The sequence below is a fragment of the Choristoneura fumiferana genome, chromosome 11, assembly GCF_025370935.1.
Source record: "Choristoneura fumiferana chromosome 11, NRCan_CFum_1, whole genome shotgun sequence".
Lineage (NCBI taxonomy): Eukaryota > Metazoa > Arthropoda > Insecta > Lepidoptera > Tortricidae > Choristoneura > Choristoneura fumiferana.
The window spans coordinates 7,628,584-7,698,997 of record NC_133482.1 but is presented as its reverse complement, the minus strand read 5'-3'; the positions used below and the strand labels follow the sequence as shown (position 1 = coordinate 7,698,997).

General features: G+C 37.9%; 7 protein-coding genes across 12 annotated transcripts in view; 4 read left to right on the top strand and 3 right to left on the bottom strand.

The window, feature by feature from the left end:
- The window catches only part of spn-E (tudor domain containing 9 protein spindle E), a 25,956-nt gene extending 14,904 nt beyond the window's left edge, over positions 1-11,052 (bottom strand). The window contains 16 exon segments of the mRNA XM_074094350.1: positions 1-42; positions 316-386; positions 389-524; positions 1,327-1,454; positions 1,595-1,757; positions 2,371-2,538; positions 3,072-3,235; positions 3,354-3,389; positions 3,392-3,531; positions 4,253-4,470; positions 5,057-5,346; positions 5,445-5,520; positions 6,957-7,178; positions 7,559-7,753; positions 10,559-10,791; positions 10,952-11,052. The exon segment at positions 1-42 is cut by the window's left edge and continues 69 nt beyond it. Coding sequence (XP_073950451.1) covers positions 1-42; positions 316-386; positions 389-524; positions 1,327-1,454; positions 1,595-1,757; positions 2,371-2,538; positions 3,072-3,235; positions 3,354-3,389; positions 3,392-3,531; positions 4,253-4,470; positions 5,057-5,346; positions 5,445-5,520; positions 6,957-7,178; positions 7,559-7,753; positions 10,559-10,771 — 2,262 coding nt within the window. The 5' untranslated portion in view covers positions 10,772-10,791; positions 10,952-11,052.
- A 451-nt stretch (positions 11,053-11,503) lies between these two features.
- LOC141432984 (uncharacterized) lies at positions 11,504-14,154 on the top strand. The gene is made up of 2 exons (XM_074094824.1): positions 11,504-11,754; positions 13,242-14,154. The coding sequence occupies exons 1-2, from the start codon at positions 11,504-11,506 to the stop codon at positions 14,152-14,154; spliced, it is 1,164 nt and encodes a 387-aa protein (XP_073950925.1).
- A 7,919-nt stretch (positions 14,155-22,073) lies between these two features.
- On the bottom strand, positions 22,074-32,216 carry Wdr37 (WD repeat domain 37). Its single transcript, XM_074094349.1, has 9 exons — positions 31,812-32,216; positions 30,556-30,672; positions 29,944-30,135; positions 28,688-28,860; positions 27,997-28,228; positions 27,216-27,354; positions 26,611-26,680; positions 26,168-26,344; positions 22,074-23,439 (listed from the first exon to the last, which is right to left on the bottom strand). Exons 1-9 carry the CDS (start codon positions 31,987-31,989, stop codon positions 23,314-23,316), a joined length of 1,404 nt encoding a protein of 467 aa, XP_073950450.1. The 5' UTR covers positions 31,990-32,216; the 3' UTR covers positions 22,074-23,313.
- Positions 32,217-32,386: 170 nt separating this feature from the next.
- On the top strand, positions 32,387-45,157 carry Ada2b (Transcriptional adapter 2B). Of its 5 annotated transcripts, XR_012451848.1 has the most exons (11): positions 32,387-32,578; positions 32,694-32,753; positions 32,840-32,981; positions 33,067-33,284; positions 33,835-33,907; positions 34,989-35,142; positions 35,657-35,921; positions 37,769-37,842; positions 39,100-39,235; positions 39,820-44,003; positions 44,154-45,157. XR_012451848.1 is itself a non-coding variant. In XM_074094345.1 (10 exons), exons 1-10 carry the CDS (start codon positions 32,468-32,470, stop codon positions 39,958-39,960), a joined length of 1,317 nt encoding a protein of 438 aa, XP_073950446.1. In that variant the 5' UTR covers positions 32,387-32,467; the 3' UTR covers positions 39,961-45,157. The 5 variants fall into 5 exon arrangements, 4 of the variants coding, with proteins under 4 accessions (XP_073950446.1, XP_073950445.1, XP_073950447.1 ...); XM_074094345.1 differs by having other exon boundaries at positions 35,657-35,864; positions 39,820-45,157; XM_074094344.1 differs by having other exon boundaries at positions 39,820-45,157.
- On the bottom strand, positions 43,573-48,711 carry LOC141432652 (cyclin-dependent kinase 20). The gene is made up of 6 exons (XM_074094348.1): positions 46,919-48,711; positions 46,332-46,520; positions 46,109-46,230; positions 45,927-46,041; positions 45,495-45,722; positions 43,573-45,257 (listed from the first exon to the last, which is right to left on the bottom strand). Exons 1-6 carry the CDS (start codon positions 47,114-47,116, stop codon positions 45,168-45,170), a joined length of 942 nt encoding a protein of 313 aa, XP_073950449.1. The 5' UTR covers positions 47,117-48,711; the 3' UTR covers positions 43,573-45,167.
- Positions 48,712-48,815: 104 nt separating this feature from the next.
- LOC141432650 (UDP-glycosyltransferase UGT5-like) lies at positions 48,816-51,482 on the top strand. Its single transcript, XM_074094342.1, has 4 exons — positions 48,816-49,725; positions 49,809-50,031; positions 50,577-50,796; positions 51,043-51,482. Exons 1-4 carry the CDS (start codon positions 48,898-48,900, stop codon positions 51,344-51,346), a joined length of 1,575 nt encoding a protein of 524 aa, XP_073950443.1. The 5' UTR covers positions 48,816-48,897; the 3' UTR covers positions 51,347-51,482.
- Positions 51,483-54,619: 3,137 nt separating this feature from the next.
- Positions 54,620-57,595, top strand: LOC141432350 (JNK1/MAPK8-associated membrane protein). Of its 2 annotated transcripts, XM_074093889.1 has the most exons (5): positions 54,677-54,721; positions 54,887-55,119; positions 55,386-55,595; positions 56,348-56,517; positions 56,855-57,595. In XM_074093889.1, exons 2-5 carry the CDS (start codon positions 54,887-54,889, stop codon positions 57,133-57,135), a joined length of 894 nt encoding a protein of 297 aa, XP_073949990.1. In that variant the 5' UTR covers positions 54,677-54,721; the 3' UTR covers positions 57,136-57,595. The 2 variants fall into 2 exon arrangements, with proteins under 2 accessions (XP_073949988.1, XP_073949990.1); XM_074093887.1 differs by having other exon boundaries at positions 54,620-55,119.
- Positions 57,596-70,414: the final 12,819 nt, after the last annotated feature.

Genomic DNA, 70,414 nt, shown 5'->3' with positions numbered 1-70,414 from the left:
CTGTACGAAGTACTGCGGGTAGAACGCGCCCGCTAGGATCACCTGCTCAACGATAAAATCCTCATATTTAAAACAGTCGAAGACAAAGGCAATCTTACTTCTTACTGGTATTAAAAGCGGAAAAAAGCGAAGCGAAAGTTTTCGAGAACGCATGTCGGTTTGTTTGTTACTCTTTTACGATAAAATGGTTGGACTAATCTAAAAGAAACTAGGCACAAAGATAGTTTATAAACTAGATTCACACAAGAAACTTGTTTCTAGTACTTATTTGCACATCAAACTTAACTTTCAGTTTCCTATACACTCTGACTGTACCTTATACACGAACGACAGGTCGTTTTTGGTCCACGGCGAATTGCCTTTGAGAGCTTCGATCCCTCCCGCGAGAGTCGGTGCTTGAGCTCGCGCACCATTTCGTCGAGCTCCCTTATGGCGCGCGCTTGAACGTAAAATCGTCGCGCCCACTGTATTTCGCTATTGCCTTGCTGTTTGAAGTACTGCTGCTGGCGGCAGTGGTTCCATACCTGGCGGGAAAAGGGCTTGGTGAAGTTGGGTACTCAGGCCGTACTAGATTTTTGGTCGATGGGTGGGCGCTTTAGAGCTTGTCAACGGTAGCCAAACAGGACAGAGAAAGTCGCTTTAAAATATATTATTATTAAGGGCCATCTATAAATTACGTCACACCAATTTTGTTAATGTTTAGACAATTTTACGCATTTATTTTATTCATGATTGAAATCACCAGACCTCCTACTAACTTTGAATTATTCCTGCAAAAGTTTAATTTAGAAATTAATCCTACTGTTAAGTTAAGGTTGCAGAGAGTGGACACATCCGCAGAAATTCAATGTGTCCACATTGAGGATTACTTGCATAAATTGTTTCTTATGCCCGGTTCACATTATTCCAGTAAAATCGTACCAGTAGCTATACATTGCGGTGTCATAATCCAAACGAGTTACACAAGATCGATCGAGCACCGCAGTGTCATGCTACTGGAACGGTTTCACTGGACTAATACGAGCCGGGCATTAGGCTCGAAATGACATCGTAAAGCGCACACACCAAAATCGACCGACACAACTCGGCGGCCTAAATGAAAAGAATAATGTTGCCAACGTGTGCCAGCGATACATGCGGCGTAGTGACGTATACATTCCTCATGTCGAGTCGCCGACAATGTTTTCCGACTTGCAATGACTGAAGTCGCCGACTAGCCCGTCGATCAAATGTTGCCGACATAAGTCGGCGGATAGGCGACTTCAGTGTGCGTTGCACTATAAAACGAGTACGCACGCATAAAATAAGATAAATGAGACAACATACCTTGTAAACGTTCAGGAAAGCAACACAATCGCTAGTGGCGCCATCAGCCCACGTTAGCTTAGACTTGTATGCGTTCAGTCGCTCACGGAACGGACTGTTGAAGACATTCTTCACGGACAGGGCAGCAGCTAGCAAAGATATACAAAATATATAAAATTTGATTATATATGATTATAAAATTTATAGTCGTTTGTTTCGACTTATCGGGATTGACCAGGCAACTCTACTAATTAAATATATATATTCACCACCACCTCATCACACTTACCCATAACGATGCAATCCTCGAGGCATCCGAAGATGTATCCAAGGATGATGATCTTGGATATTTTGACGTCGAGCGGCAGCCGCGCCATAATCCTGCCCATATAGGTGATGTCGCCGTCGCAAGCGCTCCACTCTTCAGCTAGTGTATTTTTCAGGGCACCCACCTGTTACAAATAGAAAATGACAAATCATTTTGTATATTTTTCTAGACAAGTATGGACATTAACAATTAAAGTCTAGGATTCCAGATATGATTTGAGCTGTTAAGCCAATTTCATAATAGTACATCTACTATAACTACATCTAAGCTATAGTGTGGTTGTAAGAACCATCTTTGACTGGCTTTGATACCTACTTGAAATTTGGCAAGACATGCGTATGGGTCAGAGTTGCACTAAGAAAGGATTTTTCCAAATTGCCACGGGATAGAAAGCTCATAATCGACATCAGTCTCTTCTGGTGAACATAGACTAGAGCAGGGGTCGGCAATCAGTTTTAACTAGGGTCCGAGAATGCTGTTTAAAATTTTATCAAGTCCAGATTTTTTGTTTGAGAGAAAGTATTATTTATTTAAATTCAAATTAGTAACCTATACACTATACAAAATAAGTAGCTAAGACCTATAGTAGGTAAATTAGTGTGAAAAGTGACATCGACAGTCTTGGGCTAGACACTTGGCGGTCCGAGGCTAGGCCTTCCGCGGTCCGCCTATTGCCGACCCTTAGGCTAGAGCAATTTGCTTTTCGGCGACATCGATTGCATCAGCTGTTGTAGTACCTCCTTGAGCACGAGTATGGTGCGGTGTATGTTAGACATGTTGGGCGGGTCCATGGCGAGCGCGAGCACGTCGCTAGGCGGGCCCATGTCCAACATCTTGGCCAGAAGCACTAGCCGCTCCAATGGGCACCGGATTATCTCCGGAATGCTGTCTTTCTTCAGGCTTTCCTGTCACAAGAAAAAGAAAACATGAGTAACTTGGTCTGTGGTAGAAGCATGTTTTGGTAAAGGTAAAAAAACGCGCGCGTAATGCAATAAAGTACCTACAGGGTAATCAAGCAAGTCGCTATAGTTATATTATAAATATAAGTTACAACGATAAACCTACGAACACACCATTTTTTGGAAGGTGCAAAACCATTTAAGCCAATAATAAGCAATATATTTGCGCGAGTAAAATCTTGAGCAGCCATTAGTCAAACGTTCGCGCGCCATTGCGGTGACCGCCATTTTGTTCGGCGCCGCGCCAGACGCTAACGCAATAATCGGTACTTTACCTGTCATTTTACCTATATTCTAACTTGCCCTGCAATTAGATCTTTATTGAATAGTCACACATCAGTTTCGTTCGATGTTCGCATCACTCGTCTGCGCTGAAATCGAAGTTCGTATCGTACCGTCCCTCTCACTCACGTGGTAAATATTAGCGTAAGTGGGACGGTAGGATACGAAGTTCGAATCTTGCACTTCTGCTGACTTACATAGAACTTGGCCGTGACGAGCCGGTAGACGCGTCCGGCACGCACGCGGCCCGCGCGGCCGGCACGTTGTTCGCAGTTGCTCTTAGATGCCCAGGACAGAGTCAGCGAAGTAAAGTTCGTGTTCGGATCGGCCACGAGCATCTTCATGAGGCAGAAGTCGATCACTGCAACAGGCTTTGAGTTAACGACACGTAGCTAAATTACAGAATAGTTGTCACGTAACAGATGTGATACTTGTGTTTTAAAATTTGCATCATCGTCCGGTCTGGATTGTATAGTTACCATATTTGATGTCAGGCACAGTGATGGAGCTCTCGCGATGTTGGTGGCGAGAATGATTTTGCGGTGTCCCGGGGGCGCGCGCGTGAACACCCGCGCCTGCTCGTCCGCTGTGATGGTGGAGTGCAGAGGCAGCACCCACCATTTGTACTTCGCGCATTCCAACCCAGCCACTCGCTTTCTAAGCACAGATAGCTAATACTGGCTACACAAGGTCTATAGTATACACAATACACGAGCTGCATGCAGGAGGTGGCCTGCGATGTTGATTTGCATAGGGGTGTATTAATTAATCCGCCTTCTATCTGCTAAACCCAATTTACCCAAAACCCAATTTATATCTAAGACCACATAATGTTGCTTTTATATCAGAGGTCCCAAACTTTTTTTCTAGTAGGGTCTACCTACTAGAAAAAACTTCCAAAGTTTTACTGTTTTAGGTAGATCCCGTGCTCCTACATTTCTACTATATTTCCAAAACTCCTAAAGCACCAATTTGTTTTTTTACGCCAATGTGGTCTGGTTTCCTGGACTTGGACCATATTGACACTCAGTCACAAACAGGCAGCTTTAAAATAAAATTGCATGCAAACAAGTCAATGCCTCGTGCCACCATCGCTGTCTGACAAAGTCTTACAATTGGGCAACATCTAAAAATTAGCTATCCTAAGACACATTTATCTATATATCTAATACCTTTAAACAAGCAATTCTGTAATATAATCAAAATCTCGACAACGGCTCAAACGATTTCGATAAAATTTGGAATGTGCGGATTTTCGGGGATGAAAAATCAATGTAACTTGGTCTTATCTCTTGGAAAACGCTAAATATAGAGTTTTAGCCCGAGCAAAGCTCGGTCGCCCAGGTACTTAATTTAATTTGAATAGGATATAAATTACCTCAACTCAAGGTCAGTGAGAGCAGCATACTGCTCTTCTATCTCGTTGATCCCTGGCAGGAATATCAACACAGAAGGCAGATCTGCTTCCGAGCGATCCGTGTAGCTGTACTCTGTCGTGTCGATCTGCTCGAAGGCGTTTATAAGCTTTACTACAAGTTGGTACATCTCCGGGATGATTACCGCATCTGTGTTTTTCGGTGTACAGATTTCATGGATCTGCAAGTGAAAATGCAATAAGTATTCAGCCTGAATACCTGAATAATTTATGGAGTTCCTAAAATAAAATTTGGTATAAAACCTAAAGTTCTTTAAAGCAGGGGCATACAGTATTACACAGCTAACAATTTCGATCAACGGTTTTCGTTTGTTCAGAAAGCCGCAGATGGTTTTGTCAGTAGCTGAAGATGTAAATGCCACCAAAAACATAACATGTAAAAAAAACAAGTCTCGCAACTCAGTTCTTCTACCGTACAACCGTTGTGAGATGAGGCATTCACGATTTTGAGCGAAAACGATTGACCAATAACAGTGCCAGATTTTAACGCGTCTAAAACTCGACTGATGGAATTTTCCCACATTACTAAAATTAGTCTACTGTACAGATAACAAATCTGTTATCTGTGGTCTACTGCGTAGGTACATCGGGAGGAGTTATTAGTTGTGTAAAACAAAGTGCTATGCTAATTTTGACTTTAGAACCTCACATCAAGTAAATATTCAGGACATATCGAGAGAGCTATGTGTTTCTGATAGTTTGACTGGTTCTTTGGTGGTTTCCTGGTCTGGTCCTGATTCAACTTACCGCTCCAAATTTGGTCAATGAATCCAAATAGTAAATATTCACAGGGAAGATCGAGGGTCTGTTCACTTGGACACACGACGCCATATGGCTCCCGCTGGGCGTCGGTATGTCAAAGTATTCCGCAAACTTCTCTCTGTCGAATGTGGCTGACATGAGTACCAGCTTGACTTTTGGTGACACTGTGTAGTGCAGTTTCTTGACAATGAGCAGAAGGAAGTCCATCTCCTGGCCACGTTCATGAACCTCGTCGAGGATTATATGTGTGTACTCATTCATAGTTTTGGCATTAACTAAAAAGAACAAGACAAAATATATAGAAGAATCAGTCAAAAAGATAAAGGGTTATTATTTGTCTGATCTGATAGATAATAGGATTGAGTGGCCTTACCCAGCTTTTGCAGCAGCACTCCAGTAGTTACGTAATGTATTCTGGTGTCACTGGAAGTCCTGTTTTCTAATCCAACCTATGAAAGTAATCAAGCATACTGAATGATGCCATGGTACAGTCAGCAGCAGAAGTGGATGATAGCTGCACAATCAAAATTAGGGATAAATAAAATATATAAATAAATATGACGGGGCCAATGCCCAGCAGTGGACATCTTTCGGCTGACATGATGATGATGATGAAATATCATAGGACAATTCACACCAATTGACCTAGTCCCAAAGTAAGCTCAGCAAAGCTTGTGTTATGGGTACTAAGCAATGGATAAACATAATTATAAAGATATAGATACATAGTAAAATATTATTAAACACCCAAGACTCGAGAACAAACATTCGTATTTTTCATACAAATATCTGCCCGACACGATGGGCCGAATATTCGTTTTATATTCGGTATTCGGCATATTCGACAGGTTTACCGAATATTCGTATTCGGCCGATTATTCGGCTAAATCACCGAATGTTCGGCAAAGTGGTATTCGAACTTTTTACTATATTGACTGTTTACTGTTTTTACTGTACTCATACATGGTATGAGTTGGTGTTAAATGTGTTATTTTTATGAGGTACAGTGAGGCTTTATGTTATGTTAAAAGAAACTCAGTAAAATAGATTTTTTAAATAAGTAATTCCCAAAATAAACGCATGTGTTGAAGTTTTACTCTTTACTTAACATTGGGTACAGCAGGGGTAGGGGGCAGGGGGGTTAGTCTTCCATCCGCGCGCTTTGCGTAAAGAAGTTCAGACTTGGATTGTTTACGTAAAGGAATCAATTATGCCGAATATTCGGTTCGCTAAAAGTTTTATCGAACATTCGGAAGAATATTCGTATTCGGTGAAAACCATGTTCGGCCGATCTCTCATCAAAATGGTATACATACGACTACAACCAAGGCAATAAGTATTTCGATTTTAGATAATCTTGAGCACCACCACTGCTTGTCCACTGATGCTGCTGACTGTATGAGGGCTGCACTGAAAGGTTCGCGAATCACAATCCAAATTCAATTGTTCTACAAAACTAACTTAATGCTTGAAAAAAATAATCAAAGGAAGTTACTTTAAACTTTAAAGACAGCTATATATTGATTATTTTCAAAGTTTTAATACATTCCTGTAAAGCTCGGCCATGATGTTCATAAAGGACTGTCCAAATCTATTGTTGCTCCATAAATACGTTTATCGCACGCCTGCGGGAACTATGCAATTTTCCTAGATAAAAACTACCCTATATTAATTTCAGGGTCAAAGCAAGAAAGTGTATCAAACAATTCACTTTCTCATTTATAATATCAATAAGAATTTGATCAAAATCAGTACTCTACAATTCTACATTCCCAGTAAGAATAAGCTTTGGAAGCAAAATATATTGTTATGTAAAAATAATATATGAACCTTTTTATGTCTAGACAAAACAAACCAGTTTTTGTGCTGTAAGTTTAATTCTGACCTGGTAACCGACAAGTCCGCCCACATCCCATCCTCTCTCTTGAGCAACTCTTTTAGCAATGGACATGGCAGCAATCCTCCGCGGCTGTGTCACTATGATCTTGCAAGGTTTGCGGTGTTTGTAACAGTCGTCAAGGATCCACTGGGGCACTTGTGTGGTCTTACCACAACCGGTTGGCCCTTCTACAATGACTATGGGGAAGCCTCTAATGCGATCAAGTATCTGCAATTTCCAGGTGTTTACTTCATCAAGGGTCTAATAACTTTAAAGTGTATTGCTGATAAAAAGTTATTTTAAAGCATGTTACTAAATAAAAACTAGCAATAAAAAATGGGCTTGTCTATACTTAAAATGCTTAGGTAATTAACTAAATGTAAACAAACTTCAGCTGCCAGATTTGGTACATTCACGGATTTTAAACAGTTTACTTATCTATCATTGTAATACAAACTAGACTAGTGTATTTCAATACTTACAGAAATGTAATGTTTAGATAGTTTAATAGGGGAATTTCAATATTTATGACGCCAATTGACGTAGTTTTGTTTACATTTAGTTAAATACCTATCCAAACCAAGTATAAAAGAATTTTCACAACTTACATCAGTCTTAGAACTGTTAATAGCCAGATTATTGGTATCTTCTTTCATTTGGAATGAATATTTCTTGTACACTTCGGTCATAGCTTCTTCTGAAAGTTCATTGATGTTCGGCAGGGAGGTTCCCACTGTGGACAATTGTTCTAGGGACTCCAACCCTTCAGACACACTTTCCCATCGTTCGCGCTCTGCTTCTTTCTAGGAATTTATAATGAAACCAAAGTTACTTTTCAAATACTGTAATCCAAATGAAGTAAAACTTTACATTCATGGTAATGAACTAAAACAATTACTTTGCTCAACTATGACCTTATTATTATTATTATTTTCTCTCCGGTGGTAAATGCACTAGTCCCAAAACGCACTATTAGTCAATACACTCTAATTTCGAAAGCCCCTCTTCTCATAAGAAACTAGGCCCAAAACACCATATTTCCAAAAAGGCTCATTCTCGATTTACACAAGAACCATTGAGAACTAGTCCCAAAATACACCTTTCCCAAAATACCCCAAATTGTGTTCACCTTGTAGGTGGCGTAATACTTCATTCTCATAATGCATAGTTCTCAAAACACTCTAGTTCCAAAATACACATTTTTTTTTTCTTTTATTTTCGAATGACTCTTTGAAATTGCTTTCAGCCGTAACCATTACCCATTTGACGCCAAAAGTATTTTTGTAAAAACAGTTTTTATTGAAATATTATTTTGAGCTATATACAGGGTGTAATCGTTAAGTGTAGCCAGGCGATAGTTCCGTAAATATATCTGATATCAGAAAATTTCAATAATTTTGCGTGAACTATTGAGTAAAATTACATTAATAACTTTTTTTTAAATAAAACTAGAAATATTAAAAGTATTAAGTTTTAACGCTTCCACACTTAAGTACGACGACGACTTCACTCCTTAAAAAACGTTGGTGTCGTAAGAGATAAAACCGCTTGAGATGCATTATTTGCACGAAAAAACTGTAAAAAAATACTAAAACTACCGTGTATGAAATAATTAAATGTAACATTTATTTAATGTCTCACTTTTGTATTCATTTAAAACCGTCAGATAATAATAGATCGTGTAACTACTTGAAATAATGCACATTTTGAAAGCAATTTCAAAGAGTCATTCGAAAATAAAAGAAAAAAAATTAGGGTATTTTGGAACTAGTGTTTTGAGAACTATGCATTATGAGAATGAAGTATTACGCCACCTACAGGTGAACACAATTTGGGGTATTTTGGGAAAGGTGTATTTTGGGACTCATTCTCAATGGTTCTCGTGTAAATCGAGAATGAGCCTTTTTGGAAATATGGTGTTTTGGGCCTAGTTTCTTATGAGAAGAGGGGCTTTCGAAATTAGAGTGTATTGACTAATAGTGCGTTTTGGGACTAGTGCATTCGCCACCGGAGAGATTATTTTGATATAAAGCAAAGTAACACCTGATTCAATAAATTATTTAATGATGGTACATAACTTATATTTAGGGTGGTGAAAATATCTGGTGAGGCATCAAGTGTAAGTGACTATAATGAATGGATTAGATCAGCTATACTTAACCTGCGGCCTGTGGGCCGCTTTTGGCCCAGCAAGCTTCTATGAGGGCCCACCTGGTATGAAAATTATATAAATTTTTAATTCTTAGTACCTGGGTGACGAAGCTTTGCTCGGGCTAAAACTCGGTAACAATCGTTTTCCCAGAGATAAGACCAAGTTAGATCGATTTTTCATCCAAAAACCCCTACATAAATTGTTGGAGCTGTTTTCAAGATCCCAGAAACATATTTTATATTATATATACATTATATTATTATTATTTATATAATGCACAGGCAGCTTATAGCTGATGCGTGCATATCATTGTTCACTTGTGTAATTGTCTTCAAAGTACTTATCAAGTCTGTTTTTAAAAGTATTCACTGAAGGTGCACTGATCACTGTCTCGGGCAAACTGTTCCACTGTTTCACGACGCGGTTGCCCAATTGCTTGTTTAAAGGTATTAGATGACCTTAAGTGATGTTGACATTGAATGCTGTGGTCTAGTATCATAAATACAGGTTGATTCACAAGAGCTGGCATGAATGGATTGGATTGGAATGGATGGAAAATGACAGAGGCATGGCATTTTTTTATTTTTTATTTATTAATCACATTTTACAAAAATAACAACTTAAAAATATTTTTGCCAAACTGCTAAGCAGTTTGTTGGACAGCACTCTTTTTTATTAAAAAGTTGTAGGTTATAAAATAGGCTATAAAGCTTTTTCAATATCTAATCTTATCTTCGCGTTAAATGACCCAGTGCCCCTCGCTGTCCCAACAGATGGCAGCAATTACAATCTTAATAAATAAATAACAATTGACCTAGTCCCAAACTAAGCAAAGCTTGTACTATGGCAATGGATAAACATCCTACTTATATCAATAAATACAAACTTAAATGCATATTCATATCCAGCGTTTCATATTTGTGTGAAGTGTGTATAAACATTATCATTCAATCCATTCCTGCCAGCTCTTCTCCTGAATCGACCTGTATCACATTGAGTTACTCAACTCATCAACTTGAGTATGGCTGGTTAAATCGGTTGGACTGTAGCAAAGGGGGCATGGACTTAGAATGACACACTACCCTAACCTAAACCGAGCTTTCCGTGTCTGGCTCCTTAGTAATCCTAAGGCCAAACTCGCAACTTCAGATTGCTCGTTCCTAAACGGTCCAGTTTTTAAGAAAACTTCTATCAATAAAAGATGCTTATTTTAATGTTTTCTTTAATTAAAGTTAAAAAAGAAAAACTAGCAAAATTGCAAAAAGAAAATTTTTGCTTAAAATTTTTTTAAGTCCTAAAGTCGGGCCCCTTTTGCTATACTCCAACTTTTTTTTTACTTTTTTTCCAAAATATGGCAATGTCTTTTTGGATTCCTATGCTTTGACGCTGATTAAATTGTATGGTGTCCCCTTTGGTATAGTCTGACCCTCAGAAATTGTTGTAAACAAATACCTACCTTCAAATAAGCTTGTGTTTCTCTTTCTTTAACCTCACGTGCATAATCCGTGCCGCTCAAAACAACAGCTCGCCGATGGTCTTCTCGTCTGTTCAACACGTTAATATCGTCTTCTTTAGTGATACGAAAGCCATTGGTCAGAGGTCCGCGAAGTCTAATAGGTTTATTAGCGGACGGACATGGGTCATTGAAAAACGACCGCAGCTCGTCCATTTTTCACGTGTTTATCCAAACTGAAATGTAAGAACAAAAGATTAATTAATTTCCTCAGTTTTATTTTCTAGTCAATAATGTCAGCGATGAAGAACCAAGTGAAACGATACCTAATTTGTTGCCGATAACACGCACTTTATTTTAAAAGACAATTATTCAGTTTTTTGTTACTTTACTTACTTTTTTCTTGGGAATCCGGTCAAGTAAAAAACGCTATGAAAACAAAATTACAAAACCAACCATACAAAACAAATCGTGGGTGGACTGATGTTAAACCTATTTGTGATAACAGATCATCCTGGCCTGTCATAATATTTAAATTGTGTATTCGAATATATTCTGTCTCTCTCTGTCTTTGTCACTTCGATTTAATTAAAACTGGAATATCAATCTCTGCTACCTATTTTATTTATCCAAATAATATCAGGTTATGGGCCAGTATAAGTGCTATGGAGACAAACGGCAAATCCTCGTCACCATCGGCGACCACAGCGGCGTCGGCACATAATAACTCTACGATTTTCCAAGTATCGAAAAACTTGAAGGAGCAAAAAATTTTACGTCATGGTGCTTCGCTATGAAGAATGTTCTAATCATGTGCGACCTTTGGGACTGTGTAAGTAACCCGCACAGTTTAAAGCACAAATAGGAGACGAAGCTTTTCAACGCCTTGACGCAAAAGCTATTGCAAAAATTTGCCTTTCTTTGACTCCGAGAGTTTATCCTATCGTGATGAGCGCCTTAACGGCAGAAGAAACATGGAAGAAGCTACAAGCTGCATACGCAGACAGCGGCTTATTGCGGCGACTCAACCTATTGCGAAAATTGTTTAACTCCAAGCTATCCTCGTTCAACAATATGGAAGCTTACGTGAGTGAGATACGCGCCACACAGCAGCAACTCATTGAAGTCAACGAGCCCGTTGATGACGAATTCGTAGGACTCATTATGCTAACAGGACTGACCGATCAGTACAACCCATGGTCATGGCAATTGAAAACTCTGGAACAAAACTGACTTCAGACTCCGTAGCTGCGATCCTATTAAAAGAAGACATACGCAATTCATCATCAAAAGAGCCGGTTGCTGCGCTGCTCGCGAATTCTTCGAAGAATTCAAGCCCTCGCCCACTTGTTTGTACATACTGCAAGAAGAAAGGACACGTCGTCTCTGAATGCCGCAAGAGGAAGTGCAAGAAGATTGCTGTGACTAACTTAGTTTCTAATATTAATGATGTTACACTTTTATTATCTTTTACTACATCCCCTTTTCAGCTTCCCACATCGACCTCATGCTGGTACTTAGATTCTGGTTCGACTGCTCACATGTGCAACGACATAAGCATGTTCAGTGACCTTACATACAACTCAAGCTATGTTACTGCAGCCAACAATGAAAAAATGGTATGCAAAGGTACGGGTACAGTTCATTTAAATGTAAATAGTCAAGTTCATTCTATTTCTAACGTTCTCTTTGTGCCTAAACTAGCTGCTAACTTATTATCAGTAAGTAGCCTAGTCCAAAAAGGTTTTGTTGTAGTATTCTCGCCTAAAGGTGCTACTATTCTTCTAAGACAAGAATGCAAAGTTTCTGGTATAACAGTTGCTACTGCCAGAAATGAGAACGGCATGTATAAACTTGACGTATCCGAAACTCAAGCTCAGCTGGTAACTGACAGAAAGCTAACAGCTGTGTTATGGCATAGACGTCTTGGCCATATCAATGCCAAAACGATGAATATTTTGAAAAAGGTTCCTACCTCAGGCATAAAGTACGATGACACGTTGAATGAAACCTGCATTCCTTGTGTACAAGGAAAATTAGCAAAAAGGCCGTTTAAAAAGTCCAAAAGTAAGTCAAAAAATAAACTCGAATTGATCCATACAGATCTATGCGGACCAATGAGTACGCATTCATGGGGTGGTGCCCTATATTTGCTTACGTTTACGGACGATTTTACTCGAAAAACTTTTGGCTTTCTATTAAAGTGTAAAAGTGAAGTATTTTCGAAGTTTGTTGAATTCAAGCATCACGTTGAAAATCAAACTGGTCTTAAAATCAAAAAATTACGATCAGACAATGGTGGAGAATTCATAAACGGACCTATGTCTACCTTTTTAAGGGAAAATGGAATTATTCACCAGAAAACTATTCCCTATAATGCACAGCAAAATGGAATCTCAGAACGAATAAATAGAACCGTAATTGAAAAAGCAAGAACCATGCTTCAGGACTCCAACCTACCAAAAGTTTATTGGGGTGAAGCTGTAAATACGGCCATCTATTTAAAAAACGTAACGCCAACTCAAGCGTTAAATAATAAAATTCCTGACGAATTATGGTATGGGAAACCGATTGATCTTTCGCATCTTCGTGTTTTTGGTTGCGAAGCGCATGCTTTAATCCCTAAAGAGAAGCGCAGCAAATTAGACTCTAAGACAAAGACTTGTATCTTTGTTGGTTACTCAAGTGAGAGTAAAGGCTACCGCCTTATAGATCCTCATAAACCTAGAGCGATAATCGTCGCACGCGATGTAGTCTTCATCGAAGACAAAGTGGGAAATCCCGTTCCAGCAGCGGAACTTACCACGCCTGCCGACACCACTCTCATTTATGACCAAGTAGAGATCGATACTTTGCAGCCACAACGCCCGCAACCAACCACCAACCATCAACCAGTAACTCCATCAGTGTCGCCACTACAACCAACATCAATCTCTACTCCCGATACTCAAATTGACAGCTTGCCTGAAATTTCAGAAGCAGAAACTTCACAAGAGTACTTGACAGCAGATACGGAATCCAGTGAATCTGCACCAACGTCTCCAGAATCAGACAGCGCGATCAATGAAACCAGATATCCGCAACGACAACGACGAGCGCCTGATAGATACAGTCCGTCGATGTTTATGGTGTCAGACTACGAGCCGGAAACGTACAAACAAGCCGTAGAAGATGCTCACAGTTCTGAATGGCAAAAAGCTATGCAAAACGAGTACGACTGTTTAATGAAACACGGGACATGGGAATTAGTGGAGAGGCCCACAGACAGAAAAGTCATCAAAAATAAATGGGTCTATAAAATCAAAAAGAATACTAACGGTGAAGTTGTTAAATTTAAAGCAAGACTGGTAGCAAAAGGCTTTACTCAGGTACATGGTATCGATTACGGAGAGACCTTCTCACCCGTAGCACGACTGTCGTCAGTCAGACTACTTCTTGCGTTTGCTGTACAACTAAACGTTCAGTTAGACCACCTCGATGTAGAAACCGCTTTCCTAAATGGTGATTTAGAAGAAGAAATCTTCATGGAACAGCCATCAGGCTTTGAAGTTAATAAAAAAGGAAAAGTTTGCCTACTTAAAAATCGCTTTATGGTCTAAAGCAATCCCCTCGACAATGGAACATAAAGGTCTGTGAAGCTATGACTAGCTTGTCGATGACACAAGCAGCAAATGAGCATTGTATTTATTATAGACGAGACGGCAACAACATACTCGTAGTTGCAGTGTTCGTGGACGATTTTTTCATCCTCTGTAATAATGAATGCATGAAAGAGACCTTTAAGAACTCACTTAAAAAACTTTTTATCGTGAAAGATCTTGGTACTCTAAAAGATTGCTTAGGTATGCGAGTTATTCAAAGTGTTGTTAAACCTATTTGTGATAACAGATCATCCTGGCCTGTCATAATATTTAAATTGTGTATTCGAATATATTCTGTCTCTCTCTGTCTTTGTCACTTCGATTTAATTAAAACTGGAATATCAATCTCTGCTACCTATTTTATTTATCCAAATAAATATCAACTGACACTATTTACCCGCACGGATAATACCGACATTGAAATACCGACCCGATCCGATATTTCGTGTACACGCTACAAACTGAAGGCCTGTCCTCAGAGTAAGTAAACACATGGAGGAGCCCTATTATACTATACGCACCTTTAAAATTAAACTGAAACAATTTGAAATATTCAGTTCCAAAATAAGCTTTATATAAAACACAATCTGGTTAAATTTTCAAATGAGAAAATTTTAAGTTATTTCAGTTTAATTTTAAAGGTGCGTATAGATCTACGAATAATAATTCTCAAGAAACGTAACAAACTAACAGCAATGACAACGTAACACTCACACTCCCTCATAGACAAAGCTTGCCCGCCATTGGTCCGGGTAAGAGTCGGCGCCGCCCCCATGCAACAAGCGAGGGGCGATTTTACAATGCGTGGATGGCATTATGCAAAATAACACTAAAATAAATAGGCTTGTTTACGAGTTTAATTATTTATTTATTGTTTTAAATACAACAATGAAAATAATTAATCACAACATAAAATAGTCAAACTGTATGCCGATATAAATAATTGCCTATTTGTTTGAACTTCAGCATAAAAGTTTAAACAAAACTAGAATAGTAGATTGTACAACCAGAGCAAAACCGAGCCATTTCACCTGGGTTAGAAGGGTGAGGGTGGATAGAAACTTCGAGGGAAAAATGGGTATAAAGCTAGTATTACATTCTGCTTTTCACTTCGCAGCTTCGCTTGAGAGGAAATTAAATTACAACAGTGGAAACAATTGTTCAATTACTACCTTTTATAATTTTTCATGCATTGCTTTTTAATTATAAAGTATAGTAAGAGCTTTGCTCGGGCTGACACTCGGTAACAAGCGTTTTCCCAGAGATAAGGCCAAGCTAGATCGATTTTTCACCCCCAAAAACCCCTACGTACCAAATTTCATCGAAATTGTTGGAGCGGTTTCCGAGATCCCCAAAATATATATACAAGAATTGCTCGTTAAAAGGCATTAGGTTAAATGTAGATTTAGATTTATTGATTTATTTTGATTGTTTTTTTAACTTTTTTTGTGGCTGTTGACACCTGATTACGAACGCCTTAGACGAAGGTTTTAATTTTACTAGTGCATACTGGAGAATTTTGTAGTTCTTAATGCATGATATCATCCTTCATACTAGAAAAAAGCATATTTTATTTGAGCACATCACGTGAGAGTTATTATACTCCATGGAAAAAATAATCTTAGTTACATGTTGCATATTTGCATAACACTTTCTAGGGTCGCCAAGCATGGTGTTTTAAATATTTATTTACTTTCATATGAAGGGTGAGTCCTGTGTTTTTCATATTTTAATGGCTTTTACACCACTTCACACAATACGGCATATTTTGTAAATTGATTAGCGTAAAAACCCAATCACAAACTTAATCGAAACTTGCCACGGAGCGACTGCACGACTCAATTTTTACGGCCAAACTGGCGCGCACGACGCGCGGTGGGTATTTTAAGCTCCGCCCACCACGGTAGGTATTCTGTGGAATTATTTTTCGGGCTTAGTTACGCTTCTAGAGAATTATTATTCGTAGGTATAGATACATTTTGTTATGCAAATATGTGTAAAATCGATAAAAAAATAAAAAAAAACAAACAAAGACGGCATGACATTTATTTATTCTATACTCGCCAATGGTTTGTCATTACGAGCATGTGATGTTTCTGGCTGCCATCCGTCATCTTAAGTATGCGACAGAGTAATTTAGGTAATATAAAAAATAGATTTAAATTTTGTTTCGTGTTGTGGACATCAAGTGATGCAAACGCCGTATGCCTTTGTGTTCCATAAAATAGTTTTCTTCTCGGAAAACGAGAAATCAACCGATTTTGACTCTTCATAGGATTAGGTTATTTGCCGTTATTCCATCAAATAGTGCCATTTCATGGTAATATTTACATAATGATCATTAATTTTCTTAAGGTTTTATTATTTCCATCAAACATATGCAGATTTTTCATCATTTTCATTTTTTTACAAATAAAGGGCATTTAAAACGTTGTTGTTGCTTAATTTAGTCAGCACAAGGTAATCACGCGCTACTTAATTCGTGCAAGTCTCTGAAACAAGTCTAACTTTCTTTTGCACATTCTGTTAAATGTTTTTCCACTTGTATCGTACTTGGTTACCAGTGGCCTTAATGTGGTTTTAATTATCGTACAGGATTTTTTAACACCATATATACATTTTTGGCAGGTGCTTTTCACTCGCAATCAATTTTTTTTTGTGGCCATACTATAAAACATTTTATTTGCTGTTATTTTTTCTAACCTCCTGTTAATAGACATTGCAAAATAATTAATAAACCTCAATTTTTTTTATTTTTTTTTCCAAAAGTTGCACGTATTTTTTTTCCTTATCCTCAATATTTCAGTAACTACTGAGATTTCGAGATACCTCTACCGCTTATGATTTCTAAACGAATGTTACATTGGACATCTCCTTGTACATATATGCACTTAAAGTAATTATGAACAAAGTGAATTTAAAACTGATGTTTCCAAAAAGAAACACAAAATATTGGTACCATTGCTGCTCAAAGTATTAGCCGCTAATAATTCGAATATCGATATCAAATATTTTGGTTTCGAAATCTATGTTACAACCCTTCAGCGCCATTTTGTGCAACATGTTTAGGTATGCACACGTATTTTGCAAGTATTTCTAGTCCATACTGTCCATAGGTCTATACTGGTGTCAAACTGACAAGAGTTTCTATGGGTGTATACGAAATATCAGGTCGGTATTGTACGGTCGGTAAATAGTGTAACCCCAAATCGTTATATTCTGCCATCTATGGTATGGTATTTTTTTTAAACCGTCTATTTCTGGGTTTGTTCGAGGAGTCGTTATCAGCACTACACAAGTGAGTGCGTTCAGGAAGTCCCTACCAGCACTATACTATAATCCAAACGCTATTTTATTTTATTGTCTATTTTATTTTTATTATTTGCGTATTAGACTGCAGGACTACTACGAAACTCGATGGTCGTGTCGTGCGGTCCCTCTTGACACTTATACTGTTTAATACGAGAGCGAGAGGGACGGTGCGATACGAATTACGAGTTTCGTAGTAGCCCTGCTGGCCTTTATTACATAAATTAACTATACGTAGGTAATCTTATGATATGGTACTATATCTAGGTAATTTTTAGCAAGAGGTTCAAACATATTAATTAACACATTAAGGGGATGTTTCACCATCCATTGATTAGTGTTAATTGACGGTTAAATGTGATGCCGTCTCTATTTGTTTTGTTCGAATAGACGGAGACGGCATCACATTTAACCGTCAGTTAACACTAATCAATGGTTGGTGAAACAGCCCCTAAGACTAGAATTTGTAATTTATTTAATACTAGCCTGTTGCCCGCGACTCCGTCTGCGTAGAATTCGTTTATCGCTATCCCGCGGGAACTATTTAATTTTCCGGGATAAAAACCATCCTATATCTTTCCCCGGGATTCAAACTATCTGTAGGTACCTATACCGAATTTCATCTAAATCGGTTCAGTGGTTTAGACGTGATGAGGAAACAAACAGACTTACAAACTTTCGCATTTATAATAATAGCGGGATTTTTCTCTAACAAGACATGAAATATTGACGTTGTCATACAAATAATATATAGGTCGAAAAGTATCACGCTGCAGGCGCTGCGGCTCGCCTGCCTGCCCGCAGTCACTCTAGCGGAATGCAGAGATTTCATACAACTTTGCAGGCCGCTGGCCGGAAATGCGACCGTCTTTTGACGTTCTTGTTTTTTTTTATTTTATTTCGTGTCATGTTTGAGGAAAGCACTATAACAAGCCTCGGCCGGAACGTGGGGTTGCCGGCTTCGCATCCCTATCCATATATCTGCTTGGCCGACAACCCCCTACTTCCCGGCCTCAACAGTAATGTACTATTACATCTTTGTACTTTGAAAAGTAAGAAAAATTCAAAGAAAAGGGCGGTAAGCACCTACCTAATTCACGATTATTGCTGTGATGATTCGTCTGCGGCTTCGCCTGAAGTGCCTAAGTATTCCTACATTGCGATAAAGCATACATAAAATCTAAAATTTCCAAAAGTGGCTCCGAAGCCGTACGTTTCGTGTGCTCTGCCTACCCCCTTTGGGAATACAGGCGTGATGTTTGTGTATAGGACATAGTCGTTTTTATCCCGGAAAATTGCAGTTCCTGCGGGATAGCGATACGATAACCGAATTCTACGCGTACGGAGTTGCGGGTAGTAATTATCTATATATATGTAGGTACTGACTGTTGCCTGCGACTCGATCCGTCCGCGTACATTTCGTTTATCGTATATATAAACTAACTATGAATTAAGGAACTATGCAAATTTTCCGGGAAAAAACTACCCTATGTCCTACACCGGGACTCAATCTATCCGTATACAGAATTTCATCTTAATCGATTCAGCGGTTTAAACGTGATGAGGTAACAAACAAACAGACTTACCTACAAACTTTCGCAAAGAGCCTTTGCACACCGCGTTTTTTAAAGGCACCGTCGCCGCACCTTTATTGCTAGTTACGTTTATTTGAACTCTCGTTTGTATCTAAATAAAAGTCGTGCGCGCGTTTAAAAAACGTGGTGTATACAGGCTGTAAAATTTCATTAATAAGTTTTAAAGACATTCACATGTCCACAAACGCCGGAGTATTTGGAGCTCAAGTTCAGAATATCGGCGTAAAGTAGGCAGCGAATGAATGAAGTACAAATAAAATACTTTTTTTACATATGATTTTATTTCATACTGTTTCACGTAACAAAAATATTCAGATCATTCTATAAACAAGATAATATTTATCGACTGATGACATTGGTTTGATAGGTACACAATTTCAATAGCCTTTCGAGACAAAATCCGGGCCAATATGATATTCAATTCATTAATGATTTTATACATAATATTTAGTGACAACTTTGCCCACTTGGACATTTTTGTCACAGCATAAATCCAATAAACAATTTACAAGCAATGCTCGCGCTGGTCGTATGCAGCCACAGAAATAAAATCGACGGCTCTAACACAATCTAGTAATTGTTTTTTTTTAAATTGGAATATCTAATTTAGGACGTGTATCTAAATTAGTTATACGAATTTCTTAAAATTTCATATACGAGGTTGAGTCAGTGACCCGTCGACATTCTCCCCCTTTTATGAGCCATAGCCATAGCTCCCCAGTCTAACATGCCCATCGCGCTGGCCAATGCTGCAAACATTATATTATAGAAATAACGGTTACCAAGAACTATTGAATCTGTTGCATACAGTTTTTAATTCATTATTATGCTTCGTTTAAAGCTACAAAAAAAAATTGTAATTATCACACCCTTGATAAACATATATGCAAATCAGTGGATATAAGCGGTGCACCAACAAATAAGTTTTTAACCTATAAATATTTGAACCTTTTGACCGCAGTGAGACCAAAGCATGGATGAATTTAATCAACAGATTAAAAATGCCATTTAATTGGATTTGGTAAAAATCTGCCAAACCATGCTGCTGCACTCTGACTGGTCAGTCCAAGGTCAAGTAAACACTACTATTGGTCATTGCATGGCAAAGTGAATAACACACTTGTTTTTTTAATGCAAATATCCTGGAACTATGTAGTTTTTTCACGACAGTTTTTTCTTTATCTCCTACATGGAACATTTTTTTCATTTGCATTAAAAAAACAAAGTGTGTTATTCACTTTGCCATGTGATGACCAATGTTATAATATAAGTGACGGTATGTGACAAATGAAATCACTAATGATTTAAATTATCCAGTTCACCAGGCAGTAACCACTCTATTGGTTAACAACTTTATGATTAACATTTACGCTCCGTTTCCACATTCCACAACGCAGTGTCATTGATAGTGTATACATTTATGACACTAAGGGACTGTTTCACCATCCATTGATTAGTGTTAACTGACGGTTAAATTTGATACCGTCTCCATCTATTCGAACAAAACAAATAGAGAAAGCATCATATTTAACTGTCAGTTAACACTAATCAATGTATGGTGAAACAGCCTCTAAATGAATGGACCGGATTCAGTAAAAACCGCGATGCAAGCGCTTGAGTAGTAACAAAGTTTTTAACCTTTTAACCAACAGATAAAAGGTTATTTTATACGTAATGTCGGAGTATCAGGATAGGTTCTATATCGAAATACTGTAACAGAACTAACAGTACTAAGATAACGTAAAGGCTTAGTCCACGTCTAGGCATGGCTTGAAATGAGCGCTGATATGTGCGTAAGTACTAGCCCTTATCTACGAATAAGTTTAATCAAATCGTGGTGCTTTATTAATGCGATGTTTCGTTACAATTCGTTTCTTAAGGGACGTATTCATGAATAGATCTTTGGTTTGGCCTCAAACCTCGGGCTAGGCTGGTCACCCAGATATGTCGGGTTTCAGCTACAATACTCTGGTACTTCTAAAGATATGTTCATCTAAATATAAGTTATAAGAATGGTACACAATACAATTCGTTCAAGTATATTCAAGTAAATTATGTGAAGTCTTTGGATAAGAAGAAAAGTGACACAATGGGAACTATACAAACACTCGGAAGTTCTAAACGAATCTTAGTTTTTTTTTAAACTACTCTAACGAAGAAACCCATATTCCGTTACCTACTAGGTACAATGACTAATTTCATCTTAAAAATACATGTTAAAAGTACCTTTAAATCTAGCAGACGAATATTATTAAATCACATCTATATGAATGTTAGAATTTCCCACAAATTCATTTGGCCTATCTAACAATATGTTAAGGGATACATGCGCCAACAATCAACGTTACTCGAAATATTAAATAGATATTCTAATTTAATGGACAAAAATGAAAACACTTAATAAACTAGGTACCAAAAGCCAACAACATATTAAAAGTATTACATAACAATAGCTTAGTGGTTTGTGCTGTTAATATTAGCTAAACATATTCGAACGAGGTTCGGAGTGGCCCGCGAACTAAAAATATGTATATTAGTAACAATTCTATACCATAAAATTTTATACAAAAACATGTAGAAGCTCGCAATTCACTGTTGTTTACAATTTCAAATGAACAGGTGCTTGGTCTCTTAGAGTGACACACCACACTTTAAAGTGGAGCAAAAACAATTCAGTGTTCAATCGCTATAAGGACGAAGGTACATCCAAATGCGAGTATGTAGTTGCAGCAAATAGGAGGCAAAGTAGAATATGTTTAAATTGTCAACACTCAAATTATATGGGCTGCTACTAATAAAAGTATAAAATTTACTTTTTCTTTCTTTTGTTCTTTTGTTTTTGTTTTATAACCACAACTTGTGATATGGAGGAGCGGGGCTTCCTGATACAAGTATGATGTTTACTTAATAGGAAGTCCCAACCCTTAATTTATGTAACAATGTTGTTTTAGTGAAATAAACATTTTTCATTTTTCATTTTTCATTTTTCAAGTTGTCGACTCGGATTGACTAATTTTTTACGCTCTTCAATTTGATGTGCATTTCGTTCGAGTCTACCGTAGACCGGTACGAAATTATTAATATAGATTCGCTGTTGTAAAGGCAGTAGAGGAAGGCCTCTGCTGCCTCTAGTTGACTGCGGCTTCAATAAACTCTGTTTGTTCACAAAATGTCTCCTGACAAACATAAACCAATTATATTCAACACTACTCACTATAATTTCGAAGCAAGTTTACCATCACAAGTATAATTCGAGGACACCAAAAAATCGCAGGTCGCCAGACATTGGAATGATCATTCCTTTTATTTTACATACATTTTACAACCAATCCCTCAATAATTTGTTCACTTATCTAGTTTATTCCAATTATTATCATTTTAAGACGAATTTGTCTCAACATACATACTCGTATAGTAGACAAGAAATTTGCATGGAAAAAACACGGTTTATTTATGTGGCGCGAGATATAAGAGTTGCGTTACATGGCCGAGGCTGATTGGTCATTGAGTAAATTAAAGTGTTACGTTATAGGTACAGTGCATAAGGTATTTTCGTCGAGAAAAGTCTGATCTCAATCGGAGTACGCCACCCGAAGTGTCAATCAATTATTGTATTAATTGAATGACACTATCACATTGATTAATACGGAACTTAATTATTTAGTTTCAAATGTCAAAACAATGGGTACTGAAGGTAATTGAGAGACCACGATAAATACGAACTTTTCAGATAAAATACGATGGAAAATCATAATGCACTTTTATACATCTGTACTGTGTGGCAGACAGCGCATGGTTTTAAGAACTGGAGCTAGAAACTAAAAAATTAAGGAACATAGAGGTGCATTACGCAGGTATTTTGTTAGGTTAGGGAAAAACAAGCCTATTTTAGCTTATAAATCTGTAGTGCGCAGTTCTTATAAAAACTAAAACTCCCTTAAATTTCATTATGCCAAGTTACTTAAGACTTTGGGTTTTCTTACCCGGCAACATTAATCAATTAATTAACTGTTATTTGCAGTCAAAGCAATCCATCTACTATAGCAGCGTGTGTAAGCTTAAAACAAAACCCGCGAGACTTACTTTAACTTCTTTTTATTCACTTTGACAGTCGGTTAAGTAGATGCTGGGACGTCGTACACCCTTGCTCGTTCCCTGCGCGTACTTACCCCTCAAAGTAAGTTATACATATGTGCAGCGTTATGGAAATAGTTTAGTTCTCTTTGGAGGGTTGGATGGACCAGCCTAGGATGCGGCGGTCGAAGCCGCAACTGAAGAAGTTGATATTTGGTGATATATCTTCCGCCCACGCCACTGACGTTACCATGCGTCGGTGACCCTGCAAAATAAGTATTAATTCTGTATCCATAGTTGAATGCGTGTAACTTTTTAAATATTAACAGCTCGGAAAACTGTGTCTTGCGGCATGCTTTCATGATTTTAAGACATCTAACATTTGTCATTCAAACCTAACTCATGGCCTCCGGCACAGCCTCCGGTAACTAGGGCGGGTGCTCGGCTTGACGCCCGCGCGGCGTGCTTGTCTCTATTAATTAAATATAATAGTGCAGCACTGTATGAGGCGGGTCTTTGCTCTATTGAAACAGCACGCCGCGCGGGCCTACGGGCCATACACCTGCGCGAGTTAGCGGAGGCCCTAATGTAACACAAACAGACTATGGCTACGTTCCACTAAACGTCCGCAACGCCCTCGACCACGACCGCTGAAACTGCTGTTCCAATAACGTAAAAAGGCCGCATAAATTGAAGTAAAATTTAATTCAACATGGATTCCCGTGAATTTGTGGTTACGTTTATAAATGAGAGATTGACTCGGAAAGTTCATCAAGTTCTGATCACATCTCGCTCATCTGTTATCTATCGTTTCTTTATTTAATTACTAGCTTTTGCCCGCGACTTCGTCCGCGTGGAATAGTAACTTTGGGAAGTATTTAATTTATTTAGGATACCTATTCTGCCAATAATAGCACATAGAAACTTCTACGGTTTACTGAAAATAAGTTATCTATTTTAATACATTGCTATAAATATAAACTATTTTTTTTTTGTTTTTCCATCCATCCATCCATGCTATGGTAAAACATAAATATTTTGCGGGAAGCCACATTTTAGCAATACGACGTGATTCTACCCTGCCAACACAAAAGGAGTACTTAATTCTTCATATTGAACTCTTGACACCTTTATTGTAAGTTAGGAGGGTAGTATTATAATTAAGACGGCATTTTTACTAAGCATAGCTACACATAAATATACTTATAAGTTATAGTAAATTTCTTTGGAATTCCTTAAGAACTTTCATCCCCATATTTTCAAGTATTAAATAGGTCGAAATTAGAAAAGCACCGGAACAAATGTTTTTTAGGGTTCTGTACCTCAATAGGAAAAATGGAACCATTATAGGATCACTTTGCTGTCCGTCCGTCCGTCTGTCTATCAAGACCCATTATCTCGTAAACGGGTGGAGTATCGGTATCGAGTTGAAATTGAAACCCCAAACTCAGGTCAATAGTCCCGAAAGCTGTGAAAAAAAAATTCTAAGTCAAGGCAATCAAAACCTATACCTAGTCATTAAAAAGGTGTTTCCATACAAATCGCCTTAACATTTATATTATTAATAGGGTACTTCTGACTATCCTGGAAACTTGGAATTTTGCATAAAGATCGCTCTTATAGCACAATAAATAAGAAAAATCTGAAAATTATAATTTTTCATGTCTGACTGTCTATGTCAATAAGCCATCTAAAATTACCCCCCATTGCGTACATTTTGCTTGAGCATAGAAGGCTCTGCTAACACTGCATCATCCCCTCTGCTAACATCACCTCGCAGTGAAAATTTTCAAAAACGCTTGAACAAATATCTATTTATTTCTTATAAGTGCCCAAATGCTAAGTTTCATACGTAAAGAACCATCATATTTCACTCCTAATAGGAAGAATTTAAAAAAACGCGTGCACAAATATCTATTTATCTCTTATCACGTTCCCAAATGCCAAGTTTCATAAAGAACCATCGATTTATCTTCGACAATGACGATCTTCCATATAAACTTTCATCCCCTATTTCACCCCCTCACAGGAAGAATTTTAAATAACGCGCGAATAAATATCCATTTACTTGTTATCACGTGCCGAAATGGCAACTTTAATAAGATTCATCGATTTTTCCCAAGGTCTATTCTATCTCTGTACCAAATTTCATCAAAATCGGTTCAGCGGTTTAGGCGTGAAAGCGTAACAGACAGACAGACAGAGTTACTTACGCATTTATAATATTAGTATGGATTAAGTGCTTAAATGCCAAGTTTCATGGTTTTATCTTCGGCGGCGACGAACTTCCACCTTATAAACTTTCATCCCCTATATCAACCCCTTAAAGCCTTTTTTTCGCGATAAAAGATAGCCTATGTTCTTTCCCAAGGTCTATTCGATCTCTGTACCAAATTTCATCAAAATCGGTTCAGCGGTTTAAGCGTGAAAGCGTAACAGACAGACAGACAGACAGACAGACAGAGTTACTTTCGCATTTATAATATTAGTATGGATAGTATGGATAACCCAATGAAAAATAACGGCATTACAGTTTATACCAGGGTTTCTTAACCTCGGGTCGCGACCCAAATTTGGGTCGCAGGTAATCTCTGATTAAAGCCTCCCAAAAAATATTTGTTGCTAAGTTTTTAATATTTTATTTTGTCTTAATTTTTAGCGGTATTTTAGGGTCGCGGGCTACAAATATATTAACATTTCGGGTCGCCAGCCGAAAAGGTTAAGAACTGCTGGTTTATACCAATGCGCTGTAAAGACATGAAAATAATTACAAATAGGTAATAATAAATCATCATAATTAATCAGCCATGGTGAACCCAATACTCTGCGGGAGAATTAGGCACGACGCGGTCGCTAACAGTCACATCCTCTGTCGAGAAATCGCTCGTGACTACTCGTAGGTAGAACGATATAGAGGGTGATACAATCGTTGCGGGCGTTTAGTGGAACGTAGCCACTATGATTGTCGTGCGGTGTGTCGCCACAGTCGTTACCTGTCGGCTGGAGCGCGGCAGGCGCGCAAGCCGCTGTCCTTGCAGATCAAACAGGCGCACTTGTCGGTTGTCGTGCGGGATGGCGATGAGCCCGGCGGCGCTGACGCCCACGCGGTTCACCGACGAGTCCGAGCGGATGGTGGCGAGAGCGCTACGCATGTTGCGCACGTCCCACACCTGTGCAAATTATGACAGTTGGTAAAAGTTGCCAGCATAAAAAAAATTAGCAATTATCTGTAGCTATTTTTTTACATGAAACTGACCGTGATTGACCCCTATTTCACATGACCTTATTTATTTTATTGATTCTTACTTCATTGAAATATTTATAAGGAATTCGCGGATAAAAAGATTCAACATAGTTTTACGTTTAAATTAGTTTTAATTTTAATCTTTAAAGTTGCATAATATATGAAAGGCGAAGTAGACGTAATCAGACGAACCTTTACAGAACGATCATCAGATCCAGAAACCACTTTATCTTCACGCGTGAACACTGCCGAAGTTACGCTCCTGTGAAATGAAAATCCCTGTGAAATATTTGTAACAAAATACCAGAAGCTTGATTTCGATTAGAACTATCAACTATCACAATAGATATGTAACGAATATTCATTTCAATTCAAACTCCGCATATTATTTTTGTAAAATGAAATAGGTAGGAAAATAGGAAAGCGCTTTACATGACGGTAAGTAAGCAACCACTACCCACGAACACCAGAGATGATTTTGTTTTGGAAAAATGACTGTATGCCACGTTTGTTCCGGCGCATCCTTCTTGACAATGATGTTTTTTTTCAAAAGCGCTGGTAGTATACAAAACTAAGTAAGGGTCTACGGCAGCTGGCGCGGGTGCTTTGAGCGGGCGCACGCTCGCGGGTGCGGGTACAGGTAAAATCTGCCGCACGCGATGCGTGCAGTTAGCGCTGCTCATGCTATATTTCAGTAGGCGTCCACCCATTCCATGCAAACCGCGTCTAGCAAGCGTAGGTCCTAAAAGATCCCTTCGCAGCCTACTTGTAGAATGAACTTTTTTTTTATTACTCACTCGGTGTGTCCCTGGAACACGGACACGGAGTGTATGGGCTCGCGGAAGTCCCAGAGCCGGAACGTGGTGTCCCGCGAAGCCGTCACCACGAGGCGCGAGCTGTGGTGCGCAGACGCATGTGTCAGCTCGTGGTCGTGACCTGAATAGGGAACGTTCCTGCTCATAGTACCTTCGTAAATAACGTCGCAGTTTCCCTTCAGGAGAGCAAATATTAACGAATTTTGTACTGTAAAATAAAGGCTTAAAATTGGAGCGACAGAGTTGGATAGTCATGTGGTCTTATACTTAATCCGGGGCATTATTATTTAATATACTCGGATTCACAATCCTTTTCACCACTTCTTTCTGTCACATGATATAGGACGAGGGTAGAAAGGGACGGAGAATCCGATCGCGAGCGTCAGCTCTTTAGACTATATAGCCTCTGGACTGAGTATCAACATTTACCAGCCTATACTACATACTTTTTGGGAATTACTTTCCTTTAGGACTTCAACTCATCGTAAGCCCAAAAAAAACTTATTTTTATAGTTGTCTCTGTTTATTGAAATAAAAATAATGTAAGATGGAACAAATAGACCGGTCTGACCATAGAAACGTGACATAGGTAGCAGCTCTCATAAAAAAAAAAAATCGTGACGCAACCCGGACAGGGAGACAAGTGTGAATCAGGTACACCTTCGCGTGCAACACTTCGCAGTTAATGTACACTAGCTTTACCATACCAGTCCTCACTGACGTCACTTAAAAAAAAAACATCAAGCGACATTTCAACACTCACCCATCAGTATCTGCAGACAATCCCCTGTCTCTACGTCATAGAGGTTAGCAGTGCGGTCCCACGACGCAGTGATGACGTGATCCCCGCCTGCCAGCCAGTCCGCGGCGACCACCACGCCGGAGTGCCCTCCGAGTTCAGTCAGCGGTGTACGGAGGACCTCTGGTCGGTCGCTGCCCTCGCCGAGACTCTCCTCGCCGCCGCCTTCGAGCTCTTCCTCGGAGGACTGGCCGCGCTGAAAATGACCTTATGATGTATAGATAGCTGGGCGTCAGAAATAAATAAAATAATAAATATCATATCATGGGACACTTGACACCAATTGACCTAGTCCCAAATTAAACAAAGCTTGCACTATGAATACTAGGCAACGAATAAACATACTTAGATAAATACATACTTGATGATTGAAACATCCAAGACCCGAGAACAAATATTCATACAAATATCTGCCCCGGCCGGGGATCGAACCTGGGGGACGTCAATAGCTATCCAGTGGTCAATACCAGAAAGAACACGTAGAAATACCACGTAGGTTACTTTTTAACTCGATATCACCACGTGGCCGCAATAAAATCTCGCAAGTAATATTTGGGGATTCCCATGGGAATTTATTAAAATCCCGAATTTCAATTCCACTACTGGATCCAATGGTTTGCGCCTGCGAAGCCGCGGGTAAACTCTAGTTATATACCGGCAGGTCCCAGTTGACGGCGGCCTGCCACACGTGCGCGGTGTTGTCGCCGCTGCTGGTGAGCGCGATGTCTCGGCTGGGATGGAACCGCAGCGAGTTGACGGAGCCCGCATGCCCAGTGTACTGGAGCAGGCATTTTCCCCACTCTACGCTCCATACGCACGCCGTGTGATCTACATTAAAGAGGAATTCAATAATTTAATACAGTGTTTTTTTGTACTTCCAGCGTCGTCAGCCGGAAGACGTCTATTGCTGAACAAAAGCCTTCCCCTTAGAACGCCACAATGAATGACAACTCTCCAGTTGCCCGCAAGTCTCACAATGTCGTCAATCTACTTAGTAAGTTTCGTCTTCTGATTCGTGCTCGCCACTTAAGGACTTTTCTTCCCCAATAGTTAGTCCTTTGAGTCATATGGCCCGCCCATTGCCAGTTCAACTTGCATATTATTCAAGCTACTTGTTTTGTTATTTATACATTATTATTTTGTCGGGACATGTGGTACAAGCAAGGGACTTGGAGCAGCAGCCTAAAGTAAAGGGAATCTTTTCAATGACATGTTTTAGTTTTAGTTTTTTATTTAACTATAAACAAGGTAAGGAGGCCTATGTCCAGCAGAGCAGTGGACGTCTTTCGGCTGACATGATGATGATGATGAAGGTAAGTTACTCACAGCTACATTCCATAACCAAATCTTCTTCAAGGTGAGGACTGAAAACCAGCAGCTCTGCTGAGTCCTTTACCTCTTCACAAGTTATGTTTTATCTGTTTCTTTCAATGCATTTTGTTATGATATATTTTTGGCTTTGTGAATAAATATTCTTTTATTTTTATTTATTTATAATTAAAAATAAATAAAAATAAAAGAATATTTATTGTTATTATTTATTTATTTTTTGTTGGGAATTCCCAACAGATCCTAAGTCTTGGCCAATCTTTATTTCTATGCTTAGGAAATAATGCTAATATGTCATCTTTTATATGAGTAATAAAGTTAGCTGTTTGACATGTTGCTGTGTATTTATCTATGTATGTTGTAAAGTAGCTGTAAAACTCGCTTGCACTCCCTGGTTTAATCTATTTCCTTTTCTTTCTATTGTAAAGGCTGCTTGGAAACAATTGCTATAATATAACATATAATCTACCTATATTAAGACTGTATTGTTTAGCAGATTCATTGTATTTGTATGCAGCTGTTAATTGAAATCCTTAAAAGCAATGATATAGACCTTAAGTTTCATAAATTTTCAATTATTACCTGCTGATGCAGTGCCAATGAGTGCCTGCCCAGGTCTCGCAGAAGACACATCCCAGATGCCATCCTTGTGGCCGGTGAACTCCCGCACCAGCTGGCAGTTGTACGTGGGAGCCTTGAAGCTGGACACTATCTTGCTGGTTTGGACTCTGAGCTTGTGGCTTGCTTTCACCTTCTGAGAGTTACTTTGGGATACTATAAACATTTAAAATATGGGATTATTTAATTTCTGGTCAAATAAGCACCTATAAAAAAAAACTTTTTAAATAAACCCCATTTTGCAACACAACAGGGTCATATAATTACGGCCCTCATTTCAAACAATTTAGTTCTAATGGAGCACTATGCAACTATATAGCCTGGAACACAGGATTACCTAGCTCAGGCACACATATTATCATAGATTTTGAGAATAAATATAAATTGTATTTATTGAGTTTATCTTGTAACTAATTAACTTTTTCCAATGAACTTTTAATATGAAATGTGCATTTGAATATACACAGAGACAACCTGGTTGCACAAGATGGCTGATAATTTTCTCAAATAAATTTATGGTTAAGAAAATGTTGCTGTATGAAAATCATCCAAGATTACTATAATAATTAAACTTACATTTAGCTTTGGAGCTCTTCCCTGTGGCTTCAAACTCGATGAAGTCTGGGTTCTGTCTGTCCCCAACATAACTCTCTCTCTCAAGTTTCTCACTAAGTATGTCTATCTTTTCTTGCACTAGAACAAAAATATCTTTTGAAGAATTCATACCTATATATCACTCACCCTTGGGAACATATAATTTTTCTAATTTTTATTATTCATTATGGTCTTTCAACATGATGCAAAATTCCATGCAATTGTTTCAGTAGCTAAGGTGTGAAAGTGGAATAAACAATCAAACTCACTTTTTCATTTGTAATATTGGTAAGGATCTATTACTTTATAGAAGTAATGGAATCTTTGAAATTACACTTGTACATTTATTTGTATATTGAGCCATTCTTAATTATTATTTTATCATAACCTCATGCGACCCAATGTGCAATAGAATGTTCATAATAAGTTCTGTTCAAGATAATTACAAACCTATGACAATGTAACAAAGTAAAATTTCTTTTGATTTCTTTTGTTTCTCTATTGTTTCACATCACATCAATTGACTTTATTCCCAAAACAATTAGATTCTAATTGCTCTGTTTTTTTTTTAATATTTATATGGTGGGCCTCAGGAGGATAGGGTTGACTTGACTGTCTTTTGTCACATAATATAATTTCAAGGACTATTTTATGATTCATCAATAAAACAAATAAGACACTAGCTGACTTCACTAGCAATGTAAAATAATTTTAATAAATCATATAACTTCAAAATCAAGCTTAGGATTCTCCAGCTAACAATGCTGTTCTTGCCACCACTTGAGAATGAGGAAGGTTTCTGTCTGCATGAATAATAAATAAGGAAAAATATACTGGATTAATTTATTCCAATGATGCAGATATTACACTTGTAAATGCCAAAAGATAAACTTTTCATATAGTATTTAAATGAAGTTATTTGCTGTTACTTAAAATATGTATAATGCCATCATTGCATTTTATTAGGCAGCCAACTAGGTATATTGTAAATAGGTAACAAATCAGTTATGTTTTCTTCTTCATGTTAGTAAATATATACTTACCTATGAATGTAAGATTTCGAGTACTCAACAATGCGTAGCAAGGTTAAGAAATTTAAATTTAATAGTACACACTCAGTAAAGTAGGTCTTGAATGCAACAGAATGAGGTCAGTGAAAACTAAATAGAACTGGTTATGGCACAAACGATTACACGAACATCGTGTCCTTCCTAACAGATATTGGCAAATTGACTTACGGTTTAAATTTTCCGTGTACAAAAGGTCGAACTCCTTTTCTATCTGAGAAAAGAGTTCATGTAACCGTGATCTAAACACTGGTGGGATGGATGTTTCGGAGTCTTCCATTTTAAGATAATTTGGTATTCCATCAGATCCTTCGGTGAGTGCCTGCAGTCTTCGCTTGCTAGATTTCATGGTGAGAATTTAGAGTAGGTACACAGCAGGTTGTTAATCTGGTATCATATTGCGTGCGTAGTTCCCAGTATAATTCGTTGAAAACACATAAACAACAGCATGGACACTATAGCAGCGTGCAGAATAGTACAAGACAGAATATTATATTTTCATCATTAACAAAAATAAAATAATCAAATCAAAATACAGTACGACACTCATCTCACGATCACAATTGATTGATTGACAGTTGTTTGTGTTGTGTTGCAAAATGTAAAAATAAAACCAGTGATGTGTTAAAACCGTAAATCGCTCCGCTTAGTTGTTTTGTTAGCGTGTGAAGACGTCTTTTCAATGTATATGAACTTGATATGAACTGGTAACACGTTACGTTACACTCCGTGTCTATGGTACAAGCGAAAAATGACTTTTGTTGAGTGGGAGTGGGAGCAGAAAAGAAACTGACTGCCAACAAGCGATTAATTTAGTGTTTGTGACCATGTCATTTTCAGATTTATACGCCAAATATAACTGTACTTACTGCCAGGAAGAAATTAATGGACTTAGAGTAAGATGTACAGAATGTTCAGATTTTGATATTTGTCTGCAGGTAAGCATTGTAGTGCAGCGAATCCTCGTTATTACAACGAAGTAACAGTTGCCATTTTTTGTTTATAGTTTTGGCGCAAAATTTTGAAATCTCCAAAACAATCATTTTATTTCAGTGTTTTTCTCTGGGTGCTGAAATTGGATCTCACAAAAATGATCACGCTTATCAGTATATGGTAAGTCTTTTCATGATAATTTCTCAAATGGCTTAACTAACTGATATAAAGAGATAGTATTCTAAAACATTTCTCATTTCCTGCAGGACTCTGGTGCGTTTGGAATATTCCTAGGTAGAAGTAGTTGGTCGGCAAATGAAGAAGTTAGACTTTTAGATGCTATAGAACAATTTGGGTTTGGAAATTGGGAAGACATAGCGAAACACATAGAAACGAGGACCCCTGAAGGTACGTTCTGCTGTTTTATTTGCATTCCCATAGTTATATTCACTACTAGCGTAACCAGGTCTTTAAATTTTTAAGTGTATTTCAGAGGCCAAAGACGAATACATAACTCGATACCTAGAAGGCAGTATTGGAAGAGCTACCTGGGGCAATGTGGAGAGCACTAGCCGGCCAACATTGCTCTGTGCAGACAGGGACGAGGGGCCCCTTGGACCCAGCGCCGTGTCTAGGCTCCAACCTCTTTCCGTTACCCCAGAGGAGGCATCACAACTTGGGTATATGCCCAATAGAGATGACTTTGAAAGGGTAAATGAAAATGTTTATTTTGTCTTACCTTTATTTGCAAAGCTTTTTAGCTCAAAAAGGTGTCCTAGTGTCCTATAAGTTGCTTTTATTGTAAGTTAATACAGTCAGCAATATTAAACACAGTTGGTTATTATAACCAACATTATTTTGGGATACATATCAGATTGTGTTGGGACTTTTTTCTTGGTCCTTACGTCCAATGTGTTTATGGTCCAATGTGTTGTTATAACTGGTGTCTCTATAAACGGTGATGACTGTGTTGCGAAATACACTTAAAAACAACCAAAACAAATTAGTTTGTTATGCATTTTGTGTATGTTGGAGCATATTCTGCATAAAATAAATTTAGGGGCTGTTTCACCATCCATTGATTAGTGTTAACTGACGGTTAAATGTGATGCCGTCTCTGTCTATTCAAACAAAACAAATAGAGATAGCATCACATTTAACCGTCAGTTAACACTAATCAATGGATGGTGAAACAGCCCCTAAATCTTGTGTTTGAATATTTCACAATATGTGTAGTACCTAAAACTAGACATGTCTACAGGAGCATGATCATGAAGCTGAACAGTTGATATCAACTCTTTCAATCAGTCCTGAAGACGATGAGTTGGATGTTGGTAAGTTCACAATTCCCTACTACAGTAAAATGGGTAGTAAACTTGATTTCTTTCTGCAAAATAGTGTCAAGCTTTCCAAAATAGCCATCCAATTGCCTTGAAGACTACGAAGCTTATCGATTTGTCAGGGATATTTGTATGAAAAATATGAATGTTTGTTCTCATTAATATTATTTAGTATGTCTATATAATTATATTTATCCGTTGCTTAGTAATAACCAATAAGCTTACTTTTAGGTCAATTGATTTGAATTTATGCATTTATTTTATTTAACTCAAATGACAGGAGTTATTATATTGGTTTCTCTGCATTGACATGCAAAATATCATTGAGTATGTTATAAGAATTTTAAAGTCCTGAACAAAAGTGTCTAAAAAACGAAACTAAACTCTGAAAGGGACCCGGAAACAGAGGTAGCACCCTTAGACACTTTTGTTCAGGACTTTGAAATCTATAACATATCAAAATCTCAGGATATTTAACAGAAACCACATTTTCCATACTTTAGGTCCGGGGTCCTTTCAGTGATCATTTCGGTTTTTAAGTGTTATTTATTTACTTTCTCACTAGCTGTTTTCGATTTATCGAAGATTTCGTTTATCCCTTGGGAATTAGTTATTTTCCGGGATAATAACTATCCTGTGTTCTTCACAGGGTCTCAAACTATCTCCATACTAAAATTCGTCTAAATCGGTTCAGCTATCTAAGTGTGAAGAATTATTAGATATACAGATAGAAACAGAACAGTTACCTTAATATTTATAATGAACATAATTGGTATGAATTGATTGATTCAACTTTTACAATATTGAATATTCCAATATTAGGTACAGAATGTTCATATTCACTTCATCAAATCTAGGTTAGTATGTTTTGCATTGCAAACAAAAATCTGCATCTAATAATTCGAATATTTAACTCACATTCCATTTCATTATACTAGGTATAATTGTTATAGCCTAAAAAAAACAGTGGGACATTTTTAGAGATCGACAAGCAGGATGGGACTGGGTCTGAAGAATAGAGGCTGAGGTTGTTCCACCTAATTGAAACATGAAAGTAACATTAATTAATTTTCAGCTCTGAAACTGTCCCAAGTGGATCTGTACACGAGACGGCTGCGTGAGAGAACGAGACGGAAGAGGCTGGTGCGCGACTACCAGCTCGTTTCAGTATTCTTCAACAACCAAAGAAACAAACAGAAACTGCTCTCCAAACTAGCCAAAGAAAAGAAGTGAGCAATTTTGATGAAACGTTTTTGTATGTTGTAGGCAGTTTGCGCCGCGGCAAATAACTGCGTCCACTATCAGAAATTATATAGTCGAGCGCATTTTACATCTCATATATTGCCGTGGTTGGAGAACCTAAAGAGAGAACTATGAATCTTGAGGTCCCAGGTTCGATTCTCGGTTGGGGCAGATATTTGTCTGAAAAATAAGAATGTTTGTTCTCGAGTCTTGGGTATTTAATATGTATTTAAATAAGTATGCATCTATCTATTTAAGCATGTTTATCCATTGCCAAGTACCCATAACACAAGATTTGCTTACTTTCGGTCCAGGTCAATTAGTGTCAAGTGTGCCATCATATATTTTTTTATTATTATTATTTATATAAGAAGCAAAAAAACTACAATCTGGTTTGATCTATTTCAAATAATACCAGTTATAAAATAGATTTGTGTCTAATTAGAAGAAGTTAGTCAAGTCTACTCGAATGAAGTTAAAACCTATCACCCATATTTCCAGAGAGTTCACCGAGCGGCTCCGCTGGTCCGCTCAGTTCTACGGGCGCGCGGAGCAAGCCGGCGTGGTCGCAGGTCTGTGGCGCGAGCGGGAGCTGCGAGTGCGGCTCGCGGAGCTCCACCGGTACAGGCTGGCGGGGGTCACTCGCCTCGAGGAGTGCGCCCATTACGAGCAGCACGCGGCCCAGCGCAAACACCCGCACGCGCTCGACGTGAGAACTCGACCCTCGTATGCTTTAGCCCCTGCTAATCGACTATTTCACTTTTGGGTTCGTTTTAGAGATATTATGTTTGCTTTAAGATGGCTCGGGTTGATGGTCGCGCGATGTACGTACTAGGGTTTAAGAGTTCACTTGTGAAAGTACTACTCGAAGTCAAAATAAGCCTTATTGTTAGTTAACTTCTTACTGCTAGTGACAACTTTGTCAAAGATGATTAAATGTATTTCTAAAGCAGACAAAATATTGAGAATGTCATAGTTCTGTTACACGAAAAAACGAACGATTTCTTTTTCAGACTGCTCTACGAGTATTTAAATTAGAGCTTCAAGCGAAAAAGTGGGTGTAGATAACTTCTAGATGTATAGTCATGTCGTGCGATCATCTGAAATGAGCCTTATTTACGACTAAACCAGATCCGCAAGGTTTATACCAAATAATGGATATACACTACTACTTTTTTGTCTATAAATATTATTTTTAGTAAGACTTTATCGAGATTTTGTAAGTATCTGAGCGGAACTGGTTTTTTTATTCTTACTCTGCCAACGAATCCAATGAACAATCATACATTCATACATGTCATGTATTTGCATGCATAGTTCATGATTCATTACACATAAACCATAAGCTTTTCGCTTTGCGTTTTAGATTATGGTAGAGGTGTTTAGTTCTGAAATTATGCTAGAACTAGCATTGACACATTCATCATCATCATCATCCCAGCCTATATACGTCCCACTGCTGGGCACAGGCCTCCTCTCAGAACAAGAGGGCTTGGGCCATAGTTCCCACGCGGGCCCAGTGCGGATTGGGAACTTCACATACACCATTGAATTGCTTCGCAGGTTTTCTCACGATGTTTTCCTTCACCGCAAAGCTCGTGACACATTCATACCAAAGAATATTATAGTTATACATAATATGTTGATATAAGTTTCTGTTAAAAAAAAACTTAGTTCTACAAGATTTTTTCCTGACTGTAATTTTAGTTGACTGTACTTGTACTGTTATCCAACTCCAACTTACATATGTATACCAAATTTCAAGTCCATCTAACTGGAAGTGGGTCAGAATGAACTTGCAAGATTTGACCCAAAAACAACAACAGCAAATAGGACAAGTAGAAGCTTGTAAAAATATTAATTGCCTGATGAAAAGCATCAAAATACAATTATACCATGTTAATTACAAGTTCTTGCATGTCTATCAGCTATGTTCACTTTTTGTCTCTTCTATTAATCTGTGTGCCAATAAGGTACTCAATCCTAATTAAATGATGATGCAATTTTAGATGTTTTCGGTCGAAGAGCAGTAGTAGTTATTTCCAAATCTTCAAACAAAACTATTATATGAGGAGTCTAGAACACGTGCTTTGCTCTCGGCCAATGTACCGCCAAAAACCTTGCTCATGAGTTACTTTAAGCTCAGCATATGTGTAATGTGAATGTGCGAAAACAAAACGTTATGGTATAAGTTTGTAGGAACGTAGCAAACTTACATGGACGTAGACAGGTGGTGTACGAATTCCAAGCTTTTCGACGAAAAAATAATTAATTTCACGAACGTGTCAAGGACGATAATTTTTTTCTGAAACTAAACTATTCAGAATATATTTCAGGACTATCCTGTAAATCCTATAGGTAAGGCTAGTTACTTAATAACAATCCTGAAGTACTAAAGTTTCGAAAAAAAAAATCGTTCGACCATATGAAACAGTTGAGAAACGACTAATTTGGGTAAAATTTATTCGTTGAAAAATTTTAGAACCGTTTTGTCCCTCCAAAGCACGTATAAGACCAGCCAGTGTATAGCGTCTCGTAGTGACGAGTGTACTAACATATCCATTGTGTTGTGTAGTTTTGGGTTTGATCTCGTATAACGATTGTTTTCGCCAGGGCAGCAGTGGGTGCCTGGACACCAGCCAGACAAAAGACCAAACGCCGACCAACACGCTGCTGCTAAGAAAAAGGTACTTATCATTATTATTTAATTGTATAACATTAGCGTTTACCCGCAGCTTCCCTCATAATCATCATCATCATCATAATCCCCCTATATCCCACTGTTGAGCACAGAATGAGAGACCTACGTGTGCCCAGTGCAAATTAAAAACTTCACACACACCATTGAATGAGGGCTATCGTTTTTTGTCTCACTAGATGGCGCACTGTTGCGTGAGGTTTTTAAGTATGGCTTTCAAAGTCTGTTATTACGGGCGTGAAAACAAAGTTTAGATTAAAATCATATTTAACACACCTTAAAACCGTACCATAAAAATATCGAGCATGCCACAGTGTTGCATAGTCCCCGTTTTGTTCGGAAAAAAGGGAGGACAAAGGTTTCCGAAAGACAAAACTGTCTCAAAACACAGACATTCATTGCCTCGGAACGCATATTTGCCATAATTAATTTCAGATATTGCAAAATATTCACAAAATTATTCTAATTATAAATAAACCCGCGTAGCTCACCCAAAAACTATGAGATTTGACATTTCGGAGACCTCACGCTACGCTAGCGCCTCTAGTGGCGAATTCATGCGCGATAGCCCTCATTGCTTTGCAGATTTGTGCTGGTTTCTTCAAAATGTTTTCTTTGACCGTAAATTTTGAATGTAACTATGCCTTCGTTCTCGTGAATTAAAAATACGGGATTTTACGAAATACCCACTGGGATTCTGATTGAAGATTATCCGTTTTCAAGAATTTAATTTATTTAGACTTCACAGATAAGATTTTGGATTTTACATGTTTACATCCCCGTCCCGTTTTAATGCTCTCAAAATTCTACATACAAAGTTTCACTGCAGTCCGTCCAACCGTTTTATCGTAAGAGTTACCCGCGGCTTCGCCTCACTTGTAATTTTTCTTTCATAAAAACCTTTTCCTGATAATAACAAACACAAAAGATTTTTTTTCCAATTTGTTGCCGTCGTTCGGAAGTTATGTGCTTATGCGTTCATTTTTATTTATACAGATAGATAGAAAGTAAACGTTACCCGCGACTCCATTCGCGTAGAATTTCCGAGATAAATTCTTTGTCCTTCCCCGGGACTCTGAACTATGTGTATACCGAACTTCATCTAATTCGGTTCAGTGGTTTAGACGTGATAAAGTAACAAACAAGCGAATGGACTTACAAACTTTCGCATTTATAATATTAGTTGTATTAGTAAGATTAGGACTTGCCGCTGAGTAACATAATGTTTGTTGCATGCGTCCCGCAGAGACGGAGAAAGCGGCTCAAATTCCACCAGCCCAAAGTGCACACGGGACGGAAGTACCGGATGTGGATGCTGCAGAAGCAGCTTCTGCAACAACGCACCCTCGAGCAAGCAGCTGTTGACAACTAACGAGATACAGGTATGTGACTTTTTAGATTTAGGGCTTTTGCGCCCCGCGTCTTTTTAACGCGCCGTCGACGCGATATGCAATCGTAAACATGGTTTTAAAATATTTTTTGCAAACAGAAACGTAAAGAAAAAAACGAAATATATTATATTTGTATATTTGTTACTATGACGCTAATCAAGTGATGCCAAGAGTGCGTGTGTACCTACACTACAATAAAATTAGAAGTGTTTTTTTATCAAGAACAAAAAACTATAATTTGCGCAACTTATAAAGCACGATACTTCTATGAAGACAAAATGTCTAAGTGACGAAAATCTAAGACCCCCCCCATCCCTGTATTAAACGTAGTCACGTTCCCTAAGTTGTATTATGCACATTTATACTATACAATAGAGTACTCTTATTCCCCACTCGCTGTGACTATTTTCTTAGGCAGTTGTCAAGAAAATATGTTCTGTAACTGCAACTATTTACTCTATATGTAGTTAGGTGGTGTAATGGGACTTTAATTGAAGGCTCAACATACCTCTGTAACTTAAGCGCCACTGTATCCGTATCATGTGGCGGGCGTTACAATGACGGCTGTTCCTCAGCTGTGCTCCGCGCTGAGCCTGCCGCCGGCGCAGTACGTGACGATGAAAGGCGTGCTGCTGCGGCGGCCGCCGGCGCCCGACGCCGACCTCGACCTGGCCGTGAGACACTACCTGCATTCCGCTGGGTGGATCCGCAACTAGCATCGACTGTATGTAACGCTTGTGACATGTTCAACGACTATAACTTAACTTGGAGGCAGTGTGGGTGCGAAAGCAAATGTAACACAATCCTTCGCCTCGTAATCTCATCGCATCCCGGCTCTATGCGTAAAATAGAAAACCCACCACAGATTCATTATGTGACACTTTTGAGTTGTGATTTGCGCTCCATTTAGAAGAAAATTGATTGTTGCCGCACGATACGGAAAACTGAATGTTTTGCAGACGAAGTGGCGGGAAATAGCTAGTTCGTTTATAAATACTCGTTGTATTTTATATTCATTTCGTTCTGGTTATAAATTCGATAGTTTCTGGGGAGTCAGTATACGATTGCTGCATACGACAATAATGGGTAGGAATGCAAGCGATGGTGTCACTTTGTTACGGACACATTTCTCACGTAGATCCTTGAATAGCAATAATAGGGAATATGCATGTAACACAACTGTACTCTTAATACGTTTTCTTCTTACCATTCTTCACCTAAAGTGTTGCTCACACGCTCCATACAAATTAAGTGATCCTCTCAGAAGCTATTTAAAAATTCGAAATAATATTTTTTTATAAATAACTATAGAGTATCACACAAATTAGCATTCATAGTTTAACTTTGACCTCCAAAATAATCCCCAAAACAATAACGTAAAAAATTTGGGTTGGACCCCACTTTTGAAGTTCATGGCCGAAGATTACGTGATCTCACCGGTCATGCTCATGGCAACCAACGTGTTAAGTAACTTAATGTGATACAAAACTGGAAAATAAAATGAATGACGTAAAAATCATCAATATCTGTTGAAAAATACGGAAGATACGAGTGGATGAAGTTTGCATTCTAACTCTTTCTAGAAAAATGAAACTTAGTCCGGTCTTTTTATGGTGGTCATGTCATATGAGATGTCAAATCTCTCCGTTATAATTCACAATTTAAAACGTCCTCTCATTATTTTTTAAACTCTGTTTGTCAAACAATTAAGTACACAAAAAAATGCTTGCATGTTCCCTATTTTGTCTAAATATTTTTAATTTTTTCTACTGTTTATTGTAGTACTTTCAGTAATCGTTTTTGAATGTGAACACATAGATGTTTTATAGCTCTAAAAAGCTTTAGTCGTTTTACCGAAGTAAAAATGTTACTTTCAAGTTTAATGGCAATCTGTCGCACACTGTTACAAGCGGGTGTAAGTTTACTATAATTACATCACTACACAGGTCTAATACACATGTTTGACCTCGGCCTTATTCTGTCATAGCTCGGCTTTCTTCAGAGGTTTCACTACTTGAAAAGATTCCATTATCATGTAATAGTTTTTTATTTTATTTTAATAACTTACCAAATCTTAGATAATCCCTAGGTCATAATCACAGTTTTTGAATGTAAAATTGATGTGGCACTGTGTTTTGTGTCATTGTTACGAAGCGTCTGTGTAAACTTATCAAAGCAGTCAGTATCCATTTACAAGTCGGCTTTGAACTTCTTCTTCTTGAATATGGCTTATGTCATTCTTATTTTATTTTAAATTAATTTTACCACCGATATTGTCTGTAAAATTGAAGTATCTATACAATTTATATAAATAGACTACGAGTAATTTATTTCTGTTTAACATTTAAAAAAAATTAGAACTTTTGCCCTTTTTTCTCCAGTATATCACAAGAAAGTCCTGAAAATGTTCATAAGTTTGCGATTAATTTGTTTATTGTTGTGGTTAAAAAAACTAGACTTTCAATACTTAAAAGCGAAGGTGTCTTATTTAGCAACAGTATTCAAAAATATGTCCACCAATATAAAATATAAATTATGCTGCAAATATAGCATATTTAAATTGGCTTAATGTTAAAAAATAATTTTAGTACAACTTGTACGCTTGAAACGTAATGAATATTTCGAAAGAAACTACAAGTGGCCTCACAATTTACTTAAAACCTAGGATTACACAAATGGAGTTTTTGTAAATATAATTTGTACATAGTATTTAAAATCGAATCATGTATCGAGCTGTCTTACCATTACCGTATTGGAAACTACTCCACTGCGCTAGCGCTTACTGTGAAAAGGCTTTCGATCCATTGCCTTGTAATGTTGGATCTAAACATTATGATATAATAAGTAAATTAAATTAAATATTTTAAGATAGTGAATAGGGGAAGTATGTTTTCCTTGACCATGATTTAGTAGGGAATGCAAATACCATTAAAAAACGGTGTGCACGAATTTACTCGTGATATCCGGTTTCAGTAATTAATGATTTGAAACGATATTTATAGTTGGGTTAAAATGGCATGAATGTTATACTTGTGTGAGATGTTAGGTAATTTGGAATGTGTCAATTGTTTTGCCGTTAAATGATCCCTAGTTCTATGCACTGAGTTTATATTTCGTTATCCTCGTAAATAAATCATGTAATGACATGAAATGGTCCAAATTATGGAATGTTAATTAAAGGTAAGCATAAGCAAAGGTATCTTAGAACGAAATTGGGGTTTGTTTTTTTTTGTTCCCTTTTTGCTGTATAATGTAAAATATGAATTGGTAAAATAGTAGTCTGTACACCTAATGTACTATCGAACCTATTGAGTCGTGAGTCTCTATGAAACCTTTTCACATTACTGTCATAACGATATCGCTACGTCATAAAAGGAAAATATTTAGGACGTTTACTGCGAGAACGTTATATTATTATGACGGGTTACGATTTAAAATATTAGTATGTGTAGTCTATAGATTGTGTATAATTTTTTGGCCCTTAATACCATTTCGATAAGGTGAAAAATATACACGTCGTCGCGGTCGTCTATGTCTTCGACCGAATATTCCTTTTTTATTTCAAGTAGTTTTGTATAAGAGGCTGTGGTAGTATACTTTAGTATGACTCGCGCTCGAATACACGGTTGCGCGGAAAACAAAGTTAGTGTGTGAATGTATTAAAATCAAATTGAGAATATTTCCATAAAACGTGTTATTTTTGATTTCCGGTAATTCTAAGGAAACGTTCAACAGTTTAAATAAAGTTCCTTTCTATAAGACAAAGTGTCCTAACTCTTATTGTTTAATAAGTTTTGGTAAAAATGTCATTTTCAATATGTACAAGCTTTTTTTTTGCTGACTGTACATTCATTGTCACCCAAACTACATTTGTATACCAAATTTCAAGTCGATGCCATTAACCGTTGAAGAGTTCCGTTCTGCGACCGGAGTTCTGGACTGCGACCGGACTACCAGGACGTCACCAGATTATAGTATTGTCACGCAATTTACATAAGTATGCCAAACTTCAAGACAATCCGATTACTGGAAATTGGTCAAAATGAAATTGCAAGATTTGATTACAGGCAAACATTGGGACAGGTGTAAAAACACTAAGGGGCTGTTTCGTCATCCATTGATTAGCGTTCACTGGCGGTTAGGTGTGATGCCGTCTCTATTTGTTTTGTTCGAATAGACGGAGACGGCATCACATTTAACCGTCAGTTAACACTAAACAATGGATGGTGAAACAGCCCCTAAAAAATCTTAATTTATGAGGCTTTTTTTAAAGTCTAAATTAAAGTGTTTTTAACCCATACATATCTTTGTTAGGTATGTGTCTTAGGTTATCTCTCTGTGTCACGTCAGTATTACTTGTCATATATGTGAATTTTAAAATTGGACCTTTAACAATGACAATGACTGTTAACTTATAATATTATTACGTAAAAAAAGTAGTTTTTTTTAATTTTTCGAATTTAGCTAAAAATTTATTTACCAGTGCCCTATTTCACGAAGCTAAAATTTACAATTAACAAGTGGTAGTCTCTGTTTGACAGTATGCATTAAAAAGAGACTACCGCTTGTAAATTTTATTTTGTAGCTTCGTGAAATGGGCCACAGGTAGTTGTATCAATGAACAGAGCCATTGTCGAAGTTAATGGAAATCAAAAATAATACGGTGTATAGTGTGATGTGAGTAGAATGAACTTGATCCCTCATAACAATGGCACAAGCTGTATTTTTTTTAAAGGTCCAATCATGTGTACCTAGTGTCGTGTGTGGGTGACACTCTTTCCCGGCCCGGATAATACCGACCCTGTTTTTCGTGTACACGCCCATAGAAGCTCCTGTCAGTTTCTATGAGCGTGTACACAAAAAACAGGGCCGGTATTTCCATGTCGGTGTTATCCGGGCCGGGAAAGAGACCCTCGTGTGTAACTGTTTATTTCCATTTTAATTGGGCATGGTTGTATTTATTAACCACATTTAGGTATGACACGTCATCGTTAAATTCTTGGCTCTGAATCTTCGCAGTCATACATTTAATAATATTATGTACCTATGTGAGCCCAACCTTTTAGGTATTGACCTAAAAGCCTTAGCCACATTTTGGGCGCGTCTTAGCTTCAGCTTGTATGTATCGTCGGGAATGGGTATTTCTCATATTTGTGCACATAGTCACTTCCACCACTGATGTCACCGCGAATCTTCAGTACCCGCGTGTTGATTTACACAGAATGGTTTTAACTCCATGTTTTATTTAACGAATTTGGAGTAAAAAAAATTATTAAAATTTGCGTAATTTGTCAGATTCGCGGAATTATTACGGCTTCGCACTAACCCCGACGATACATCACACGAGTATTAGTAGTGATTACTTTTATTAACGTCTAGTATTCAACGTCATCAAATCACACCCAGCAGAACCTACAACAAGCTCAAGGTTTGGAAATGGCTTTATAACATAAATTTAGTAAATTCAGTACCGTAATGCGGGGTACTTTGACCCATTTCAGGTTGTTTTAGCCCACAGCCCATATGAAAACCACATAAAAAAACGTAAAATAAAAATATAAAAACGTGATCGTCAATTAAAATCAACCACATGGCAGAGAGCCATATTCACAAAGCAATAATAAAACCAAGACCGGGTTAATTCCAAGGGCCAAAGTTACCCTTCAGGGCCAAAGTACCCCGACCTTACGGTATAGTCACTTGTTGAGTATAAGCGATGCGTGTGCGTAGAAAAGTATTATAACAATTATTTTTTATTGCTTACGCTCATTTCTTTTATCTGTTATGGCTCAAAATGTGTACATTTCGTCAAAGTACAACTACATTGTTAATTATTATTACTTGTACAATCTTTTATTGTGAGTAGTTAGCTATGTGTAAGTTATTTGAAGTAATAAAAAGCAAATGAAAGTATCTATTTTTTTTATTTTGGCTTCGTAGCGCTAGTGGGTTTAGGCATGTCCGCTAGCGATACTGGCAGAGGTCGGGTGTGAAACCACTGGTGCCGCAGTGCCTGTAAGGAAAAGGGAACTGTCACAGAATATTTAATTTTAGGAGCTTACACTTGAACTAGTTTGCTAAGTCTTTCGGAACTCGAAATAAAAGATCCGTTGTCTTTCTCATTTGAATCTTCAGGAAAACGAAGAAAACCGACGAGTCTATCACAAGAGACCACCCTATCACAAAGAAAAACTAATAAATAATTGAATGTTCCGCAGTAAACTCTCTGAAACAAGTTATCATGACTTGCCTCTTTAGCTGATATTCTTTTGTCAGCGTCGTAGCAGAGGAACGACTTGACCAGTTCCACGGCATCTGGCTCCAAACCGGGCAAGAGTTCCGGCCACGGCGTGGGATCGGACGGCGGGAACGTGATCTTGTGGAAATCGGGGAGGTCTGCGTGCCCCGGCCAACTCTCCTCAGTTGGCGTGCCGAGGTGCTGCAGCACTATTGCTAGTTGCTCGATGTCGGATTCCCCCTAGAAAATATTGACAGTGGCGTCAGACTCCTACATTTTTCCTTCACGGCAAACTTGGAGTTCTCTTCTTCTACTTAATTTTTATCTGATCAATCCATGTTCATCCACGTTGACGTCTGAGCGACGGCGACGTAGTGGCGATTTTGCGTATGTATCTACTTTACTAATTAAAGTATCTAATAAATTTTATAGCTGCGAACTTACTGCAAAAATAGGTTTTTTAGTTATCATCTCTGCAATGATACAGCCGACGGCCCACAAGTCCACCTTTTCGCAGTAGTATCTTGCTCCGTAGAGTAACTCTGGGGCGCGATACCATCTAAAAGCAAAACTCTGTTTAATCTCTTGATTTTCTCCAGCAAAAAAAGCGAAAAATACTACTCTACCTCGTGGCTACTTGGTGTGAGTAAGGTCTTCCACCGTCTGGCCAGTAAAGTCGAGCGAGCCCCAAATCAGCTATTTTGAGTATTCCCTCGTGATTAATTAACAAATTTGCCGGTTTCAAATCCTGAAGAAAGAAAGATGTATTTTATTATTCGCTGGATTATCAGCAGAACGAATACTTGTGGTTATTCTTTGCAGGACTAGGAGATGGTCGTTTATGCTTACTCTATGCATGACATAATGCGCGTGCATGTACCGCGTCCCTTTGAGCAGCATCTGCGCATAAGTCTTGACCCGAGGTAGCGTCATCTCGCTTTGGTTGTGGTGGAGCATGTCCCAGAGGCCTGAGCACATATACTCCAGCACGAGGACTAAGCTCATGCCTCGGGGGAACATGTCGTGGAGCTTTATCACCTGTGATAATATATTTTGATGCAATGGAAAGTAAAAAACATAGAACACCACGAAAATGGAATGCGCGGTGTGAGCGGGGGTTTGTTGAACCTATAAGTACCTATAGTCAACTACAAAGAGATCGATAACGGCCAAAGTACAAAACATTAAATTTTCTATGGGTTTTCTAAATACAACGTATGTATAGAAGACCACGACGTTTTGGGAATTCAGTAAAATCCAGGAATTTAAATTCAGTTCCCGCCAGATCTAACTTTTCGCGCAAGCGACGCTGCGGGTAAGCTAGTAGGGATATAAAACCTCTTCATGACAAAAACAGATCGCACGAGCGAAATTGTCATACTTTTAGGAGGTAGGTAAAGTTACCTAACATAGTAGTAGGTACCTAACTTACTTACATATTTACACCGCAACAGCTGCAGCGCTTTGATCTCCCTCATCACATTGACCGGTATACCGTCATCCAGGTTCTTAATCAGGATCTTCTTCAGCGCTACCTCTCGTCCCGTGGGCAAGTGTCGAGCTTTGAACACCAGCCCGTGTGCCCCCTCCCCTATCCTACCCACCACTGAGTAGTTTGATACATCCTTGTCCATGTCTCGAGTTATTTATAACTCTTGGTTGAACTGTGTTGGCATAATTTTGAGGCTCCTATTTTGGATTCGGATCCTCACCGCACTATCAAGCTACTTTGCATGAAATTTGATGTTATGTTGTATTTGTTTTGATGTCAATGTCTATATTTGTTACCATGGTAACGGCCTTCCGAATGACGTATACCTAGTGCCATCCACGAAGACGCGTGATTTTGTCAAAATTAGACATAAGAATCACGGCACGCGTCATCGTGAATGACTCTACCTATAGACCACAGATTACTAATATGTAGCTAGCTACTATAGACTTGGGATGTAATGTAGGTATCTACCATTATCTACCATAGGTATCTACGGAACGCAAGGATACACGACTCGTCATAGTCGTACAGTGAATAGGTCATTCATTGTAATTACGGGACTAGTTGTAGACTTAAATTAAATAAATATCACGGGACAATTCACACCAATTGACCTAGTCCCAAAGTAAGCTTAGCAAAGCTTGTGTTATGGGTACTAAGCAACGGATAAATATAACTATATAGATAGATACATACTTAAATACATATTAAACACCCAAGACCCGAGAACACACATTCGTATTTTCATACAAATATCGGCCCCGACACGGGAATCGAACCCGGACCTCAAGCTTCGTAGTCAGGTTCTCTAACCACTAGGCCACCTGGTTGTCTAAAAAACAATACTTACATCAATTTTTTAAGCTTATTTGTGACTAGTTTTTGTCTCCGACTCCGTCAGTGTAGAATTTGTTTATCGCTATCCCGCGGAAACTATGCCGTTGTCCGGGATAAAAACTGTCCTATGTCCTTCCCAAGGGTCTTAAAGTATCCGCATACCAAATTTCATTTAAATCGGTTCAGCAGTTTAAACGTGAAGAGGTAATAGGCAGGGAAAAAGTTATATGTATATGATAATATCGCTTTTATAATATTAGTAAGGATTCGGTCAAATCTTTTAAGTTAGAATAAGAATAAGAAACATTTATTTCATAACTAATGTAATCAATAGGAAGTAACAAATATTCCAATAAATATCTAAATACGTTTTTTATGAAAAAGGAATCCATTCAGCATTCGTCAGGCCACGAGGAAGGATTATGTGGATCATAATTGGCATGCGATACAGCAGGGCTACTACGAAACTCTAAGTTCGTGTCGTGCGGTCCCTCTGACACTTATACTATTTAAACGAGAGCGAAAGAGACGGTACGATACGAACTTCGAGTTTCGTAGTAGCCCTGCAGAACTGCCAGAAGCGCTGTGCAACGCAGCCCTACTAAAAAAAAGTTGATTTTTTAACACTTTGGTAGGTACTGGCCGGACTGATTGCATCTGATTGCAAATTTGTTATGTGAATGTACTTTTGAATAACAGCAGCAGTAGAGCAGTCAACAAAAAGTGTCTCTAATAAAACGCTCGCATAAAAATAAATGTAGGTACCTCTTATAGCAAAAAATATTAGGTATTTAAGTATATCGAAGTAAAATGAAAACTGACTCGTAAGTGGTTATTACGAGTACGGTGTTGTAAGTTTCATTTATTGCAATAAATTACAAAAGCCACCAACTAATATAATACAAGTCAACGGCTGCTTAGTCACAAATATATTACTTACATACATTCATTGTCTTATGTTTGTACAGATGTATTCTTTTGTTGTCACTGAGGCGTGGCGGTCTATAGACTGTCTTTCTTTTTAGTCCGTGTGGTTACACAGAGTGGTCACATTTAGTGTTGTGCGGTGTTCTCGAACTTACCATGGGTTGGAAAGGGCTGTGTGCAGTTTTCTTTCTCCTATATTTCAGTCACGCAGTGGAAGGTGCCTCCATACTCGCGCTGTTCTCTTCCTTGTCATTTTCCGACCACCTAGTATTCCGAGGATATGTCTCACAACTCGTTAAGAAAGGGCACTCCGTCGTTGTAATGACTCCATACCCTGGGCAATTCACGTATCCAGACACGGAACGAATCGTGGAGCTGGATGTCGGTCAGGAATCCGCCATTTACTGGCAGGACTTCAGACACGTAATCACAAACACCGACGACTACTTTACCAAATTGAGGTCGTTCAATGAGCTATCCCTAAAAATAGCAATCGCTCAACTGAAATCGAAACAGATGCAAGCCCTGCTCATCAACCCGAACATCAAATTCGATTTAGTAATAACAGAGGCAGATGTTCCTCTTTTATACGCCGTTGCTGAAAAATACAACACTTCGCATATCGCCATTACAACTTCCAGTGGAAAATTGCATCAGTATGAAGCCAAAGGCAACCCAAACCATCCGCTCCTCTACCTCGACGTGAACACACTCCACAACGGAAATTTAACTATCTGGCAGAAATTCGTGGAACTTTACAGGCACTTGCAAACTAAGCATGAGTATTACAACTATTATCTTCCCTTGTCTCATGTTGCTGCTGAGAAAATACTTGGTCTCAAACGTGACCTTCAGGAGGTGGAGTACGACATCGATCTGCTGCTAGTTTCAGCCAACCCGATTGTAGCCGGGAACAGGCCGACCGTTCCTGCTATTATCTACAGTGACCGGATGCATATTAAGCCAGGGCTTTCCTTGACTCCGGTATGTACTCTAAGTCGAACAGTTGACCAATTAGTATTCACAGAAGTTGACATTGTTAAAGTTATTGTGTTGCTTCTTTTTAGTCTCTCAAATCTGTACTAGACGCAGCCACGAAGGGCGTAGTTTACTTCAGCCTGGGTGCGATCCAAGAATCTGAGCATCTTTCAAAGTCCGTGCTGAAGACTCTGGCTGATGCGTTTAGAGAGCTTCCCTACACCGTGCTGTGGAAGATCGGAAATACCACCATGTTTGAGAAACCTGACAACGTGATTGCACAAACTTGGTTTCCGCAGCAGGAAGTTTTAGGTAAGTATCAGATACTTCATGTATAGTTTGTATAAAAGCGTGAGTAAAAGCAGATATTTAGCTTTCCATGTCTATTTAGTTTGTCACGTCATAGACAGAGTTAGCGTGAGCGATATTATTGAATGAAGTTTTAGCATTAGGTATCTACCTCCTATACACAGGACCATGTTTTTTTTTATTATTTACCTAGTAATTAGAGGCAACTACTTAGATATTCGTGACATTCAAAATTAAAACGTACCTCTAATAATTGCAGGTGGTAGGACCTTGTGCCAGGTCCGCCCGGATTGCTACCACCACCTTGCTCGCTAATCCTGCCGTGAAGCAGCAGTGCTTGCACTGTTGTGTTTCGGCGTGGAGATTAAGACAGCCGGTGAAATTACTGGCACTTGAGGTATCACATCTAAGGCCTCTAGGTTGGCAACGCATCTCAAATACCCCTGGTGTTGCAGATGTTTATGGGCGGTGGTGATCTCTTACCATCAGGAGACCCACTTGCTCGTTTGCCATCCAGTCGAATAAAAAAAACCTGTGTACATTTTCAGCGCATCCAAACGTAAAAGTCTTTATAACGCACGGCGGCCCTCGCTCCTTGGAAGAAGCCATTTACTACAAAGTGCCCGTAGTGGGCCTCCCAACCTTAAAGACTAGAAAAATCTTCATCAGACAAATCACCAAGTTCGGAGGTGGCGAGATCTTAGATCCTTACTATTTGGACAAAGATACACTCAAAGACACAATATCTGCTGTTGCAAGTAACGAAAAGTAAGTAACAAACCTATAGGTAAATACATTCTATTTAGACTCCTTAATCCGGTATGGCAGGGTATGGCTGAAAGCGTAGATAATAAGTAAGTAAGATAAACAAAAACAAGCGAATAATTTAAATACGTAACGCTTATCTACTAACTTATTCCATTATTTAAAAGTACTTAACGACCATTGAAAGAAGTTTCATCCTTAACTCATAACATTATTAACTTATTATCATATCTAATGTTTTTTTTATAGATACAAAAAGGCAATAGCAGATCTGAAGGACGTTTCTGAAGACACGCTGATTTCTGGTCCCGAAAACGCAGTATGGTGGACGGAGTACGTGATACGCAACAATGGAGCCAAGCACCTGCGGTCCCCGGCTGTTGGGGTCTCTTTCTTTAAATACCACATGCTGGATATCTGGAGTGTAATTATCGGTATCACTATACTGGTACTCTACCTCTCTCAAGTGATACTGAGATATGTTGTTAGACGTTTGCGTCTACGATTTTCGAGACGTGCATTAGATTTGGATGGGAAATTTAAGGCACTGTAAATTCATTTTTTTTTCAATTAGAAGATGTTGACAAGTTATTTTAGTTGGTAAACGTTTAAATGTTTTTCATATTTATGCTTGTTTGTTTTTTTACTGTAATTTATTTATTAAATTTATATTAAACTATTGTATTGCATCGAAAACTTTTGATTTGTTGATGTAGGTAAATGAGAAAGTGGGTTACGGATATCAAGGCTGATGAATATCAATAGATAAGGTAAGAAAGAAAGAAAAAGTACGAAAAAGAACGTATGAGTGCTCGTCACGGCCCCAATAAATGCCATTTTTAATTTTCAGTGATTTCATGTTAGCAACAGGTGACAGCAGGGTGTCGTGTCACGTACTTATTGGGCATTAATTAGCGTATCGAGCCCTCGGACGACGTTGACTTTAGTCATCTATTGTAAAGTAGACTCTGGCCAGCGAAAGCTGTCCACGCATTTTTTACGAAACATTAATCTGGTACTCATCTGGTATAATCTTGGTATAATTTTTGAGACTGTCAAAATTGTCATATTGTCATTCTAGCCCGGCTTAGATAATTTTGAAAATTCTGCTAGGTGCAGCAAAAAATTTGGGCACTCATTTTTTAGTTTATCATTTACCATGCGATTAGTTCTCAAAAGTGCTAAGATTAGAAGATATTCAACTATCAACAAATCAAAATGGCATAAATTGATCGACTGGCACTGACAAAGGTCATAAAATTTACAGGATAAGGGACTCCTAAAGTATATTATGACTTTCATCACATTTCGACATGCAATGCAGAGTGATCCCGAGTATAAATGATTTAATGTCTGAAAACTTTTTTCAATGACTATAGTGTAAGCAACGTGGCTATCTTGTTTAACAGAAATAGTATATAAGAGATATTTGTTTGTTTAGTTTAACCTAATGTTATGAGGAGATTATGTTAGAATTAAAATGTTAGAAGATATTCAATGCCAATCTGGTCAAATCAAAATGGTCCATAAATTGATCCGCCTGGACTGTACGTAAATGGGCACTGACAAAGGTCATAAAATTTACCAAGGGACTCCTAAAGTGTATCATCAACTTTCACACAATCGACATGAAATTTAATGCAGCTTTAAGTCCCGAGTATAATTTAATGTCTGGAAAATTTAAATAATATCTAAGTATCAACATCTTAGTGTACAGCAAAAGTGCTATCCAAAGAGAATATAACCCTTAGATGAATGATTGGTCTCGCGCGCTCGCTCGACTAGATACCGCGCTACCTAAAAACAAAAGGTTCGTGAATGCGGCAACTTAATATTGTAGTGTGCGTAAGAACGGTGTAAGACAATTTGCAAGGATGCTAGTGTGCGTGACGAATTGTGTTGCCAGCTGCTCCACTGTTACCCGAATTATTGGGAAAATAAATTATTCTGTGGTCTATTAAGTTACTGGTTACAAAATGTATCTTGGGAAATACTTAGAAATTAAGAAGTAATTAAGAGTGAATGTATTAATATGTTTGTGAATAAGTTAGACGTAGGTTTCTTCTTTAAAAAAATGGTAGGTATGATGTAGGTATATCAATGATTAGGCTTCAGGCCTCACTTTTAATTAAAAAATATATATATTTAAGGACATTCAATATTTACAAATTATTACTAAAAATTCATGGACTGAGTCACCAACTAAGAAGTTTTGCGTAGTTAAGATAACACGTTGCACCTATAGTTAAACCTAATATAATGTACAGGTAAATTAAGACTAAAATAAAAAAAATGTTTACAAAATATGCATACATACATATTTACATACATACGCTTGAAAAACATAACCCTCCTTCGGGCAGTCGGGTAAAAAGTTAACATTTCTGGAAAATGGGTAGAAATTCGAAAAAAAATTTTTTTTTCGTTTCCCGTAATACCTAAGTAAATCAGCTGATTGGGCTTTTTGAATGGGAAGACGACAAACATTTTTAATTTTGAGACACATTCACCCCTTAATTAAATAGTGTCGGGTAACAATTTATACACCTTCAGTGTATATAATATCACAAAGTTAAACATTAAATAATATAGAACTAGGTTATGTATATATAATAATTACGTTAGATACTTTAATAAAATAAGTTATTAAAATTTATCATAATTTAATGATGATAACAATAAAATTCAATTTATTAAAATCTCAACCACGGGGAATTTGATTCTTGTGTACGCGGCAACACAGAATGGCGTTTAGGGTTCATGTTATTTTATTTTGTAATTTCGAAATTATACGATATTTACTGATGGTATGTGATCCCAGTGTCCTTCTTATTTCTTGTATTATTATTTTTAAAACGTTTCACTGCGAAAACTGGCATTTTACTTCGGTTTATGACCAAAATTTAACAAAAAAATCGGTACGCACAGTTTGCAACGCGACTGACTCGCCTGGACTCGCCTCGGCGTACGGTTGCCGCATTTGACCATTCGGCGGTATCTAGTCGAGCGAGCGCGCGAGACCAATCATTCATCTAAGATATCTAACCACTACGTTTGGTTTGGTTGGTGCTGTGCCAGTGTTGCCAGATGCCGGAATACAAAAAGCGGGAGCTGCGCTTTCAAAACGCAGATTTTTAAATGAAAATGCGGATTTGCGGAATACGTTTATAGGTTTTTTTGGCACGTTGAAAAGCCGAAGAAAAATCATAGTACAACTAGTGCTTCCGCTGCGCCGTAAGCGTTCGGCTGTATCGTTCGTTCGATGTTTTGAATTTACCACCTTTTTCCACGAGCAAGTGGTAACATAAAAGTTGTTCGTGTATGATCCGCGTTATAACGCGATGCGGATCCGCGTTAGCTTAACCCCGCTTTTCCGCTTTTTAACCCGCGATTTTACCCTCTGGCAACACTGTTCTGTGCTGTCAGCCACATTTTTTTTATTTGCCGCGATTTTTCGTGGACAGCTTTGGCTGGCCAGAGTCCATGTACATTTTTACAAGATATGGGGTTAGGACAATTTTATTATCACCATTCATTAATCTTTCTCATTTTATACCAATTGAAAATTACTTAAGTAACCAATTTTTTAATAATTTGCCTCCTAGTAAGTTTTAATAAAATGCCTGGCTGCAAACATCACAAATGGCATATAATGTTAAAAAATAATATAAAATTTATTTTTAAAAGCGTTAATGGCTTTCGGATTCAGATTTTTGATAAATTCTAGCCAGATAGATACTAAGCTTTTTTTTTAACACTGTTTGAGCTATTGTAAAACACGTTGAAGTGTTTGTACCAGAATTCACAACAGCGTCACACATCTTATTTTGACTTGACTATTGACTGACACTGACAGAGAGTAAGTAAGTTTTGACTTTTAATTTTACAAGCTCGCATCGCATCGCATCGCAAAGGTGGAAGTTGATACGTTTGTATTTATTAATTAATTGAAATTACTCAACTAATTGGTGTTATTATGTGCAAACAAGACATTTAAAATAAGTTTTTATGTAAATATATATTTGGATTTAATGCTACATCGCAAATTACCTAGAAAGCCCCCGCTGCGGCTGTTAAGTTTTCATATTGTAAGATGTCGTCAGTAAGATCGTGTCCAGGACTATATTGCGGTCGCACAGAGCGGGAAGATGGTTCCTGGAGTGACTGCGGGGCATGCCCGCGGGGCTTCCGCACCAATGCATCGAGTTACTGCGAGCCTTGTGCCGACGAGCCGACGCTCTACGACTGGCAATATTTGGGATTTATGGTCTTGCTACCGTTGGTTCTTCACTGGTTCTTCATTGACATGGTCGCTATTGGCAAAGGGTTCGTATTACTATGAGGTTACTGGTGATGTGGTGCTGGTTAGTCAGTTTTTAGAATATAAAATGTACAAGAGTATTGGTTACAATATTTGCATATTGGGACAAATGGTTCCAAAATCAAAGTGAAACGCGCTTGGCTAAACAATAGAGAAACCATCAACTTTGATCTACTCATGATTTTAGTTTTTGCAGAATACAACAAGGCTGAAATGTTGAGTCATTATAACTAAATATTTGTTGATGTTTATCGATTCTGTATAATTTCAGTAAACAAGGCATAGTTGCCCAACACATCAGTGCTTTCTTCGAAGTGGTCTCAGGCACTCTAGCTGCTCTACTGGTCTTGCCGCCGACAGGCAGCTTAGCGCTACATGTCTGCTCACCTGCAGCTCTCTCAGACTGGTACACACTTCTGCATAATCCGCAACCAGATTACAAGGAGACATTGCATTGTACACAGGAAGCTGTGTATCCTTTGTAAGTTGTTTTTGTATTTATAAAGGTTGATATATTTTAATTAAATTGATGCCTAGTTCAGTCATGGGCCTTGCGCCTCAAATGGTTCTTGTTTTTATGCAGATTTAAAAATCCGTCTCTAATGTGTGGTGTGCCATCATAGGGCCTTGCAAAATTTATCTTGCCCATGTCAAATTTAGGTCCTGCGCCGCCACTGCAGGCATAGAGAGTAAGACTGCTGTATGTACAATAGTGATGTAACGAATATTCCCATTCGCATTCACGGATACTAGCATATTTTTGCATATTCGCATTCACAAAATTTCTGCAAATGTTTTGCGAAATCAGAAAAAAATACAATTATTAGATGATAGTAGGTTAGTAAAATCAAAATCCATTAATTTCTTATGTTTTATAATATAAGATAAAGTAACTTAAACCTCAAAATTCACTTGTTTTGTTTGGCGCGAGCGGAATGACACTATAATCGGATGCGTTCATATGTGGTTTGTATAATCTCGGTAATTCTCGGAACAAAATACAAACGGATCGCACTTTGTTTGAACGAGAATGCCATAGATAATTGGCACCAGAACGAAAAACTGAATATTCGCATAAGCATTAAAAATGACATTTGTTACATCACTAATGTACAATACAATACAAATAATCTTTATTGCACACCACAAATCAGTACAAAAATGTATAATATAAACACAAAATCAGGGTAATCAAAACTTTGACTTCTCTGTTTTTGTGTTTTTTTTTTTCAGATACACAATAATCCTTCTAATATATGCCTTCAGTTTGCTCATGACAATTTCAATAAGACCTTGGCTCATGACATACCATGCTCCCAATCCAGGGAAGAAAGCTATATATTGCGCTCTCTATTTCTATCCTATATTAGTACTCATTCATACTGTTGCTGCAGGACTAATTTGTAAGTATAAACTGGATATTTTATTGCTATATTTAAAAGAAACATGTTATGTAATTTATGCCATTGAGTTTACAATTTTTTTGTAAAAGAATAAAAAAAAAACAGTACATAACTTATAAAATTATAGACTTTTGATTTTGGCTTACTGTTACTTATTTTTTAAGAAGATTTTTAGTAAAAACTATACTAATAAGAACAAAGTGTACTTGCTTATTGAATGTCACAACATCAAACACCCAAATGGTCTGTTTCAGTCAAAAAGAAATATACTTATTTATTTGAACTCCTTATTTTTGCTATAATTATACAATAAGTAAACTTATTTTATCTTTTGCAGATTGCTCATTCCCCTACATAATAATAATAATATCAATGATGACATCAGCCTCTCACTTCTCAATCGAGGTGGACCAAACCGCACCAGCTCTACTCATGTCCTCAATAACAAACCCAAGAAACCTTGTTATACTCATCGGGCACTGGCTGGTGCATGCCTATGGCATCATCTCCCTCACTGGCTTGAAGGATCTATGGTATCTTGGGCTAGTGCCGGCCCCTGCATTGTTTTATATGCTGACAGCTCAGTTTACGGATCCCATGAAGATTCATAATGATTGACAGACATGGAAATCTGTTTGGAAATAATTGTTGAATAAAGAAGCGCTCTGGATTGGGAAAGAGTATGGAAATCAAAGAAACCAGTTGCTTATATTAAGTAATCAACTGATCAATGTTTGTAGTAAGCCAGTAGGTCAATTATTAACCATGTCACACCAAAAACTTAAATTATCGGTGAATGCTTGTTTAATGCACATGTTGAAATTCCTAATAATGCTATAAAGGTTTATTTTCGTTGTTATAGAACTGAAACCTATTTTTTAGAAATATTGGTAGTTGAAACATAATTAAATTAGTAATGCATCTGATGGTTTTCTTGAGGCATAAATACATGTGAAATGTTATTTCAAATATGCAATATGAGGTTGAATTCAATAATTTGGTAGTGATAAGTATCGTTATGTATTTTGAATAGTATTAGCCTATAAAGTGTATTGAAAATATAAACCTGTACAAATGACGAGGTATTTTGGATTCCTTATTAATTATTTTTTTCAAATGATATAGTAGTTATGAAAGTTTTTTTTAAATTTATAATATGGAACCGCCGCTGAGGCGTACAGTCGAAAAACACTTAACTTCCACAATATATTTTATAGATTGTGTCTGGTACAGATACATTAAAGGAATACATTCGCATTTGTACCTAAATTTGTCAATGTAATTATTTACCGACTACAAACATAATCGATTTCGAAATCGATTCACAGACAGCGAAGACTACTGTCTTTTTCGATGTCGGTCATAATGAAAGATAAGAAGTACCTACCTATTATTGGCTCTGTGCACAACATCAGCGCAGCGCCACCTATCGTCCGCAACTTTTCTGGCTCTGAGGCTCGACGTTTTGAAATTTCATCGCGACATTGTGGCAAAAATCAAACCTATCACGTATTAATTTAGTTCATTAGTTTTTTTTTTTTTAATATAAAACGAGGGGGGAAAACGAGCAGACGGGTCACCTGATGGAGAGCGATCACCGTCGCCCATGGACACCCGCAACACGAGGGGAATCACAGGTGCGTTGCCGACCCTTTAAGGAATTGGTAGGCTCGTTTTTTAAAGATCCCTAAGTTGTAACGCTTCGGGAATGTTGCCGCTGTAAGCTGATTCCAGATCTTCGTCGTGCGAGGAAAGAAGCTTCGCTTAAAACGCACGAAATTTCTTCATTAAAGTTGAATGACGTAAGTAAAATTTATTCAAACGGTGTGATTTATTTTGGTTATGTCAGGGCTTGTTAACTTCATGTTTAGTGGTACTTTTACTGTAAAACAAAAAGATAAAGCTACTTTAATGGTTTCTTCAAATAATAGTGAACATATATAATTGTTCTTGTATCACTAGTAATAAATTAAATATCGTTTTCAGACCAAAATGAGTATCATTTTGAAGGCCGGTTTTGTGAGTTCACTCAATACCAAATTTCAACTACAAACCGTTCCAAAAGGAAAATTGTTGTAGACGAATTAAGAACAAAACAAGGACAGTGTTCAATAATTCAAGATCGCACCATAAGACATAAGGCAAACATCTATTACTAAAATCAGGTAGTTATTTAAGTCTAAACAAATTTCTTTGTTAATGACAGATTCATATGAGTATGACAGATGACAGAGCCTACATTATTTCTACTTTTGGCCACTATGAGCGCTGCGATAGATTTCATTACCCCCACTTAGTACTTCGCACCCAGCCAATAGATACCTCGTCTTAGTTAGGTCTTCTTTTTCGAATCTTTCTCATTTTTAAGCGCTTGGTATTCCCAAGGCTTTTATGTGTATTGACAAATGAAACCAACACAGAACGATTGCATTTGCAGATTAGGTTCTTCCATTGCATTGTCATCCAAACTATGTTATGTCCAATTTCATTACAACTTAATAAAACAAATACGAAAATAACTAATAAGTCTGCTACCTTTTCACGCTTAAACCGCTGAATCGATTTAAAATAGATCGATCGATATTATTTTGAGATTAGTTCGCCGTAGTCGTAGTTTGAGAGTAGTAAGCCGTGGTGGCCTAGTGGGTGGCCTAGTGGTTTGACCTATCGCCTCTCAAGCAGAGGGCCGTGGGTTCGAACCCCGGCTCGCACCTTCAGTTTTTCGAAATTCGTGTGCGGAATTACATTTGAAATTTACCACGAGCTTTGCGGTGAAGGAAAACATCGTGAGGAAACCTGCACAAACCTGCGAAGCGGTTCAATGGTGCGTGCGAAGTTCCCAATCCGCACTGGGCCCGCGTGGGAACTATGGCCCAAGCCCTCTTGTTCTGAGAGGCCTGTGCCCAGCAGTGGGACGTATATAGGCTGGGATGATGAATAGTAGGTAAGTATGATATAAAATATTTGTAATTGAAACGGGGCTTTAGGTTTTAGTAATCAATGAATTATAAACAATTAGTTTTTTTGTAGGTCGCGGATAAACAAAGTACCTACCTACCTAATTGTTTATAAGTAGTTAATTAATACGGAACTCCGCAAAGTAACGCCTGATGCAATAAACTACATATTTATCCCCTAGTATGCTTAAGACGCGGATCCGTGCCAAATTGAAGGCTATCTTTTTGTATTTTTATTAAAATCAGCAAAATTTATGCTTATTAAAAGCAGATGATCGCAGGGGCTGCGATCGACCACACCAGGGGCCTTTCTGAAAATCTGCGCTGAGCTAACGAGCCCAGCACAAGCTGAGACTGACCTGGCACCCATTGCCAAACTCTTTAGCAAACTACAGTATTTTTTTAATGTAATTTTAAGTGCAATCAACTTGTTTTTTGGCAACAATCATTTTTTTATGAGACTAGAATGCAGTACTTTTTTAGTTCCCGAATACGAGGGGTTAAACTTATCAAATTAAAATAAACACTGAAGTCAATTCCTGCTGGGGGTGGAATTAAATAGTACCTACATCTATTGTACGAGGCGGCAGCTCTGCGGTACAAAAATAGATACTGAGTCGGTCTGAGGATGCAAAATAAAAAGAAACGGCCCCGTTTATAGGCGGTCTCATTATTAAACGCTTTCTCGTTGCCGCGAAAACTCTGCTGACGTTTTCATCCCATTCTCTGCTTATTTGTTTGCTTATCTTTTAAATGTATCTTTACAATTTAGACAGCAATGCCCTTTCATTTTGTCCTTTTCTTTGTGGCCAGTGCCATTTTGTTAACGGTCATTAGGTACTCATTTTTTGTTTCTACGGATATCATGGTGTAAGAATAAAGATCCTACTTAGCTAGGGCTATCGCAACGTTTAAAATCGTAGAGTTTTGTTCGTCGTTGAGCGGCAGACTGTGAGATGGTAATATATTTTATTAAGGTATTTTTTCCATCGAATTTCATTTTATTTTTAACACAATTCTAAAAAATATTTTTAAACTAACCGTTACCCGCGACTCCGTCCGCGCAGAATACGTTTATCGCTATCCCGCGGGAACTTTGCCATTTTGCGGGATAAAAACTATCCTATGTTCTTCTCTGGGATTCAAACTATCTGTATACTGAATTTCATCTAAACATCAAACAAACATTGAAACATCATCACAAACTTTTACATTTATAATACTTACTAGAGTTTACCCACGGATTCGCACGCGTAAAATATTCGATCGGGTAGTTACAATTGAAATTCCGGGATTTTACAAAATTCCCTGGGAAATCACAAAATTTATATCGGTATCTTCATTGAGTTTGTGCTAAGAACAACTGTCCAAAATTTCAAGACTCTAAACCCAGCGGTTGAAATTTCCAGATTTTATCCCTATCCCGTGGGAATTTCCCAACGAGTCACAGTGTGACAGTTAAGCATGTGACTCGGCGGGAACAAAACGATAGAAATCTACACTATTCCTCATTAGTATAGACTACTCTTCTTCGGGAAAATGCAAAATTCTCGCGGGTTGTTTTTCTCGCGTGAAAATGCGAAATTATTAGAAGTAAGTGAATTAAATTTCGTGGCTGATTTTAGAAATTCTTTCACCAATAGAAAACTACACTCACTCACGTAGGCTACTTTTTCTCCGGGAAAATGCAAAATTCCCATGGGATGGAAATAAGTTATTTCAACTTCGAGGATGCTTAAAAAAGCACTAATAGAAAGCTACAGACTCTGATTACCAATAAAAAAAAATGGGGTTAAAACAGTCATTTCTGTCCCACGCGAACTTTACACTTTCTCGGGACAAAAATGACCTATTTCAATCAGAAAAAATACTTGCATCTTTCTATGAGTGAAAAATGTTGACCTAATTTTTGGCATAGAGATAGTTTATGGGTCAGAGAGTGACATAAGCTACTTTTTATCCCAAAAAATGCACAGTCCCCGAGAGAACAGCGCACGATAACTGAATTCCAAGCGGGTGAAGTCTTCGACTTCGGGCTTCTAATAGACTCTCGTTCATAATTCCTTATTTACCGCCCTTAAGACACAATGTACTGTAATAACGATCCTGTCTGTACTAGACAGTACCTACATATCTATAGGCGAGTGTATTTTAAGCTTGGAATCTCAAAGGTTCAAACTAGGTACGTACTGCTCACGTCAGCAATTTAAACGCACAACTGGAGCTGAAGAGCGTGTAGTCTGTGCTTTAGGAGCGTTTTCGGCCAGTACGCGGTAATAACGAATGTTTTTGTTTGTGGCCAGATTGCACAGACGTCGCTGCCCGCCCTTTGTGCCGCACCTGTTATTAAAAACTTTGCGGACCATAGCACTGGCCGGTTGGAATACGTTTCTTTTTCCTTTATTCAGAAGTATTTTATGTTCATGTCGGTAGAGGTGTGTTAAATTATCGCTTCGTTTATGTTTTGTGTCAGGTTTGTAGTGTGCTATTGTGTATTTTGTGAGCTAGTTGAGGAAGTAAGATAAATATGAAGTTATCCGACAAAATACGATAGAAAAATATTATTCAATAGATCTGTTAGTACTTTACCGGGATTTTTTGGGGAAAAAATCCATAGAAGCGAAGAGGTGCGAAGACGTGAAGAATCAACGTCGTTGACAAGAATAGTGTTTTCAAAGGTAGATTTGAAAAAAACGAGATAAATGAATTAAATGAAGAAGAAACAAAAAAAATACTGACATGTTTTTTAAAATCGAGAGTTTTACACGAAACGTACCTAATTCTCACAATTTTAATCGAGAGTTTTATAACTTATATTTTATAACTTTAGCGATTGGATTCAGCGAATGGAAGTGATTGGCTAGGTAAGTAGCTGAGAATTCACTAATACAAAATATCTAAACGCCTGGCGAAAATTCATGCATTATTATGAAAAGTTCCTGCAACAAAGCCCGTTGGAAACGTTACATGGACGTGCAACGTTGCCGAAAGCAAAAATCGCAAAGCGGCAAACTGTGCTCACTGAGCCGAGCTGTTTTCGAGCAAGGTGTAATTTAATAAAAGCTTGTAAAAATAGGAGCACAATGCTGAAGAAATAGCAATACTTACCTATTGCTATAGGTAACAACTACTGATAAGGGCACGAAAGAAACGAGAAACGACAGGAAGTAGGTACACGAGACAGCGAGTGAGTAGATATTTCTGTTTGAATTAGTTTGAATTACACAAGAGCAAAAACTGACTGTTTTTGTCTAACCTCCACCGATTTCTTTGAGACCCTGGAAAGGGCGTAGGTACATAGGATAGTTTTTATCCCGGGAAATTTCACAGTTAGATAAACAATTCTTCGCAGAGTCGCCGGCAACACCTTGCTAAGGAAAATCCGAGATGAACGAGTTTGCTATAGACTCTCATGAAGAGGTTTGTGGGTGTGAGTTCAAACCTCGGCTCGCACCTCTGAGTTTTTCCGATTTAATATGCGAAATGATGCGCAAAAGAAAATATTGGGAAGACCTGGATGCACCTACGAAGCAATCCAATAATATATGCGAAGTTCCCAATCCGCGTGTGCGCTCGTGTGGGAACAATAGTCTAAATCCTCATTTACACTGGAGACTTTGTGCCTAGCTGTGGGATACATACCTAGGCCGGAGATGATAAAAGACATATGTATTTTTTTTTTCAATATAATTAAAATTTCGCTAAGATTGTAATATTGAATCAGAACATATATGTGTGTAGGTATCTACAAACTCACAACCTATCAATACATATTTCAATTTGATCTGACAATGTGGTTACTTAGGTACTTAAAAAAATTATATAAATTAATTGAAAAAAAGTGTGAAAAAAACCGGACAAGAGCGTGTCGGGCACGCCCGAAATAGGATTCCGTAGCCATTACGAAAAAATTAAGTAATATTTTTGTAAGGATTTCATATTTTGTACGGAATATTCCCAGTTTAGGTAGGTATATTTTATACCTTATTCTGCTATTTACTCTTAAGCTACTAATAATTCTCAGGAAAATTTAACCGTTATAGTTTTCCTTGTAAGTTTGATATACTTACTAATACCTTGAATTTTTTCAAATTTTTCCACCCACCGGTTTAGATTTTAGAAGAGGGGACGTTCAATTTTAATGAAAATTTGCACTATTTGCAAACAAATCACTGACTCGAAAAATCGCTTTAGCAACCCCCTAATGGTTTTAAAAGACCTATCCAACGTTACCCCACACTACAAGGTTGGATGAGACAGCAAATATCACCCCCACTTTACGTCTATGGGAGGTACTCGAAAATAATTTTTTTTTTTTTTTTATTGTACCATTTTGTCGGCATAGTTTACATATTATTCGTGCAAAATTACAGCTTTCTAGCATTGATAGTCCCTGAGCAAAGCCGCGGACGGACAGGCAGACAGACAGACATGGCGAAACTATAAGCGTTCCGTTTTTGCCATTTTGGCTACGGAACCCTTAACACGTTACGTTGAAGTTATGTATGTAAGTTATCCATCCAACATGTTTGTGGTGTGTACCGTGAAGAAAAACCAGCAACAAACTCACTCCTACAAAGGAGTTCGCGAAAAACTTCAGCGGAAAGTTGCAGTCGGCGAGTTGAAGTCGCGATCGAACCGGATTAATTTGGAAACAACTCGCGCGATTTGTTGATCGGCTAAACTAACTCGATGGAACTTCAGCGTCGCTACTGACCATGAATGACAAGGTTCAAATGGGTTGTTTAACTTTTTTTTCTGTGTGATTCCCACTGAACTATGAACCTTATAAGGTACTACAAAACCGATAGCACACTCGGTATGCCTGACAACGATAGCCAATTCGTTAATGTCTCTATGATGAATAAGATGTTTTTTGTACCTTTTGTCTATATGCGTTGCCTAGTGACTACAGTAGGAATGTACAAGCTTTGTCTAGTTTAGGAGTAGCTAGCAGTAGCGTTACTACTTACAGCGAAAATAGAACGGTTTGCTGCATCTTAGAACGGAACCCTACACTGCACGCGGCCCGACACACACTTAACCGGTTCTTAGATCTAGGTTGCCTACAAAGCTCCTGGAATGCAATTTCAGTTGGATTGCATCGGCTATACCTACTACTACTATAAAGTGGCTCTGGCGGCCGAGCGATTTAAAAATAGACGAAAATTGACGCAATTTCGTTTCAGTTACCTGTGTACGTCAAAACTGGGTCACACGTACTGTACTGCATATTGTAGCAGTCGTAACGTTCGGGATGGTCATCGATTTCTTCTCGTAGTTCCCTACATGCCATTTTAATGATGAATCTACCCTGCTTTTTGGAATTTTGTTGGTCTAATTGAAAATCTTCTTTTGCGTTAAAGCATACTGGTTATTATATCCTAAATTCGCAGTAGTGGTCTCGCAAACAAAGATATTTCTCATAGTCACATTGAACATTGTTAAATTCAGTGGAGAAATCCATTGCAATAAGTTATTGGTGGTCATTTTTAGGGTTCCGGAGCCAAAATGGCAAAAACGAAACCCTTATAGTTTCGCCATGTCTGTCTGTCTGTCCAACCGCGGATTTGCTCAGGGACTATCAATGCTAGAAAGCTGCAATTTTGCACAGATATATATGTAAACTATGCCGACAAAAATGGTACAATAAAAAATAAAACTTTTTAGGGTAGGTACCTCCCATAGACGTAAAGTGGGGGTGTTTTTTTTCTCATCCAACCCTATAGTGTGGGGTATCGTTGGATAGGTATTTTAAAGCCATTAGAGGTTTGCTAAGACGATTTTTCGATTCAGTAATATGTTTGCGAAATATTCAACATTAAAGTGCAAATTTTCATAGAAATCGAGCGTCCCCCCCTCTAAAATCTAAACCGGTAGGTGGGAAAATATGAAAAAAATCAGAGTGGTGGTAAGTATATCAAACTTTCAAGGATAACTATAACGGTTAAGTTTGCTTGAGAATTATTAGTAGTTTAAGTGTAAATAGCAGCCTAAGGTATAAAATATACCTAAACTTGGAAGATTAATTCCGTATAAAATACGAAATCCTTAGAAAAATATTAAGTACTCAATTTTTTCGTAATGGCTACGGAACCCTATTTTGGGCGTGTCCGACACGCTCATGGCCGGTTTTATGGTATGTTTCAATACTATAACACCACACCACTTTTATTTTTTGGAGGTTCACACGTTAGATAGTGATAGAGGCAAATTAATAATCTTTCTAGGCTTGAAAGCGTCAGCAATCAACCAGTGTTGCTGATGTCAGCGGGTGGTGGTGCTCAATCACCAGATGACCCACCTCCTCGCTCTTTTTCCACCCTATTTCATAAAAACTCCCCTATCTGACTCTACTATGACTTCACTCCTTTTTTCTACCTCAACACTTCTACCGCGTAAACCCGCCTAGCTTCAAAAATCATTCTCCGCCCAATAAAAGAGTCGAGTACGGTACGGCACCTAAATCTAAATATAAAATTCGCCGGCTACGGAGTCGGATGCAGTGCGCACTCGAGGTTCCCGCCGCGATTTTTACAAGAGCCCATTTACACATTTAATTAAATTCTCACTGTTTTAATTTGACTCGGTAACGTGAAATTACTACCGCGTAATTCAAACCAAGCCACAGGACTGGCTGGAAAGATGAATTAATCACGGACAGAATAATTACTGTATGGAGGGAGCTGCAGCCCGAAGTAATGAAGAGCGCATTGGCTGCGATTGTCCGAGTTTTAAATTGATTAAATTTAAATAATTTCTCATTTTTACAGTTATAAAAACGTACCTACGTATTTTTTCTACAATTTTATTTGAATTTTAAAATTTATTTTTTAATGCAAACTCTACATGCTAATTGTGCATATTACGTTGACTCTACTATTTATTTGTTGACTGCACTTGCATCGTTATCCAACCTAGACATTTGTACCACAAGTCAATCGAATCACTAGAAATGTATTCGATTTAACTATCGATAGACAGACAGGGATACGTAAAATGGCTCTCATCATTCAATCCTAAGGCAGTTGAAATGGAATATGGCGGATTCGCTAAAAAATCAAAATCACTTAAAAACTTATTTAATATTTCCACATAGTCGAAATCTAGTCTGCCCTAATGGCGCTATGGCTTTGAAATGCAAAAACCAGTTAACAAAATTGATATAAAATAACTTTTCGTAGTGCAAAAAATGAGTATCCGACCCGCAACTGTTAGCGAGTGTGCGTGACAGCCTGGACGAAACGTACGCGCCCAAGCGAGCATTTTACCCGAATAGAAAAAAAAAATTGACGCAACTGTTTTAAAGCTGAATTAACCTGCCGCCATTTTATTCTAGCCGTTGCGTAAAAAATAATGCCGTTCAAGGGCTTCATTTTGGCGGAGGATAATTTAGTTCCATAATAAGATTATCTGGGTAGCTAATATCTAAGTATAATTTACGCATAACAATAAGACATGCATATGTTTTGTCTATCTATCAACCAACATCTGTGATGTTCCAGCAAAATAAAATAATTTCATTTCATTTTGTCTCCTCCCATATGATGTTAAACCTGCGCGGCAAGCTGAGCTGAAATGCCCATCGCCTTCAATTCCAACTTAATTCATATTAGGTACTTTTTAAAGATTTCCAAAATAGTTAATATGTGTGACTTAAGGTAGGTAACTATATTTCCATCTTAGTAATCCCTATTTTAAGATTCACGCAGTCAAGATTTATCATGGTACCTAAAAAGCTCGCATTTGATCAGAAACTGTGCGCTTTCGAACAACCGTACATTAACTACGCCTCACTGATTAGTGGTTACCCCCGAGTCTGCAATTCACACGCAAAAATATTGAATACTCGCGTCCAATACAGCGGCGAAGAGGCACGGTGTGGGGGTCTCCCCCCCTGGCCGGTCCATTAAACCCCCCCAAGCGCGTTTATTCGCCGGAATAGTGTGCAATAAAACGCGAGCACCGACCGGCCGCTGGCCGCAGCAAAAAATACACCCTAAAATTATTCTTTTGAACTACTCTAGCTAGACGGGTAGCTATGCCTAGCCATGTGCCGCAGTGCACTCGCCGCTCTCACATATTTTCTGCATTCAAAGTAGGCGAATAATCTACTCGCGGGACTTTGTAGAGGGCTCGATCATTATGCTGTGTGTGGGTCTCGATTTGAGATTGGTTTTTGCGCTCTCTTGATTAGTTCGAAGAGGAAATTCATTTGTGACGGAAGCAGTGGATACAATGTAATTGGGTCGTATAGGTAGGTATGTAGGTTTAGAACTGGTAAAATCTTCTGTACCTACTAGATACCTTGGTTGACTACCTTTGTTTGGTAAGTAAATAAAAACCGACTCAACTTATTTCAACTACTTTTTCTAGAAGTAAAAGTGGAGCAGTGTGAAATTTGGTACGGAACTCCAAAAAATTCAAAGCTTTGATGACACAAGTTTGACCTAAATAATCGAATTCAGAGACGAACAATGAACAACTTTGTATGTATGCGCAGATCGCATCTCATCGTCTGATTTGCACAGGAAGGAACATTGTCGAATAGATTCTGTTACAATGTTTACCATTCTCCCAAATCGTGAAATGATCCCTGAGCATACATTATATTGGTTATTCCTCCTGTTTTATATTTGCGGATGTATTCTCGTACCAAAATGTATTCATACTGCAATCTGAAGTAATTTCCATAACCCTATGGTTTTCAATCAAATCTCGTGTCAATCACGACAGCACGTAAGAACCTATATGCAGAATGTACAATCATGCATGTTTGGCTTTAAGTTTTTCATCGTATTCCAATTTGGACCGTATTTAAAGTCATAATGTTATCCAGGCTTTCACTTGTGTCGTGCGTTTACGCTCGTAGACGTCTTGGCTGTCTTCAAATTCTGGAGAAGCTTATTCTCGCTGCTCCTTATACCAAAATTAAGAGAAAAATCTAGTTTGACACCCCCATTTTTAACCGGTGAGAAACTTGGGTAGTAAAACCCCATGTGCGAGACACAAGGGCAGCGCCACATAACATTATTAAGTCTTTACAGCGTTCGTGTGACATAATCCTTAATATTTCAGAGCACCCCAGTTTGTACCTCGCTTCTATTTTAAAGTATAATCTATATTGCATGTCGCTCTCGGACAGGACTCAAGATTACAGAACAGTGAAAAATATTAAGCTTCCTAAAGAATAAGGTGTCGCATAAACTGTGCCCTGCTCTCCCGAGGGAAATGAAATTGCAAAATATATCCCGAGATGGAGCGAACGTGTCTGCGGCAGATCTATTTCTAGCGCCTTTAGTAGCCTTAGTTCATTGACAGCATCGTAAAACTTTGGGACTTTAGAAAAGTGTTGTCGAAGTTTCGTGCTACACTATTAAAAGTCTAAATGACGTCTTTCTGTGCTTAATACGGATCCAGTATTTTTCTAGCTACGTGCTACGAGACTTGGGGAATTTATATCTTAAGGCGTTACATTAATAATGGTGAAATCGAATCGAGATCTAACTGTAACGGGGCGAACGGACGAAGCAAATAGAAATAAAAAACTAGCCAAGAGCGTGTCGGACACGCCCAAAACAGGGTTCCGTAGCCATTACGAAAAAATTAAGTAATATTTTCTAAGGATTTCGTATTTTATACGGAATCTTCCTGATAATTCTCTAAACCGTTATAGTTTTCCTTGTAAGTTTAATATACCTCATACCATACTGAATTTTCTCAATTTTTGCACCCACCGGTTTAGATTTTAGAGGGAGACGCTTGATTTTAATGAAAATTTGCACTTTAAAGTTGAATATTTCGCAAAAACATCACTGAATTGAAAACTTGTCTTAGCAAACCCCCAATGGTTTTAAAATACCTATCCAACCTAGAAAACCCGGTTTTCGGTTTTTCTCCATACATCAAAAACCGGTTTTGAATTCCCTACTTTCTAGTACTAACGGTCTCTGAGCTTACCCGCGGACAGACAGACAGACAGATGGACAGACATGGCGAAAGTACGAGTATTAGGGTTCCTAGTTGTCGGCTATTTGTCAGCGTATTGAAAGAAAACTAAATCAAAAGAATTTTACGAGACCCTTATGTATAAGGTTTCGTATAGCCACAGTACATGGTTTTTTAAAATCTACAATTTGCTTTGTTGTTACAACGTTAGTTTTGAATAAAATCGTATACAAAAGTAATCTAATCACATCCGTAGATAAACTTATTTATTTTTTCACATTAATGCAGTTAAAGTTAAGCTCTTGCTAATATTACTGTTCGTATAAGTAGGCAAGTAGAGCGAATTTCAAAACCTTTCGAAGTTATTGTGATAAGATTAAAAAAATAAAATGATACCTACTCGTAATAATTTTTAGCGCTCGCGAAGCTCAATTAATCAGTAAATCATCATCAGATTTGATTATAATTGAAACGGTATTTTTACTTACAAAGATAATCCTAACGTGTAAGTGGGTGTATCTGAATATTTGACCGTTTTTCACGTCGAAACGGAGCGACGGATCGACGTGATTTTAGGCATAGAGATAGTTTATGGGCCAGAGAGTGATATAGGCTACTTTTTATCTCGGAAAAATACACATTTCCCAAGGGAACAGCGCGCGATAACGAATTTCACGCGGGCGAAGCCGCGGACAAAAGCTAGTTCTCAATAATATTGCTTGTTCTGAGATAAACTGGTATCATTTTGTGCAAACAAGGCGCTCTTAACGCACTCTTAATACAATGTTCATACTTAAATCACAATATAAAAAAAAAACTGTTGTTAAGTATATCAGGTCCCAGAAACGCAAATTATTTCAGTTACCCGAGCATAACAACTTCGGTTGGAGCGTCGTTTGTCGCCCGGAACCCATTATATCTCAAAAAGGCTTTATAAAAATACATCGTAAAATTTCTACCGACATTAGTAGCTTTATCAACTAAATACCTAC

What these genes read in the sequence shown, in the direction of transcription:
- LOC141432984 (XM_074094824.1), top strand. Translation starts at nt 11,504, where the DNA reads ATGAGCGCCTTAACGGCAGAAGAAACATGGAAGAAGCTACAAGCTGCA. An exon ending in ACCGATCAGTACAACCCATG is followed by an intron (nt 11,755 to 13,241) that starts GTCATGGCAATT and finishes TGGTTACTCAAG; the next exon opens with TGAGAGTAAAGGCTACCGCC.
- Wdr37 (XM_074094349.1), bottom strand. Translation starts at nt 31,989, where the DNA reads ATGAAATCTAGCAAGCGAAGACTGCAGGCACTCACCGAAGGATCTGAT. An exon ending in CTGATGATCGTTCTGTAAAG is followed by an intron (nt 26,345 to 26,610) that starts GTTCGTCTGATT and finishes TAATTTGCACAG; the next exon opens with GTGTGGGACGTGCGCAACAT. An exon ending in TGCCGCGCTCCAGCCGACAG is followed by an intron (nt 23,440 to 26,167) that starts GTAACGACTGTG and finishes CTTATTTTGCAG; the next exon opens with GGTCACCGACGCATGGTAAC.
- Ada2b (XM_074094344.1), top strand. Translation starts at nt 32,468, where the DNA reads ATGTCATTTTCAGATTTATACGCCAAATATAACTGTACTTACTGCCAG. An exon ending in ATCACGCTTATCAGTATATG is followed by an intron (nt 32,754 to 32,839) that starts GTAAGTCTTTTC and finishes CATTTCCTGCAG; the next exon opens with GACTCTGGTGCGTTTGGAAT. An exon ending in ACGCTGCTGCTAAGAAAAAG is followed by an intron (nt 37,843 to 39,099) that starts GTACTTATCATT and finishes TGCGTCCCGCAG; the next exon opens with AGACGGAGAAAGCGGCTCAA.
- LOC141432652 (XM_074094348.1), bottom strand. Translation starts at nt 47,116, where the DNA reads ATGGACAAGGATGTATCAAACTACTCAGTGGTGGGTAGGATAGGGGAG. An exon ending in CGCATTATGTCATGCATAGA is followed by an intron (nt 46,231 to 46,331) that starts GTAAGCATAAAC and finishes TTCTTTCTTCAG; the next exon opens with GATTTGAAACCGGCAAATTT. An exon ending in TCACACCAAGTAGCCACGAG is followed by an intron (nt 46,042 to 46,108) that starts GTAGAGTAGTAT and finishes TTTTGCTTTTAG; the next exon opens with ATGGTATCGCGCCCCAGAGT.
- LOC141432650 (XM_074094342.1), top strand. Translation starts at nt 48,898, where the DNA reads ATGGGTTGGAAAGGGCTGTGTGCAGTTTTCTTTCTCCTATATTTCAGT. An exon ending in CAGGGCTTTCCTTGACTCCG is followed by an intron (nt 49,726 to 49,808) that starts GTATGTACTCTA and finishes GCTTCTTTTTAG; the next exon opens with TCTCTCAAATCTGTACTAGA. An exon ending in TCCGCAGCAGGAAGTTTTAG is followed by an intron (nt 50,032 to 50,576) that starts GTAAGTATCAGA and finishes GTACATTTTCAG; the next exon opens with CGCATCCAAACGTAAAAGTC.
- LOC141432350 (XM_074093887.1), top strand. Translation starts at nt 54,887, where the DNA reads ATGTCGTCAGTAAGATCGTGTCCAGGACTATATTGCGGTCGCACAGAG. An exon ending in ATGGTCGCTATTGGCAAAGG is followed by an intron (nt 55,120 to 55,385) that starts GTTCGTATTACT and finishes GTATAATTTCAG; the next exon opens with TAAACAAGGCATAGTTGCCC. An exon ending in TGTTGCTGCAGGACTAATTT is followed by an intron (nt 56,518 to 56,854) that starts GTAAGTATAAAC and finishes TATCTTTTGCAG; the next exon opens with ATTGCTCATTCCCCTACATA.